Source organism: Astatotilapia calliptera, chromosome 6 (genome assembly GCF_964374335.1).
Source record: "Astatotilapia calliptera chromosome 6, fAstCal68.1, whole genome shotgun sequence".
NCBI classification, from domain to species: domain Eukaryota; kingdom Metazoa; phylum Chordata; class Actinopteri; order Cichliformes; family Cichlidae; genus Astatotilapia; species Astatotilapia calliptera.
This window is the reverse complement of record NC_137427.1, coordinates 18433592-18503617: the sequence shown is the minus strand read 5'-3', so window position 1 is coordinate 18503617 and position 70026 is coordinate 18433592. Positions and strand designations below refer to the sequence as shown.

General features: G+C 39.2%; 7 protein-coding genes across 9 annotated transcripts; 3 read left to right on the top strand and 4 right to left on the bottom strand.

The window, feature by feature from the left end:
* The first annotated feature begins 3890 nt into the window (after window positions 1-3890).
* LOC113024093 (uncharacterized) lies at window positions 3891-8752 on the top strand. The gene is made up of 6 exons (XM_026170746.2): window positions 3891-4545; window positions 6868-7013; window positions 7102-7157; window positions 7334-7444; window positions 8226-8324; window positions 8497-8752. Exons 1-6 carry the CDS (start codon window positions 4429-4431, stop codon window positions 8664-8666), a joined length of 699 nt encoding a protein of 232 aa, XP_026026531.2. The 5' UTR covers window positions 3891-4428; the 3' UTR covers window positions 8667-8752.
* A 2591-nt stretch (window positions 8753-11343) lies between these two features.
* Window positions 11344-16946, bottom strand: chic2 (cysteine-rich hydrophobic domain 2). The gene is made up of 6 exons (XM_026170747.2): window positions 16597-16946; window positions 15374-15428; window positions 14999-15154; window positions 14797-14853; window positions 14658-14717; window positions 11344-12273 (listed from the first exon to the last, which is right to left on the bottom strand). Exons 1-6 carry the CDS (start codon window positions 16728-16730, stop codon window positions 12223-12225), a joined length of 513 nt encoding a protein of 170 aa, XP_026026532.1. The 5' UTR covers window positions 16731-16946; the 3' UTR covers window positions 11344-12222.
* A 1652-nt stretch (window positions 16947-18598) lies between these two features.
* On the top strand, window positions 18599-22994 carry rhbdd2 (rhomboid domain containing 2). Its single transcript, XM_080302877.1, has one exon. It carries the CDS (start codon window positions 18897-18899, stop codon window positions 19911-19913), a length of 1017 nt encoding a protein of 338 aa, XP_080159003.1. The 5' UTR covers window positions 18599-18896; the 3' UTR covers window positions 19914-22994.
* On the bottom strand, window positions 21148-25772 carry LOC113024092 (OCIA domain-containing protein 1). The gene is made up of 8 exons (XM_026170745.2): window positions 25377-25772; window positions 25067-25151; window positions 24911-24964; window positions 23884-23931; window positions 23604-23733; window positions 23347-23513; window positions 21937-22098; window positions 21148-21331 (listed from the first exon to the last, which is right to left on the bottom strand). The coding sequence occupies exons 1-8, from the start codon at window positions 25428-25430 to the stop codon at window positions 21294-21296; spliced, it is 738 nt and encodes a 245-aa protein (XP_026026530.1). The 5' UTR covers window positions 25431-25772; the 3' UTR covers window positions 21148-21293.
* A 2562-nt stretch (window positions 25773-28334) lies between these two features.
* On the top strand, window positions 28335-43117 carry slc34a2a (solute carrier family 34 member 2a). 2 transcript variants are annotated; one of them, XM_026170743.2, is made up of 14 exons: window positions 28335-28665; window positions 28770-28839; window positions 29726-29789; window positions 29880-29990; window positions 31115-31243; window positions 31504-31647; window positions 31756-31867; window positions 36049-36241; window positions 36616-36711; window positions 36800-36920; window positions 37708-37875; window positions 37964-38080; window positions 38416-38540; window positions 40061-43117. In XM_026170743.2, exons 2-14 carry the CDS (start codon window positions 28816-28818, stop codon window positions 40622-40624), a joined length of 1968 nt encoding a protein of 655 aa, XP_026026528.2. In that variant the 5' UTR covers window positions 28335-28665; window positions 28770-28815; the 3' UTR covers window positions 40625-43117. The 2 variants fall into 2 exon arrangements, with proteins under 2 accessions (XP_026026528.2, XP_080159002.1); XM_080302876.1 differs by having other exon boundaries at window positions 28335-28839.
* Window positions 43118-47605: 4488 nt separating this feature from the next.
* Window positions 47606-49552, bottom strand: bglapl (bone gamma-carboxyglutamate (gla) protein, like). The gene is made up of 4 exons (XM_026169298.2): window positions 49031-49552; window positions 48588-48917; window positions 48395-48491; window positions 47606-48281 (listed from the first exon to the last, which is right to left on the bottom strand). The coding sequence occupies exons 1-4, from the start codon at window positions 49089-49091 to the stop codon at window positions 48179-48181; spliced, it is 591 nt and encodes a 196-aa protein (XP_026025083.2). The 5' UTR covers window positions 49092-49552; the 3' UTR covers window positions 47606-48178.
* An 8793-nt stretch (window positions 49553-58345) lies between these two features.
* Window positions 58346-65542, bottom strand: erp27 (endoplasmic reticulum protein 27). Of its 2 annotated transcripts, none has more exons than XM_026169297.2 (7): window positions 65323-65542; window positions 62442-62527; window positions 61418-61555; window positions 61217-61333; window positions 60861-60986; window positions 59472-59669; window positions 58346-58455 (listed from the first exon to the last, which is right to left on the bottom strand). In XM_026169297.2, the coding sequence occupies exons 1-7, from the start codon at window positions 65378-65380 to the stop codon at window positions 58414-58416; spliced, it is 765 nt and encodes a 254-aa protein (XP_026025082.2). In that variant the 5' UTR covers window positions 65381-65542; the 3' UTR covers window positions 58346-58413. The 2 variants fall into 2 exon arrangements, with proteins under 2 accessions (XP_026025082.2, XP_080159001.1); XM_080302875.1 differs by lacking the exon at window positions 65323-65542 and adding an exon at window positions 62648-62666.
* Between the last annotated feature and the right edge of the window lie 4484 nt (window positions 65543-70026).

Genomic DNA, 70026 nt, shown 5'->3' with positions numbered 1-70026 from the left:
CGCAGGCATCTGTTCAAAGCAAATGGATTTAATTTTAACAAGTCAGGGGTGAAACTGTTCACCTCCAACTTGTTTTATTCCATACGTCATCCATCCGTGCTTGGTGCCAAGGCTGAGATAAATGAGGAGTTATCTCATAAAGAGGAACAAACAGTACTCCAAGAACAGACAAAGCCCAGCAGAAACCTTGAGGAGGAGCTCCATTTGCCCCCACCCGGGAAGAGCCTCAGAAAGGAGAGACATCCATGGCATCTGAGGAAGAGCCTCAGAAAGGAGAGACATCTAAGGCAAGAAGAGGGGTCCCAACTCTCTCAACAACACCAACGACCAGGACAAGGGACCACGACCTTCCCCAGTCCCCCAAACCCCTGACAGGCCATCACCCTCCTCCCCCTCCCTTTCTCCCTCCTCCCCACACCTGAAATTCACTGAGGAGATGATGGAGCGGGTCAATGCTGGGCTCAGATCTACCCCCCGTCCCAATCCCTTTTTGTCCCCCATAAACCCCCCACCAGAGCGGCCAAAGGTTCGCCATCGAGCCCCACCCTCAACAGAGCAATCGAAGTCACATTGCCCAGCCTCGCCCCCCTTAGTTCCTCTTCATGCCCTGTCTCCGCAGTCTGATGCGTGATGTGTGAAGGCTGTGAGGATTATGGCAGTGATGACTTTTCCCAGGAGAAGCTGGGACCCTGTTTACTAGAAGGTTTTAAAATTTCTGTACTTTTAGGTGACAGGAGACATGTGGCCTGGTCAAAACACAGAGAGCTGCACTCTAAAAGATCTTTAAACATAGTAAACATACCTTGTGTGCCACAGACTGCTCCCAAACACGAGGGGACAAGTAATACCTCTAAAACACTTAAGTTGGCTTTATTAAACATTAGATCTCTAGCTGGGAAAACATTTTTAATTAATGATTTAATCACTGAGCACAGCCTTGATTTTATGTTTTTAACTGAAACTTGGTTGGACCAAAGTAACAGTGGAGCTGTTCTCATCGAGACAACCCCTCCTAACTACAGTTTTATCAGTGAGGTCAGGGCGAGCAGGAGAGGAGGAGGGGTTGCTGTCTTATTTAATGAATCATTTCAATGTAAGCAGCTATCTCCTGGAAGTTTTCAGTCTTTTGAATATGTGGCTTTACAGCTGAAGGCCCCATCCAAAGTTGTGTTTCTTAATGTTTACAGGCCTCCCAAATACTGCACAGACTTTTTTAATGACCTCAGTGAACTGCTGTCTGTGATCTGTGTTGATTTTGACTGTGTAATTATTGCTGGGGATTTTAACATTCATGTGGACGACCCTCAGGACAAAGGGACTAAAGACCTGAGTAACACTCTGGGCAACTTTGGGCTGACTCAGCATATAACAGAGGCCACACATAATAGAGGACACACTCTTGACCTACTGATCTCCAAAGGCCTGAGCATTTCAAAGGTTACTGTGTCTGATGTGGGCCTGTCTGATCATTACTGTGTTTTCTTTGAAAGTAAAATCTCAGCCCACACAAATATATCAACAACAGTGATCACAAAACGGTGTATAACTGAACACAGTAGTGCAATTTTTAACCAGGTCTTCCCATTAACACCTGACCTGCCCAGAGGGTCAGTCAATGAGCTCGTCAATAGCTTCAATGCTAACATGTTAAATGTAATGGACACTATTGCTCCCATTAAGGTGAAGGTTATCTCTGGAAGGAAAAAGTCTCCATGGAGAAACTCCACACTGGTGAAAAATGAAAAAAGAGAGTGTAGGAAAGCTGAGCGCAGATGGAGAAAAACAAACCTCCAGGTTCATTATGACATTTATAAAGAGAAACTTCATAATTATAATTTACAACTGAGGAATGCAAGGAGGTCCTACTTCTCTGACATCATCACTAAAAACAGCCATAATGCTCGGGTCTTATTTTCTACAGTTGACAGGCTAACAAACCCTCCTGTGTCAGTGGCAGCTGAACTTCATTCGACCATGGCCTGCAATGACTTTGCCAAATTCTTCACTGAAAAAATCCAAAAAATTAGACAAGCAATTGGTACATCAACAGCAGATCCAGGATATGTACTGTGTCCACCAAAAAACTGTTTAAACACCATGAAACAGTTTCAACCTATTAACAGCAAAGACCTGGAGGACATCTTAGGTCAACTGAACTCCTCCTCCTGCTGTTTAGATGTCCTGCCAACAAGTTTTTTCAAAAAGGTCTCAAAGACTTTAGAGTCAGACCTGTTACAGATCGTCAACTTTTCTTTATTATCAGGTGTGTTTCCAGAATCACTAAAAACTGCTGTAATCAAACCTATACTGAAAAAGGACAATCTTGACAAGACACAAATGAACAACTACAGGCCGATCTCAAATCTCCCGTTTTTAAGTAAGATCATTGAAAAAGCAGTTTCTCAACAGCTCAGTTACTTCTTAAAACAGAATAATTGCTACGATGCCTTCCAGTCAGGTTTTAGACAGAACCACAGCACTGAAACCGCTCTGACCAAAGTGTTTAATGACATATGTCTGAATACAGACAGTGGAAAAATGTCAGTCCTAGTTTTACTGGAGTGCAGCATTTGATACAGTTGACCACAACATATTACTCAAACGACTGGAGAACTGGACAGGTCTTTCAGGAACTGTACTAAACTGGTTCAAAACATACGTAGAAAACAGGAAATACTTTGTATCAATAGGTAACTTCACATCTGAGCAGACAAGTATCACATGTGGAGTTCCCCAAGGTTCCATCTTGGGACCCCTTCTGTTTAACATCTACATGCTCCCACTGGCACAGATTATAAACAACAACAAAATAAACTATCACAGCTATGCAGATGACACACAAATATATATCACAATGTCACCAGGAGACCGAGGCCCTGTACAGGCTCTTGGTAAATGCATTGAGGAAATCAATGACTGGTTGTGCCACAATTTTCTCCAGCTAAACAAAAACAAAACTGAGGTAATAGTCTTTGGCGCCAAAGAAAAACGATTACAGGTCACCAGAGAACTTCAATCTATACATCTAAAAACCACAAACCAGGCGAGAAATTTGGGTGTAGTGATGGATGCAGACCTAAACTTAGAAAAACACATTAAGACAATAACAAAGTCAGCTTACTATCACCTCAAGAATATATCAAGGATAAAAGATCTGATGTCTCAACAGGACCTGGAAAAACTAGTCCATGCATTCATCTTTAGTAGGCTTGATTACTGTAACAGCATCTTTACAGGTCTACCTAAAAAATCAGTCAGACAACTACAGCTCATTCAGAACTCTGCTGCTCGAGTCCTCACTAAGACCAAAAAAGTGGACCACATCAGTCCAGCTCTGAGGTCCTTACACTGGCTGCCTGTCCGTCAGAGGATAGACTTTAAAGTTCTGATGCTGGCCTATAAAGCTCTGAATGGTTTAGGACCAAAATACATCAATGACCTCCTGACCCAGTATGAACCATCCAGATCCCTCAGGTCATCTGGATCCGGTCTTTTATCAGTTCCCAGAGTCAGAACCAGACACGGAGAAGCTGCATTCAGCTTTTATGCTCCTTATATCTGGAACAAACTCCCAGAAAGCCTCAGATCAGCTGAAACACTCAGTTTATTTAAATCCAGGTTGAAGACTCACCTGTTCTCAGCTGCATTTGAATAAAGCACCAAATCCACACTTTAAGCTTAAATTTCAAAACTTACATTTAACTACTGATTTTATCTACTGTTCTGATTTTAGTTAGTTAGTTAGTTTATTTGCTTGTTTTATTCAATTTTAAATCATGCTTTTTATTTGTTCTTGTTTCTAATGTCTCTGTAAAGCACTTTGAATCACCTTGTTGTTGAATTGTGCTATACAAATAAACTTGCCTTGCCTTGCCTCTCTTGCTGGGATGTGTTTTCAAACCCAGGTAGCTTTTAATTTAATTTGTTACATTTACATGTCAATCTTTTTATTTCCCAGAGGGTGAAATTCCCTTAGGTGGGATTGGTAAATGGACTGGTTCTTATATAGCGCTTTTCTAATCTTCTGAGCACTCAAAGCGCTTTACACAACTTGTGCATTCATACCCATTCGCACAAGCACATTTTCTTGGTGCTTTCTAACTAACATTCACACACCCGTTCATTCTCCGATGGATGCATCGGAGAGTAATTTGGGGTTAGTATCTTGCCCAAGGATATTTGGCATGCAGACTGGGGGAAGCCAGGAATCGAACCTCCAACCTTCCGATCAGTAGATGACCTGCTCTACCATTGTCGCAACACATTTAAATAACCCCCTGACTGTACTGCCACAGAGTCAATATTTCTGTTAAGTACAATTACAACACATAAGTAAACAATTGAGCAATACTTCACCTAAACTGGGCTGAGTCTCGAATGTCCAGAACACACTTCAGAGTCTGAAGCCACACTATCAGCAGATGAGCCATGATGGAGTTTGTTCACGTTGCTGTAGTTGTGCTCGGTCTTCTGTCTCTTGGACACTCAGCTCCTGTGACAAGCTGTGAGAATCTAATCCAGCCTCTTGAAATCCACGGCAATCAGGTCAGACTCTCTCTTATCTCACCTTTCACTTATGACTTTCTGCACATATACGCTGAGTAAAATAAGTTTTGAACATGCCACCAAATTTACATGAAATTCACACCCGATGTGGATAACCACCCATCCAGTCCACACATACAAAGAAATCAAACCATTGATATCCATAAATTAAGCTGTGTTATAATAAGAGGAAAAGTATTGAATATATAGAAAGGAAGGTGCAAAAAGGCATGGAAAGTCATGACACCAGCTGAAATCTATCAGCAATTACAAAGCAACCCTGCCCCCTAGTGCAAATTAATGTTAGCTGGTTCTGTTCTAACTGATGGCCTATAAAAAGTTGTCTCATTACCAATGTGTCACACAAGAATCATCTCATGATGGATAAAACCAATCCATCAGAATTACTAAACTAGTAAGTAGCAAGTAAATAAATTTTAATTTATATAGTGAAACAGTGAAAAATTTAATTAAGAGCTCGTTTGTATAAAAATGTCTTCAGCTGCTTTTTAAAGGAGTCAGTGGAGTCTAGAGAGCGTAAAGACAACAGCAGGGACTTCCACAGCCTCTGTGCCAGTGCCTGAAAAGCCCGATCCCCATGTGTTTTAAACCTAGTACTTTTCAGATCCAACATAACCAGAACGGTTGTGTTGGATCTGAAGGTTCCAGTGAGCACTGTTGGGGCAGGAGAGAACATCATTTCACCATAAACTGGCCAGGACCAGCTGCTCCCCACCAGTTTTCAGACAGGGGAGTGAAAAGAATTATCAGAAGAGTTGTCAAAAGCAAAGGAGCACTTGCGAAGAGCTACAAAAAGACTTGGAATCAGCTCAACTGCTGTGGCCTGTATGCACGCTCACCATACAAGACTCCATTGCTGAAGAAAAAGCATGCTAAAGCACGTTTAAAGTTTGCTGAACAAAATTTAGACAAGAGATACTAGCAGAATATACTCTGGTCAGTAGAGATGTGATGGCTGCACTTACAGCCACACAGTGGTAATACCCACCATGTTAGTGTAGAGGCTTATAAGTAATATTGCAGTCACATTTCTTTCTTTAAATATAGGAATTTGTTTACAGGACAATAAATAACTGGTTTTGGTTCAGAGTTAATTTACATATCCACATAACACTGCATTCTAAAATAAGTGCACACATTTTAGTTTACACTGTTATGTATGATTAATTTTTTGTTTTCTGAGTTACCTTAGTTGCAGCTGTTCCAGTCCCTTGATTAAGGAGCCAAGAGGTGGAAAAGGGGCAGAGCGAGCTTTAAAGGAAGACTACAAATTGGTTCATGCCATAACTCAGGACCATGGGGGGGAATTGAAGTTCATTATGTTTGGTTTAGTTAGGTTTTGTGTGTTTTACCCCTTCTCCTGTTTTTGTGGGCTGATCAGCCACTATTTAAGTTTCCCCTTTGTCTCATTAAGTTAGGTCAGTTTGTTTGAGTTATCGGTTGTGTTGTCGACTTTGAGTAGAGTTTTGTTATTTTGACCTCTTTTATGGGCCCAAGATTTTGATTCTTTTTGCATGAGTTAACCAAATATGTTTTTTGGGTTAAATAAAAAATCATTTTTTTGGACTTTAACCTGTGCCTAAGTTTCCTTCACTGCTCGGTCCGTCACAAGAGACCAAAACTGAACTGATGCTATAATACATGCCATGTCTGGAGGTCAAAAGGCACTGCATATCACCCCAAAAACACTATACCAGCAGTGAAGTTTGGAGTTGGGAACATCAAAGTATGGGGCTGTTTTTCGTCATGTGGCACTGGAATGTTTCATATAAATGGAGGAAGATGAATAGAAAAGTGTTCTGCTAGCATCTACCAGGATGTTGAAGATGAAATGAGGACGGACCTTTCAGCAAGACGATGATCCCAAACACAAAGCCAAAGAAGCTGCTAGAATGACCTGTCAATCTATAGATATAATAGAGTTTAGAGTTCATAGCAGGGCTCACAGAACGTTCAGAATCTGAAGACTGTTTGTGTAGAAGAATGAACCAAAATCACACCTGAGCGATGCCTGCGGCTAGGAGGCGTCTTGAAGTTGTCATTACCAACAAAAGCTTTTGCATGAAGTATTAAATACAATTTCAGTAAGCGTGTTCAATACTTTTTCCTTCTTTCATTTCTCATTCTTACACATAACATCTATGGTTTGATTTCTTTGCATGTGTGGACTGGCTGGATTGTTACTGACATTTGGTGAGAATTTTATGTCAATAGCACCTTTAGAAATGTATGTACTGAGAAATCTGGTGATGTTTTCAATATTTATTTTACCCCCTGTATATTATACACCATCTGTTTCAGCTGGTGGGAAAATGGACACAAATAGCAGAGAGCACAGGCATACCTGGATTCAAAATGCTGATGAAGATGCTTGTGGTGTCCGCCTGGATGAACACCACTGCTGCCACTGAGGCTAATACGTTCAATAATCTCTACATTAATAAAATGTAATAAAAATGATAAAGCCTTGCCTGAACTGATACTGTTTTCAAGTAATGTGAATTTAGAAATCTCTTTAATTTTATCTTCTAAAAGGATGGGCAAGTGTTTCACACTGAAAACCACCATGACTTTGGTTAACAACAGTTTGGGTGAGTATTAGTGAGGGAACAAACATTCGATGACCAGATTTAGACTTTGATTTAGACTTTGGACCTAGCATTGCCACAACACTTTCATTATATCGATTGGTGTGTATTTGCACACTGCACCCTTACCAATGCTAAAAGAATATGAAGCGTGGCCATCATCTGTCATCTGTCCACAGTGCACAATAACCAATCTTCTGCTGTCCTGCTGAATACTGGCTGCCCTGACTGCCTTGTTATCTTCGCAAATGACACCGTTGGAAGAACCACAAGCAAACTCAATCTCCTGAGTAAGAACAATGACACACTAAATAATGTAATGTCAAAGTACTTAAGTATTTTTTATGAGACGCCGGCCACTAATTTCCAAAATAAAACAATGACTAATAATTGAACAGTGGTTTCCACTGTTCTACGGCTTAATAAACTGGAACACTGCCTTTAGAAATACCAGTTACAAATAACACTTGCCAGTTAAAGGCATATTTAGAAATGTTTCTTCTTTTTTTAAAAAAGAAAAGAAAAGAATAAAACATCTAAAAACATGCAGTGCTGTGAGAATGTATTTGCACCCTTCCTGGTTTCTCTCTATTTTACATATTAGTCACACTTAGATATTTCAGATCATCAAATACAATTTTAGATTAGACAAAAATAACCCAAGCAAATAGAAAACACAGTTCTTAAAGGAATATTTCCTTTACATGGCACTGTGTGAAAAGGAAATTGTCCCTAAACCTAATAACTGGTTATCAAGAACTGAAATCAAGCATTTGCAATCATTAGCAATGAGTCTTTCACATCGCTGTGGAAGAATTTTTCAAAACTCTACTATGTAGAGTCCATTCAATACACCAGCACTGGATTGGATTTTCAAGCATGAACAGATTTTGAAAGCCATTCAGAGGTGGCCTTGCTCATGTGCTCATGGCCACAAATTCTCCTTCAATATCATGGTTCCTTCAATTGCAGCAAGTGGTCCAGGTCCTGAAATAGCAGCAGCAGTTGTTTCTTTGTGTTTTAATCTCTTTACTAACTTGGTGCCGTGCTAACACTTTTTCTGTCTCTCAGGTAGGAGAACTAAAGTGTCTGCTGCTGAGCTGGAAGAGTTTACAAAGCAGGCAGAGTGTCTGAACCTACAACCACCTGCTATCATGGATTCAGAAAAAGGTATAAACCTTTATATAATATGAAAACCTAGAAACTGCAGTTGAACTGAATGTTACTTCTTCAATCTAATATTATCTTTATACTCTTTATATTTTTGTAACCACCATGTTTGATAAGGTCATAGATTAATCAAATTTATGAATGAACTTTATTTACAAATGTCTTCTTGCAGGGTTTTGCCCAGATCCAGCGCTCAGCCCAGGAACAAAGACTATTGATCTGACCTTGAGCAGCACAACGCCCGATGATCTCAACCTATTTGAGAAGCTTTTCACTGAGAGTGGAATGAAGACCATTTTGGACATGGTCCAAACTAGTGTGGATCTATTCAAGGAAGACTGACATGGTCATAAATGTCACTAAGTGTTGATGAAGAAGCCATGTCTGTCAAGAGCATTACCACGAAAATTAAACATGCTAAAAACATATGAGTGGCTGTCATCTCTCTTCAAAGCAATTTAGATTTAGCTTCACTGAACTGACATAAAAATGAAAATATTGATTTGCTTTCTGAATAAATGGCACCAAGACCATTTTAGACATGGTCCAAAGTAGTCTGGATCTATTCAAGGAAGACTGAAGTAGTCATAAATGTCACTAAGCCATTCTTCTCTGACCTCTGGTGTTAACACATTTTCTAAATCTAAAGCCTACTTGATCTCTTTGTCCGACCACTCTCTGTAAACCCTAGATCCATGCTATGTTAAATGTTACTCAAATCAACTGTCTTACCCATTCTGATGTTCCGATTTGAGCTTCAGCAGGTTATCTTGCGTCTTCATGCTTAAATAAACGGAGTTGCTGTCATTTGATTGGCTGATTAGAATGAAAGAGCAGGTGGACAGGTGTACCTTACAAAGATGCCTGTCAGCGCTTATTATCTAGCAAATAATGCAGCCAAGGAAGCAGTTAATAAAAAAATGAGTTGAAGAGAAGAATGTCCATACCTTTGTTTAATTAAGTTTATTCCTTTACATACATCTGCTCATGAGTCATGTATATACATTTTCTGTCTCTCAGACACACACGCACACATACGACCACTCAAGATTATATAAAAAGGACTCATTTTTTGTGCAGGATTTCATCACAGTCAGATCTACATCGGAACATTTGCTTCTGCAAACATCATGCACACACACCACAAATATGCATACGGCCCTATGCCTCGCTTTACACAGAACAGTTCAAAGTATAGAAAAGTGACAGATGATCCGACAGGCAAACCAGCAGTAATCAAGTGAATTTGGGTCTTTTAACATAAAACGGCTAAATCTGTTTTTTGTTGGTGCATGTGCTTCCTTCACTTTCTAAATAGAAAGACCACAGAAATGTTATAAAGGTTATTCTTTTTTTTCTCAGGGATATTTCCAAATCTTCAACTGCATCGTTTAGCAATTACTCAAAGTAACGTGTGACGCGTGTACTATATGCGACACCCTGGTGTAACAGTGAGATTTTGCTACATTTTGGGGCTTTTCAAAATCTAGTGCAATCCCCTGAGTGTGATCCATGCAATCACCAGACCTCAGTGAACAAAAACTAAGTGGCTTAGCTCAAATTCTTGACATACATAACCACATAGTCTTCTTATGCTTTCACAAAGGTGTGTGGAGCAGGGAAAGACAATTATACAATCTACTCAAAAAGGCCTTCTTTCAGATTTCCATCTGTTCCTCTCTTTGTCAATGTCAAACATATGCAAGATATGTGATGTGCTTCACGTTGTGATCTGTGACATGGAAACATTTGTTGAAGTAACCATCATGAAGTAGGATTACAGGCTAAATAACTCACTCAGAAACAAGGCTTCATAATCAACATTTTATAACAAAGTGGACTTCTCTGGAGCTGAAAAATCCTGCTAACATCGAACTGCCACCGGCTGCAGCTCCTCATATGACCACCTGAGGCAGGCTCCTTTTAACCATGTTTGCGGCACTCAAACCTTTTTAGGTTGCTTTTAATGGATTTACGCGAAAAATAATAACTGCCTATTATTTAGCAGTTATTTCTGCTAAATATGGCCTATAAATGCCCCTTGCTTGTCAGGCTAGCTGATAACTATAGATGATATAAAAAATGGACATGGCTCCAAGACCTGAAAAAAAAAAAGAAGCCAATGTGGAAGAGCCAATACTTGCACTCAGTTGTGATTAAAAACAAAAACAAAAAAAAAAGAGTTCAGGTTCTATAGAAGTCTTTGGAAAAACTGCAATCAAATTAGACACACTTTACTACTGTACGGAGTGCATTTTGTTACTTCCCTTTGAGGTCTGTTACTGGTGTTCACTAACTTCTGCTGGAAAGAGCGGCATGTTTACATATTAGCAGACTGTGGAGAGTCTGAGCTTTTTTTCTGAAAACAACTGGTTCAAACTGGAAGACAAAAATGCCTCATAGAACAGAGTAGGGCTGAAAACTTCTTTACACATATTAGACCTGCTTCATTTCCTTGTTGATTGTTTGAGTTTCCCCATACTATATTGAACGCCCAAATCCTGCTTCATGACACAGATCACTTGTACCACATAACACCTCACAAGGTGGAACTCTTATTCTTTATGCTCATCTCGAGTAAGTTTACATCTAAAACAGAATATCTGCCTTGTACACATCCACATCCTTTAGACACGAGTAAGCCAAGGTCAGCAGATAATCAACACCTTTACTTGGCCTCTCTTATGTACAAAGCGATTGTGTGCTTTAGTCACGACACAAGACCCCAGAGAGAAATAAAACAACCAAGGCATTCCTTTGCAGTTACACAAAAGATGCTTATTTCATCAATGCACGCTCACATTTATAAATTACTTAAACTAAAAGATTGAAGTATTTTTTTTTCATTACCAAAGAAGAGTATCCTGTTTGATTTGTCCAATTTCGGTTATTTTTTTGCTTATGTTTGACACACATAAAAGTTTTGCAAGCATTGTCCGTCTTTTCTTTCAACAAAACAGAAAACAAACCTTCAAATAATAAAAACAAAGAAGAAGAAGAAAAAAAAAAAAAAAAAAGCTTTTCTTTAACACCGGTGGCCGTCTCTTCAAGAGTCAGCCCACCACCTGGACACATGTTTAAAACAAACTGATCCACGTAGCCTGTGTAGCATAAAGACCCATTCATACAGTACAGTCAAAGTGTGTGATTGTCACTGGGTTAGGTTGATGCACAGTGAAGTGACGTGAAAAGAGGCCAGAGGATGCCTGGTATTTGAATAGTGACATTGAGTTCAGCTGTTTTTGCCACTGGCCCAACATGTTCCCGCAGGACCCCCACGTTCCGCTACAGCGTCGATTTGGATGAAGGCTCTTTTGAAGTTCAGTGTTGCGTTGCTTCCTCTGCCTTTAACAAATCGAAAGCACCAAACCAACTATTACAAATGCACTGGCGTGTACTTTTTGCAGGTGAAGTTGGTGGTGTAACATATGAAAGTGTTTTATTGATTGATATATTTTTTAATCATGGTCTGTCTGTGCCATGTGCTTCGGTTAGGAAACATAAAAATGACAAATTTCCAGTCGTGGCTCCCAGAACTCAATTTGAGAGTCTAGTCTCCAGGTATAGTTCCAAAGATCAAGAAAATTGTCCACGGCTGGTTCTCCCCTCACATCCCATAGGCTGATATAGGTTTGCCCAGCTGGCCAAGGTTCAATGGTGATGTCACCACCCCCCCCCCCCCCCCAAAAAAAAAAAAAAAAAGTATGGGGCTGCTGGATTTGTAAACAAGGCTGTAGATATGTTATAGGGAATGGATCCAAGAGAAAACAGGGAGAATAAATGTCAACATAAATGCTGGAGTATTTAAGGAACTGTAATAATTTGGGAACTTTACAGCCATCATGATTCTGTGACAGCGGCAGGCAGCAGAAGAAGTTTCAGATCAGCTGTAGTCAGGCTAGTCCGGTCTGAAGATCGGGACCTTAGGTAGGAATTCTATTAGGATTACCTGCAGGGAATAGAACAAAAGGCTCTCAGTAGTGAGTCAGGGATGTTTCAACAAGATTTAAGTCTTAAGATTTAGGCTGTGCTGAGCCGACCCGAGTAGGTATTGATGGAAAAAAAACTCACTTCACTTGGAGAGGTTTGGCCACAGCGTTTATATCAAAACAGCCACCATCTCACATCTAACTGGGTCACAGATGCAAACCTGTGCAAGCCTATTTGTTTACTTCTGAGTGCCAACTTAACTAAGCAGATCGTGCTAAAGTTACTTTTTCTGAAATACAAAAAAACCCCCAAAAAACAAGCAGGCTGCCCGTGGCTATACGCAAAACTAGGGCTGCTCAATTAATCGAATTTTAATCACGATTACGATCTGGGCTTTCAACGATCATTAAAAATGACGGAGCCGATTATTAGCCCCTCCCTCATTTATCCGCGACACCTTAAAGGCCGGTCCGTGAAAATATTGTCGGGCATAAACCGGTCCGTGGCGCAAAAAAGGTTGGAGACCGCTGATTAAGAGGACCCGAGGGAAGCTCGGAAAGCTAAGCAGAAGTTATTTGGAGAGGAGAGTGACTGCCGTTGGTTGAAAAGAGAGGTTAAAAACAACTTCAGTGGTGTTGCACACTATTTTATATTATTTTTTAAAGTCATTGTTAACCCTTTAAAGCCGGTCAGAGCAGCACGCTCCGTTTTGTGTAACTATTTTTAAATCCCTGTAGAACCGGAACCGTGTAAGCTAGCGCAATAACCCGGAGGAGTTGTACTTACATCTGATGCCATCAGCTTGTCCTCGGTCACGGTTTCCTTCCACATAAAGCTTTGCAAAAACTGCATAAAAAGCGGTTGCAGGAACAAAAACATAATATTCCAGAAACAGCTTTGCCAATCCGATCAGCTGTTCGTAACACTTCCCACAGTGAAACAGACGTCAGCGCGAACTATCACATGTCCGCCATTTCCTGCCCGAAACCGGAAGTGATGTCATTTTCGCGGAAATTGTAGTTTTTTACTTGTAGGCCTTAAAAGCCTATACTGGTCATGTTTGACTTTTCTGAATAGTTTCTGAGATGCTTAGAACTCGAATTGCAGTGCTGGAAATAGTTTATTTTGATGCACCTGCTGTTTTCTTTGCAAATTTGCATCATAGGATTGTTTTTTCGTTTTTCCTGCAGTATATAAAAATTGGTGTATCTCCAAAATAAAACTATGAAGACACTCAAAATAAATTTCCTGTTGCTGTAAACTATTTTTTGCAACTTTTTTGTATTTAAAGTTTTGAGGGATAAACCTCTTAAATTTCTCCAAGTAGAAATATATGTAAAAAAAACAAAAACGATTTTCAATTTTTTTTGTAGTTTATTGCACTTTTTTGCAATTAATGTAGTTACTATGGACTTAATGCATACATATTATTAAAATATGGGCTATAATAGTTGTATAGCAACTTGAAATGCTCCCACAAATGGCACTACAACATGTAAAAAAATAATATAAGCTCTGGCGGACTTGGTTCTATAGTAGGTCTTAAAGGGTTAAATAAATATCGTCAAATAATCGAGATCTCAATTTCAGTGAAAATAATCGTGATTATCATTTTTGCCATAATCGAGCAGCCCTACGCAAAACTATGAAAAAGAGGAACTGGCTGATGGATAAATGGCTATTGTGTTACCATTATGAGGAAGCCAGATATATTAACAGATAACAACCACAGAATATTACATTTTGTGTATCTTTACAAGAATCAATATGCTGCGTTTATATTTAGAGGAGCATGTCAGCCTCTTCTAAACACAATTAAACTGGCACAGAATCAGGTGAAGTAGCTGAAAGCTGGCTGGATAAACAACATCTGTATATAAAAGCCCAGACACCATGACACAAAATTGCTAATGTTAGTAATAAGAAACGCTAATACTAGTAGGTTAAACTAATTTGTAATATTTTGTTAATGCACAACAAAAGACAAGGTGGTACACAACCACTAGCCAGGGCTGTGGATTGCAGGAGCCCCATTTACTCGACAACTAAATATACTCAATTAAAAAGTTGTTGTTTTTTTTCTACCCCTTTCTTTTGGACTGAGCAACAATGCGCTACACTAATCGATCAAAGACACGCAAGCATACACTGCAGATACAATAACTGCCTAACATCTGCGCTCAAAAAGGTTGGAGATATGATACTTTTCCATGGTGCAGCGATAAACCTGTAACTACATGAACAACCACAAACCAACCCTCGGCACAATTTATCATCTGAAATAGTACCTCTTGAGTTAAAATCAGCAGCTTTTTAACGCAATCTGGTAGTGGGTGTAACACCTAGTATACTTTCTTTAACTGTACTGGGATAATTGCACCACTGAAAAGAGCTAATACTTACATATTCCATCATGTTGTTGGTTTCACACTTCCTTTTGCTTAGTCTCCAATGCAAACACAACTACACAGAAACAGTGATTATAGAAGATTAGATAAGTTTCATCAACCCACACATTTCAAATGATGCCTTCATTGCTTACCTTGTGGTAAAGTCTGCTGTTTTCCCACTCCAAAAGTTTCTCTATAGATCTTCTTGTCTGGAAAAAGATATTAGATGATACTGTTGTGAAAAAACGGCCTCATATCAACTTAGGGCACAACATTTTTTGTTGTGTTCACTGTGATGCTGCAACAAATGCGTAACATTTTCAAACTGTGGGACGAAGTGAATGGGCATCTCACCCTTTTGCTGAGGCAGATGACGGGCCACAAACTGAAGCCCAGTGTGCAACAGCAGCAAAGACAACCACACAGAAGCCACCGCACATTCACCGGGAGCGTCTTTCTTAGGCAGCTGTTCACACGATTGATACTGGCTTTGAATTCCTCTGGTGCCACCTAAGGGAAGCACACAGTATTACTTTTATTATTAAAAGTATGTATATTCACACTTTTAGCACCATTAAATGTGGATCAAATATCTGTATTTCGTACAGAAAAAAAAAAAAAAAAAAAAAAAAAAAGAGGAAAGAAATTAATTTAAATGACGCACTACATGTTGATTCTGATCTAAATCCCACGGTCATGGTTTGCTTTCAATAAAAACAACACACTCACCTTTCCTGTAAGTGCTGAAGGAAATTCTGACTCGAATTTGTTACTGAGTCCAAACCTGAAAGTAGGTAAAAAATTACATTTTTACTTACAACATTAAAGATGAAACTGTATCAGACATGAACCACTATTAGAGATTTAATATACTTTTAGTGCAGAAATTAAAAATCACATCACAACATCTTTCTGAGACCCACAGCAAAGAGAAGCTATTTACTTTATCAGAACAAAAATAATTATTTTATAATTCATCTAAAACATTCAAAGATAATGTATAATACACAGTTCAAACATCCCATACATCTGTGTACTATCACACAGACCTGCTTATTTAGCTTCTGTCACTGTTAATTTTGAATTACACAAACAAATCTAATGTTCAACGCAAAGAGCAGCGTAGTGTAAAACACTGTGAGAATGAATGTGAGGCACTGTTAAATTAAAGAAACAGTACCAGTAGGTTAAACTCCCCAAAACATTAAGGACACAGATTTATGTTTGGAGGTAACTCAACTGTAAGCTCATTTCCACCCAACTAAACTGGACATTTAAAAAAAAAAACCCAACTTTTAAATCCACAAATGTAAATTGGCTGAAATACGGAGGTATATTTATCCATTCAAGGCACAAAACTTTAACAAACTGCAACCTTTATCCCTTTCCCGTCTTTATTCTTAGTATTTGTACGCTTGATACTCTTCCTTTTTTTTTTTTTTTTTGAAGAGACAAGGTAAGATAAGCGGAAAAAACAAGTTAAGCGTATACTTGTTTGGAAAAAAGCTCTACTCTCAGTACAGTCAACTACTTAAGAATACAATTTCTTTACTCAAGATATGGTAGGTTATTACTAGCTTTAATTGTGAGAATACCTATTTACGGACACAGTACTGTCTTGTGTTGTAATGATCGGTATAAACAGCTCTGAAAGTCTGTACTTAACTTCAGAAAAATGAAACCAGTGATGGGAACACGTTGTCACAACTTGACAATAGCTACAATAAAAAAATCTCAAGAAAGGTCAAATTTATCTGAAGCTAGACCCGATCATTCACTTCTCGGTTAGTTAGCTTGATGCTAAGTTAGAAGCTAACTAGCTAGGCTAAGCCAGACAGCGGCAGCTAACGCAGCTAGCCACCGGTTACCCACGGAAAGCTGTGTTAGCCGCCGCATTTTACAGTAACGTTAAACTGTTTTGTAGACCCCCGTGAGCTCTGTCAGTTCCTTACACAGTTACGTGACCGGACCCTCGCACCACTACCGGGTCCGGAGCGTACTTAAGGAGCTGTTCTTCCGCGGCCCTGTCCTCGTCCTCCTCTTCCTCCTCCTCCTCTTCGTAGATCTCATCAAAGTCCTCCATCATCGCACGACTCGGCCTCGCGCTTCCCGGGACAGACACCGGGAGAGACACGATGCCGACAAACAGCGAAACCTTAAAGAGAAATAGGACAAAAAGTATCGGGGAAGACGGCCACAAAAATATCGAGCAGTCCCGGAGACGATACAGTTTCACATCGTTCTGAGATCTCTGAAACAAAACATCAACATCCGCCGCAGTAACCGTACGACACCGGAAGAGGGACAGACTTCTTTTCAGACTTTTTTTTAACAAGCCGATTCACAAAACAAGGCTTTGGTGTCGCGTGTAATTCTTATATGTACTGTTTGTTAAATAAAATAAAATAAAATATGATAGCAATCCATTTTGTTTGGATGCACTTTTCATAGAGGTGTAATTGAGGAATGGACAGATGTACAGAAAAACACCAAGAACAGCACAATTCACAGTTAAACAACGAAGGCCACTATATGAAATAACAATATATAAAATATGTAAAACTAATTCGAGAAATATTTGTAAACAAGTATTCAATTACAGCTCTCTGCAATGTACTAACCCAGGAAGATGGATATCTGTAAAAATCCCAGGTCATTCCACAGATAGATGTTTTTGAAGGCATCTATCTGTGGAATGACATTTACTGCTGTCTAGTGATACTGATATTCCACAGCACATTTTATTTAAAAAATCAGAGTTATCACAATTTGACGCACTGATGCGTGTGAGAGGTTCAAATGGCAAAAAATATTTGTCTCATTTGCTCAGTAAAACAAAGGGAGAACTGAACGTACATGTTTTTAAGAACAGGCTCAAGACCCACCTTTTTAATTTAGCTTTTACTTAGCGTTTATTTATTTTATGCTTATTTATTCTATCCTGTTATTCTATTATTAATTTAGGATTTACCTAATATTTGTTTGATTTTATTCTTATTCATTTTTTAATCTTCTTATTCTATTTATATTTATATTGTATCCTGTTCTTATTTATTTTATCATTTTACCCTATATATATTGTATTGCGTCATATCTCCAGTGTTTCCTCGGAGGGCGCTCTCTGCACCGGGGCTGTTATTGACCGTGGCTGCTGGGTCTCTGGGGTCCTCTCAGCCTGGCTGGGGGGCTCCTTTGCCTCCCTCCTGCTGTGTGCCCAGCCTGGAGGCTGCGGTCTGTGACCGGCTCCCGGTGCAGACGGCTCCCTGTTATAGTGTTTCCTCACTTGGCTCATGCGAGCCCAGCCCAATTTTTACTCTTTAAGTGTGCGCGTGTGTGTATGTGTGTGTGTGGGTGGGGGGATATATGTGTATTGAGAGTGTGGGGAGTGAGTTGGAGGGTGGGGTGGGCTGCTTTTAACTATGTAAAGCACTTTGTGCTACATTTTCTCTGTATGAAAAGTGCTTTATAAATAAAGATTGATTGATTGATTGATTGATTGATTGATTGATTACGTTTCCTTCATGCTCTTTGAGCTGAGTTATTATTATTTATAGTTTTCATAATTATTGACTGTAGCATTTAATCACTGGCAGTTTTATGTCATTTTAAAAACCTTTATAAACTATTGAGCTTTTCAGTCGGTGTTTCACAGTCTAATATGGTGTCTTGATGCATACTCAATCTCCCAACTATTTAGGAGTCTTGCATGTTGTTATATGAAGATTATTCAAGTATCTTAAACTTGTACAAATACTTGTGGTAAAGAAAAAAGTGCATCTCTTCACTTTGAGCAGAAGGCGCAGAGGTGTGAATGATAGCTAGAGGATGGGCAGTTAAAACCGGAAGCTGAGCAAAGTCTTTTTCAAAATATGACTTGAATGTCGTTGGTTAAATCTTAGAACATACATGTTTTTACTAAAATAAATTAGAGGGAAACTTATTTTGAAAGTTTTACCGAGAAGTTTTCTTATTACCCATGCTAGCCGCCCTGATTCATACCTAGCTAGATGTTTGTACAGTAAGTTAATTTGGTGCGCTTTTTATCGATATATTGCATCACAGACTGCACGCCATTTCTATCCATCAAAAAGGAAACATCCTGAGAAAGTCACCGAAGCCTTCGGCTCGAAACATCCCGGAAATGGCACTTCTTCCTCTTTAGGAAGTGAAGACATCGATGAAGCAGTTCGGCAAGTCTTGCTCAACTTCTATTTAGCTCATTAATCGTGGATATCCTGAGTTGGATGATAAAATGGCTCTCACTGAGCATATTAAGATGATCTGCAAAATTATCAAAGATATTGTTCCAGCTTTCACCAGCGGGATTGTCACAGTGAGCATCATATCGTGTGTTTTATTTGCAATCCAAACATGTTTGAGCTTAAAACAAGGCATCTTCAGCATCGGCGCAAGTGTTTTTCAAAACGGACACCTATACTGCATCCTGATGTTTCCCTTTTACCACCGAACCTTTGCTCAGCTTCTTCTGAACATCACAACTTTGGTGTTTCTCAGCGGGAGCTTGGAGAAAGGTGTGGGGACGGTCCGTTTCCTCTTTCTGTTCCTCCTGCTGTCCTCGATCATAGGCTTGTTTTACAGCTTCATGGATCTCCTGCAGGAGGACGGCTTCCAGGGTCACACTGAGGGGTTGGTTCCCGTCACTCTTGCCTCTGTGGCTATAACTACCATGCACACAAAGATGACTAAAGCCTTTCTATGTGGAGTGAGTTTTCCCACTATGGCCCTTCCTTGGGTGTTCCTTGTCATCACCACTGCTCTGGTCCCTCACTGTGTGCTGCCCTGTAATGTGATTGCCATCCTGGTTGGGGTGATGTACGGTAAAGGATGGGTCTCTTTTCTGGACATGTCTGAGGCAAAGGCTGGAGTTCTGGAGAAGTTGTTGCCTTTCAGGCTGTTCAGGACCGTCAGCGGTGATATGTTCATCCCAGCTTCCTCCGAGGACAGGAAGAAGACCTTGCTTCCACAGATCAATCCCACACCTGGGTCTTACCCAGTGCAAGCTTATGCTCCATTACCCACTGCCAACACTGCTGCCATGACTTATGAAGGCTGGCCACACCAGGCGAGTCCCACACCACCTCTTAGTCTTCATGGACATGTTGCAGGACACAGCTCTGGACACTTTTCACCACAGAGTTTCGACCACAGCTGCAACCACAGTCACAGCCATGGCCACGGTCACAGTCATGGTCATAGCCATGGTCATAGCCATGGCCATAAGAGCGGAGGATCACTGTTACAAGAGTAGATATTTTCAGATGAGTTTGCCTTGGCAAGGATCCACTTATGAAGGCTTATCCTATATAAAAGCTACTCAGTTTTTATCATCTATAAGATCCTGCAGCATCTCAGCACTGATTGTTTCTGCCTGCTTGTATAATTGTAGTTTTTTTTTTTTTTTTTGAAAGTTCAAATATTTCTGGTGACTTGTCATTTTTAAAAATTCCAATTTTCTATATTTTTATTCCTACTAATTAAAAATTAAATAAAAACCTTCTAATCTCTTTCTTACAAATTGGAAACCAGAATTGATGCACAGAAGTAACAATACAGACCATGCAGTTAATACAGACCCTAATAGGGCTGTATTAACTGCATGGTCAACCCATAAGAAAAATGACAATCAAGTATAACTAATAACCAGTGTGCAGTGTTGTTGGAGCAGTCATGTTTTCCCAGTATTTCTTAAAATATTCCAATCTTTTTATGGTAGTATTAAAAAACTTATTTTATTAGACCACCAAATTCAACTATTTATGTTCCTGGTAAGAAATGCATGTAAATAATTGCAACTTGGCATCAAGAAAGCAATAATGTGCTTTACCAGTTTTTGTAAAAGTACATCTGAAAATTCATGGATAACTATATTTTAGCATTAAATATATTTTGATTAAAAGTGTTTGCACATACTGGTGGAATAACCAAATAACACCAAATATGATTTTTATGCCAGTGCTATTAATTTATGGGAGCTGCTGCGTAATCCTTACGCTAGTTGGTGATCTAGTAAAATTGCTAAGCACTGTATCTTTCTATTTTTCTTTTTTTGTCTGATTATCTGAATTTGGTGTCAGCAGGATGTACTCCACTTTCTGTGTTGCATCTAGACAAACAGTCCAAACAAATTTCACTGATTAGGTTTAGAGAGTGGTTTCCTTGGTGGTTTTGGTCCATTTCTCTGCAAGTTAAATTGTCATATTTACGCCTAAATTAAAGGCCTCTGTGATGAGTAAAACAGAAGTTTCTCTTTCACTATTAAACTCCCTGTTGTACTTGCACCATGGTATTAAACATGATGCAATTACAACAGTGCTTAAATCATTGTAACAACTGCAGGTTAGGAAAGAGTCTTAAACTCTGGATGCAAGTTCAAACAAGTCAAATGCACCTCCAGGGTTTTTTGTTTTGAACCTTTGCCTTTATCCTAGTTAATAGAAAATTTTTTGATAAAGTCACATTAGTGTGAAAACACAGAGCACCAAGACCTGAAACTGTTTGGTTTTATTAATACTTAAAAGACAAAATTATCATAATCTTGTACATCATGAAAAGTGACCACTGAAAAGCCCGTGTCCTGTACAATAAGTGACACTCGAATACTGATCACATCTTATTTTCACCAAAGGACTCATTCCTCCCAAGCGTCTCCATAGATGTTCTTCTTCACTGTACAGAGACAGAAGGAGAAATGCAAATTATTTTACAAATTACTTAAAAGACAGGCTGTACTTGCAAATCGACCTCTATCTATCCACCACCATTTTTTAAGGAAATTATCCTAGTCCTCCTGTAAGGTGCAATCCACACTGCATCTTGAATTATAATAAAAGGCAGTAATGAGGTCAAATTTCTCCCTCCCTACTATTTGTTTCCATGCCAGTTGCTCCTCTGCTTGTTCACGATATAGATGCAGGCGCATCACAAGAATAGGATTCTGCTGCCACGACTAAATAAGGTTTTCTTCTTTGATGGACTTCCAGACATTTGGTTTTGTACATTTTACTTCCTTGAATTCTATAAGATTTTTTTTTCTCTCAGCTGTTGCTATAATTTAATTATTGTGTCATTTAATGCTAACTTACAGACATTGTCAGAATTATAGACTATGAAGCAACTCCTTTAACAGCTAACTTTGAACCTCTGTAAGACACCACTTTAGAGACACAAATATACAGTTCTATAATGTTGGTTATCTTCCATCTAGTTTGGCCAAGGAAGGGAAAAAAAAGTATATATCAAGTTCTATATATGCCTTAGCAGTAACCACCTACCATCTTTCTTGGGTCTTTCTGGCTCTTTTGCAGGTGGTGTTTTGAGCAATGCGTCAGCTTTCTGAGTGAGTGTGACCTCATAGTTCTCTCTGTTTTTGAGCCTCAGGTCCTCATAGAGGATAGACTTCCTCTTGGGCTCCTCCTCTTCCACATATGACTGGACTGAAATTTACAGGGCAAAAGATGGGATTTAAAAAAAAAAAAGTTCATTTCTACTGGAAAGTTTTGTTGAAATGTTTGGATGATTAAATTAACTCAGTCTGTGAATTCAGTGGACACCTTTTGCAACTTACATGTTTAATCTCAGTAAGAATACAAGTTACAATATAACATTTGCAAAAAAGTAGTTTGATGCTTTATACACTGATTACTTTTTAGAATGAGAGGATTAAAAATTAAAAATAGTATTTTGCAAAGAGGTATGTTTGGAGGTGTGAAGGGGAGACTTTTAAACCCAAGAACACTGTATCATCAAGCATGGGGGTGGTAGTTTATGATCTGCAGCTGTTTTGGTGCCAGTGGTACATTATACAAAGTGGAAAGAATAATGAAGAAGGGCCACGTCTTAATGCATGCTCAATAATCCACGTAAGGAAATCTGAAATCTCAAAAAAGTTGATTTTGTTCATCTGGACGTAGCTACTTCCTAATTCTTCAAATTCACCTAAAATCAGCAGACGAACGATTGAAACTTGGACACAACTGAGTGTTCCAACAGGACAATGATCTCAGTACTTTAAAACTGACTTTGCAATAGATAAAGCAGGTTGCCATTAAGCTGGAGTTGCCTTCAGAAAGCTTAGACCTTAAAGTCTATTAAAAAATTTTGGAGTATGCTCAAAAAGTCAGACCTGTACCACAAAATCAACAGATTTAAATTAACCAAGAAATCCAGCCAGCACTATGCCAGAAGCTTGTTGATGACTACCAGAAGCATATGGCTAAGGTGCAACTTGCTAAGGGACATATAACAAAATATCAAGGGAGATATGTGTATCTATTTTTGAGCCTGTGTGGATTAGAGAACATCCAAAGTAAATTCAAATTTGTGCAACCAACTCTTGTTTTGTTTTGTTTTTAAAAAAAAGTAATTTCAGATGTATGCCGAACAAGAAAAACTAGTAAATGCTGGACTTTGATGACCACCTAACTGTAACAAGTGAAAAGGATAGAAAAGGTCTTTCCTTTTCACTAGTAGCACTTTTCTATTCTTGCTGCAAGCAAAATTCAGAGAGCACTTTATCAATACAATATTAACACTCGTGGAAAATTAACTGAAGACGGCTAGTGGGAGCCGCAAACTCCTTGCAAAAAAAGAGAACAGGAAGCTTTGGCCCCAGGACTTTCTTTTGGTGAGCTACTGTGGAGAACTCAATTGTGAATAACCCACATATTGCCCGTTTGGAATACCTGGAGCAGTAAAGTCATCTCCTCTGTCCATCTGTGCTGGTGGGTCTGGACTGTAGCCATATCCATAATCTTTGCTGTAGGTGTGGCTCGAGGCTTCTGCAGGCTGGAATATGGGTTCAAAAGACTGAGAGTCTGGGTCACCCAACTCTGACTGAGGACCCTGGGATCTGTAAAGAAGGGGACAAAATGCTAAAGGCAATGCTGCTGACAGTTAATCTCAACAGGCCAGCATTTAATTAAGTGTATGTGATACTCACTTCAGTGGAGGCAGGCCTGACTTCTGTCTGATAATCTCGCCAAGAGGAGAGTTCTCCAGCCTCTTGAATTTTTCCTGACATGTTTTCATATATGACAGTTTTCCAGCCAGGTAGCCACAGAAACCAGCAACTGTAGGGTCAAACACAGTAAAAAAAAAAAAAGAAACGAGAAAACAACACAAACTGAGTTTAACAGAGAGGTTTTTCTTATTCTACTCAGTAAATACAGGGCAAGTGTGTGTATGTGTGTATCCCACATATTTAACACTTATAAACTTACAGGCAACTTTGGGTAAAGATCCAAATCTTGGAGATGCAGACAGAGCCCCTGCAAATTTAACACATTCATGTCAACTTGAGTATCAACATGTGACAATGTTCATTTAACTGATATTGTGCTGATTCCAGTACAGCAGGGATGTTAAACACATGGCCCTGGGGCCAGAATGATCTCGTCCCTCTGGATGCTTTAGAAAATGTGAAAATTACAAAGGAGAGCATAAATTTCAACATTTCACTGTGCTTTCTGTCAGTTTTAGAGCCATCTTACAAACAGAAATATCAGCAACCCATCAACAGCTCTGTCCTTGCCAGTCCCCAAGACTCCATAGAGGAAGTGGGTGAGAGCAGGATGTTAACCATGCTAATGTTCATTATGGACATTAGCATGGTCCACATCCACAGTCTCTTACCCCCTGCATGAGACTGTGGATGCCCTGAGCAGGTCCTTCAGCAGTAGACTGTTACAGACACTGTGTAGGAACGAGCACTATCGCAAGTCCTTCATCCCAACAGCAGTCAGAGTGTACAATGTAGACACAGAAAAAACACCATCTAAAAATACTTGTGTATAAATATAATGTCTAATTTACTTTTTCTTTCTGACCCTTGTAACAAGGGAATTTCCACAGTGTGGAATTAGTAAAGTATCTATAATTATAGATTTTTTTTTAAAATTATTGTTAATACTCCATTAATTAGCAGAAGTTCAAGTTTTTCACTATGTTCTTTAGAAATCAATGTTTTGTGGTAAAATTCGATCAAATTTATCTGTAAAATAAAAAACAAAGCTACATTTCTTTCTAAACATTTAAGACCAAAGTGACACGCCAATTCACTCCCACATATTTTCTTTATAAATTGTTTTCATAAGACTTCTCTTACGTCTTCAGAGTGAAAGAAAGAGGAACACTTTATAATACGTATGACTGATCTGTCCTATTGAAAACCAGATTGGACTGCTCTGAATGTGGCCCACTGTGTAAAATGAGTTTGACACCCCTGCTCCACAGTATGAACAACATTACCTCTGGCCACTAGGGCTTGGGTAATAGCCATGCTGATCACAGAGAAGGGCACCGCTGTGGAGAAATCATAATGATGTCAGTGTAAACACGACGGAGTCACAACAAACAACATTTTCACATCCTAAACCATCAAGCTGGCGTGCACGGGAAACTTACACCTGTAAAAAAAGCTCTCCTGGTTGCACTCTCTCAACACTCTCCTCTCTTCTTCTGTGGGGATGTAGTCAATGTTCAGCGGCGTCTGCAGGTTAACGCAAACACCTTACTGTTAGTTAACAGCCGCTAGAAGTCATAGAAATCCATGCAAACGTATCCATCTTCAAATTACTGAAATTAAAACGGAGGGCAACAAAGCACACACCCCTCTCCATAAAACTGCGCGTGCAGTTCATCCAAAGTCACTGCCAGCTACCGTAAGCTAACGTGTTAGCATCTAAATTAGTGCGTGTTTATCTCCATGTTTTACCTGCGCCGGTTGGTGCTGCCGCTCGCCCGGGAAACCTGTAGTGGAGGACGACATACTGACGATAATGTCCAAGCTTCCTGACACCTCAAAGCATGTGAACTAACATAGTATAAGCCACTCGGCGTACTGACTTGTCTAGAGTTTGGTACAATGTCATTGCTACAGATTGGTTGACATTAACCCGGAAGTTAAAGGAAAGTTGCATTTGTTTAGCTAACAAAAAAGGAGAAAAGAAAGCCTGTTAATCTCAGTTTTACTGCTGGAATGTAATCTCCCATGAACATGATTCCAAATAATAAAAAATAAACATCGTTGCAATTGTATTACTTTAAAACATCAGAAAGCGCTCTCAACTGGGTCTTTTATTTTGGAAAAAAAAAGGCTGTTAGAGCGGTACTAATGTTGTCAACCCGCTCCCTCTAGTGGAGGTGAACTATTTTCTGTCACTTTCCGGTTCACATCTTCATATTATGCAAACTATTTAATTGTTTTCATAATCATAACTGCCTTATTGTGTGGCTATTGGTTTGCTGGTAAGAAGAATACATTTTTTTAGAGCCACACGCCCAAAGAGATCCGATACTAATGAGAATTATTAGAACAATAGTTTCTTGCCTGTCAAATAGTGTAATCTTGGACATTTGTCATAGAGTCGGTTAAAGACGGCTAAAGACTCTATGACTCTACTTTATTACTAGTAGTCTGATTACTAGTAATAAAGTAGTAATCAGACTACTAGTAATAAAGTAGCTGAAGATACAATTTAAAAAGGGTTCTTTGCTAAGTTGTCTGTTATGTGTAGACACAACACTGTTCCATCTCTTAAATTGCACAGCCTTTTCATGAACAAATCATTCATAGGTCAGTATTAAGTGACTTAAGAAACAAAAAGCATTCCTGTGAAAATAGCCAGGTGCAAGTACTTTGATTTAATATAAACAAAAAAACAGCCATTGTCTTTTAAAAGACCTTGATAAAACTGAAGAAGCATTTCTCAAGAACATTTTAAAAACATGACAGGAAAGTCTGGCTGCTAGAAAGCAAAATGAGGGGTGACTCAAGATGTTTGCACAGTTTGTCACATAATCATATATGTCTCATCATATTACATTTTACAATACTGCAACTTTTATAATATACATTATGCATGCTACGTAATATTTCAATTGAATAACACATTACATTTTACTATAATTTTGTCCATGTTGTGCTGATTATTTAGACTTTACAGACAGCAAAATACTTTCCAGAGTTGCACAACTAATTTTTCTGTACTTCGTTAGTGATGTATCAGTTTAGGAACCATTAATGGCAACTTGATTTTCATTAAAAATAATATACAGGGCCACAAATGGGTGATAAGAGCCAAATTGTGCAGTGCTGTAATATCATGGTATAGTGCCTAGATGATGCTGTTGCACTTGTAAACTGAAAAAGACTTTGCCTCACATCCTCCTGAGAACCAGCCTATTAATTTATGTCCTCTTTAATGGACAATTGTTTTTGTTCTATGTCTTTGGACATATTTGAGCTACCATAATAAGCCCCGTTGTGTTCAAAAGAGAACATCCTGGCTTTTCCAATGATATCTCATGTGTTTGGGTGGCCTCTTTCATCTCCAAATAGGCGGGACATCACAAAAGAAGTTCAACTAAAACATAATTGTTTACTTGGTTTTCAGAAGGACATGCCATGTAGAGGCACATATATGCATCAAAGGTCTTTTAATGCTTCTATTAAGGAGAAGATCAAGCCTGTGAATCTTTTTATCCTAAGCATGTTCAAAATAAGTACAGCAGAAGAGAGACCACAATCAATAAAAGTAAAAGAAAACTAAAAGACAATGTCAGTTGTATCCTTTGTCACCTTAGTTATCTTCCATTTGGTTTTACTGCATGGCAGGAGATGCAAGGCTAAAGGGTATATGTGCCTTAACTGTGTTGGTGTGCGATGGCGGTGCTCCTGTTTAGGGGTAAGGCCAAACTGGAATGCTAAGGCATAATCAGCCAATTAGAACTGTAGCTGGGGAGTTGTAATTTGTGGGCTTTTGGGACAACCAGACGGGCACCTCAGTGCACTGGGTTGCAGAGGGGCACAGCGTGGCTTCTGGGACAATCAATACTGGCAACGGTTTCATTAGGTCACTGCAGAGTTACTTGAGCTAACCACACTGTTACATAACTGGGCCACCCAAGTAGCTCTAAGCTGTGGTATAGGTACAAATTACTTGCTGAGTTAACTGTGGCACTTTGGTTTGTTTTTTGGATTCATATTAACTACCCCCATTTCACCCCCCCCCCCCCCCAAAAAAAAAGCAAAAAAACAAAACAAAAAAAAAACAGTTACACATTTGCTTGGTTAATCTATCTAAAATCAATTATGTCTACTAAAGCAGTCCTCTTACACAGAATTCCTTTATGAAAGTTAAGGTGTTCAGTATTTGTTGAAAGTGCTTCAAAAAAATCAAATTAGCACTTCTTTAAAATGGAAAATTATGAGTTCATATTTATTTCATGTACATCCACATTGACAAGCTGAACCTAATAAATTAGCAACAGAGCATTTGGTCAGATGGGAAGGATACATGGAAATGTCCCACAGGGGCTTGTTGTGCACTAGAGCAGTGGATTCTGGGTTCCCATGCTGGCGCAGCTACCATGGAGATTCAGTGCATCACTCTGGCGCAGATTGACTTTTTTTGTTTGTTATGAAGAGTTTTATGGAGCTAAACTTAATTCACTGGCAGTTTGAAATATTGACCAATGGGTAGCTGGATTAGGAAAATCAATAATTTCTATTCAAAAAATGCTCCAAAAATACACTCAAGTTGGACTTGTATGACATTATAGACCCACCCCATCCCCAATACAGTCAATGATCACACCCCACTGCCCTGTGTGGTATAAATAAATCTTTGTCAGGGCATCCATTGTGTCTGTCACCTCTTTCCCATGTTAATCTCAGGGTCCACCAGCTGGAGATATCCTCACTCTGAGAGCTGTGCATGAGACATGCAACGAAGAATTATTTTTTTTAACAGCTAAATTAAGCACAGAGTTTTTGCTTTAAGAGTTCATGTTTTAAATGGATGATCATATTTCCAAACGGGACACGCAAACAGAACTGATTATGAGTTTTGCGTGCAAAATGTACAAAGTACATCGGTAGGGTAAGTTTAGCAGCAGGTGTGGAGGTGCAGTTGAAAGCTGACGCCACCAGCCTGAGACTTATCAGGTACAATGTGAGTTGGATTGCAACACCACTGACAAAAAGATTAAAGCCGAGTCAGGTAAGAATAATCAAAGTTTGGAAGGTGTGTTTATCTTATCATCGTGACGGAAGTGTTCCCAGTGATGTGAACACTGCACATCACATTTTTTTATCTGCACAAAGGCAGCATTTTTAAACCGGAGGCTGAAGTAAAAAGTGCACGGGAAGGATGGACACACTACACCCGCCACAGGTGAGGACAGACATGTCTCAGTCAATCTTCTAATTATTTTTGCTGCTGTTAACTGAAAACTGAATGCAAAACTGGAGTATTTAAGTTAATAAAATTATATGATGGATTGGGAGAATCAGTATGGGTCAAGAGTTCATGAACTGCAACATTTGTATGGTAACACGAGGATGTGTGGAGATTTTTAAATTATATTTATTTATAAATTCTTAAAATATGTTTTAACATACATACTGCTGTGTATGCATGTGGCTCTTAATTCATGTGGAAAAAAAACACGTTTATTGTTACTGAGCTGGAATTCAGAACAGAAAACACTGAAATTAAGTCTGAAAATGATTGGATGTGGTCCACTGAAGCTCAGCATGTGAAAACTAAAACTGACGTTCAATATTAGCTGTGCAGTAATCCTCTTATGAACAAGTAATGATAGAAAACAGGGCACAGCTTAGACAAATGTGACACAAAGATCAATATATGTATCAATACATGGCATGAGACAAGATGTGTGTGTGTGTGTGTGTTATTCCTGAAGCCAATACCTGCTAGAGAAAATTAGTTTAAAAGCGAGGAGCCGATACAGCTGAATGATGTTTTCTGTATCTATGCTTAGTTTGCTGCATTGTTAGTTAATGGCAATCATCACTCTAACAAATTGCAGCAAAAATAGAGGAAATTTTACATAGCAATGCATCATTCTGTGTAAAAGCTTGCTGCATTTAGGGATAACAGCAAGCTACTTTACAGTTTATGTATGATATGGAGTTTTTTCTTTGTGTTATCTAAATATTACAATAGCGTTGATATAATTTAAGTATTATTTATGCTAAAGAATAGTTTGAGAATGACTAAAGCTAAAAGAGTGAAAATGAATCTGATTTTTTTTCAGCAAATGGCTACAAAAAACAAATGTAAGGAAGACAACGATGAGAAAAATGGATATAAAAGTAAAGGTGTGTAAGGAAAAGCTACTGATTGATTTAATCAGAATTACATGTGTGTGTGCAGCAGGACAAAAATGGTATTTTTTCTCATGTTTATAGAAATCAAAGCGAGCCCTGCACATTCCACTGCGGCTCTGATCGTGGATGAGCCGGAGGAGACAGATCCATGGGACCTGCCAGAACTGAAGGACGCGGGTGTCCCGTGGTCAGGTGTAGACTCGTTGTTTCTAATAGTACAAGCAATGTCTCATCAAGGACTGTGATAAGACAGTCCTGATAAGATGAGCACATTGTTAATAACTATTGCATTTACAAATCAGGCCTAGTGATTAAGAACATTACCTGTACATCACACCATAAAGAGCTGCAGTAAAACACAAAGTCCTGCAGCTAAAGAGTTACTGTTTGTTACAGTGATAATTAAAATAGTCACTGAGAAGCTTTTATATTTGATTTTTAAACAAAGTGAACCCCCCCCCCCCCCAATAAGTTTATGTGTTTAGGAGCTTTTCCTCATGTACACCATATTAATTTTCAGTGTGTTAATATTCAGTGTGTCCTATTAAAGGTGTAAATGCTTTTGCAAACACTTGTTTCATATTTCGAGTTTGTCTGTAAGTTTGATGATTTTGTAAATATTTATTTAAAAACAGCTTTAAGTGTTGATCTGTATAAAACTAAAAGAATAAGACATAAAAGGTTTTCATGTTTTAAAACATTAATACAAACTCTAGTTTGCTTCTGGATCATCATTACCTCATTTTAAGAAGTTCAAACATTGATCTGATTACTTGAACAGTGTACCAGTAATAAATGGTAGTGTTAGTGATAGCAGTGAACAAACGTCCTGTTCAGATAAGATAAATTAGGTAAATTTGCTTTGACTGCAATAGAGGTTAAGATGAACTCTAAAATTATAGAACATAATACTACTAGTATATAAAATTATTAGTGCTGTCAGCGCTAGTCTTGTTAAAATGATGTTAACGCCATAACCGCATTAACGTGGCAAATCTCCGTTAGCGAGTTACTGCGTGGGGCTGCACGGCGTCAATGTGTTAGCGTGGTTAGGTCGTTAACGCATTAACGCCGTGCAGCCCCACGAGATTAACGCTGACAGCACTAAAAAATATACATGAATTACTATATTCACTTAGTTGTTACCCTCCTCTTTGAATCCAGCGCCACTGGACTATAGAGTTTACAATAAAGAAGGGGGGGGGGGGGGGGGGGGGAGTAAGGTGTATTTTTGTGTAATAGAGCTTTTTTTCAGTCAGTTATTTCAGACATGTTGATCTTGTATATTTTGCTTTGTCTCTTTCTCTTTGTTTCAGCTCTGGATACCAAAGGGAAGGTCCTCAGAGTGCTGATATCAGTGGGAAAGCTGATTCTGCTTTTAGGTTTCCTCTATATGTTCGTCTGTTCTCTTGACATCCTGAGCTCAGCTTTCCAGCTTGTGGGAGGTACTCACTCTTAAACTTATCAGAAGCTGTGAGTTAATGTAATATTGAGCAATAAACTTGCAAGCTATAGTCCTTTTACCACAGCAGACATCTTGTTTTTAAGACACTGTGCAAGTCACCTTTAGCAGTACTCAGTTCTACTACTGTTTAAAATGTACCCGATCACCAATCCCAAGCATAATATATAATATTTTTATATTCAAAAATAAAATATGGTATGAATGTGAAAATGTTCACTCTCTACTTTTCACCTGGTCCAGGTAAAACGGCAGGTGACATCTTTCAGGACAACGAAATTTTGTCCAACCCTCTGGCTGGTTTAGTCATTGGTGTTCTGGTCACCCTGCTGGTCCAGAGCTCATCCACTTCCTCCTCCATAGTTGTCAGCATGGTCTCGTCTGGTTGTGAGTATGAACTTCTCCCCTCTACCAGCACATACAGAGACACATCCATGCATAGAAAACTCATCATGAGTGAGGATGATATTGAAGGAGGTCTTTGTGTCTCCACAGTGTTAACAGTTCAGGTAGCCGTTCCTATCATCATGGGCACCAACATCGGCACCTCGGTCACAAACACTCTAGTCGCCATGACGCAGGCTGGTGAACGCAACACTTTTCGGAGGTAATGAATTTGTGCATCATGGAAGCTTCCTTTCCTTCTGCTAAACAGAAAAAAGTAACCCAGGAGAAAATATGTGTGTGTTCTTCATTATATTGTAGTAATATACAGAAATATATACCTTGCGAATCTTGTGGGCATTCTCCCACGGTATCTAGAGGAACACCCTGATGAATTATAGCTCTGTTCAGACGTTTACATGCACTCATCATGGGCATCGATGTATGGTTATTCGGGGATTTCCATGTTTTCTTTTAACTGCTCTTTTTCCAGAGTGAACTTATTGTACAGAATACATCTTTACTGACTTAAAAAAAGGATTGAGTGCATAAATTTGAATTTTCTGTAATCTACACATGGTCAAAACTATATACGCAGGATCAAATATATACTTTATCCACTCCAAAACTAGTTTTGATGTGTGAACGTCCAAACTGTTTCCAAGTTTCAACCATCTAGCTGTTGCTTTGAGATGAAGTTAGAGAATGTGTAGGACCTTTAGCTTCTCCTTTGCTTCACCATATGGGGGTGGTGTTGAAGGTCTCAGTCCATGGCGACATAATACTCACTTCACTGATCGTTATGTGGTATTTCAGAAGTTTCTAGTTCATGGCAGGCTTTTTCCAGAATATCTTAAGCAATGTCTTCTCATCCCGGGTAACAGTTTGGGACTTCCTCCAGAACTCTACAGTTCTTCTTCTTTGCTGGCAAAGAGAAATTATCAGCCGTAGTCTCTCATGATCAAAAAATTCTTGCTTTTATTTTTTTTTTAACATTTAAAGTCAGTAAAATGTATTCTGTACAATCATTCCACCCTGAAAGAAGAACAGTTCAATGAAGTCATTAAAGCCAAAAATTACCATGGCATTCATGCCAATGATAAAGACATGTAATAATAATAATAATAATAATAATAATAATAATAAATTTTATATATAGGCACCTTTCAGACCCTCAAGGTCACCTTACAGTAACACGTAAACAATACCATAAAAAAAGATAAGAAAAATGTATATATAGCAAACATGGTAGATAAAATTTAGACATAAACAGTCATAAAAGTATAAAGGCAAATATAAAAACTGGGCAAGGTAAAAATGGACTCAGACAGATCAGGTGTATGCAATTCTAAATAGATGAGTCTTGAGACGTGATTGAAAAGTGGTGAGACAGTGTGTGGTCTGGAGAGCAAGTGGAAGTGCATTCCAAAGTCTCGGGGCAGAACAACTAAAGGCTCTGAGTCTAATGGTAGTCAGGCGAGCAGGTGGAACTGACAGAAGGGAAGCTGAAGAAGAGCGGAGTGTACGGAGGGGTGAGTATGTATGGAGAAGATCGGATAGATATGGAGGAGCAAAGTTATGAAGCGCTTTGAAAGTGAGAAGCAGGATCTTGAAATTGACACGGAGGTGAATTGGAAGCCAATAGAGCTGTTTAAGAACAGGTGTTATATGTTCAGTGGATCTAGTTCTGGAAATAATACGAGCAGCTGTATTTTGAACCAACTGCAGTTTATGGAGGGATTTATGAGGTAAACCATAGAGAAGAGAATTACAGTAATCCAGACGAGATGTGACAAGAGCATTGACAAGTATGGCGGTACTGATATTATTTATATGTGCTGTGAAGGACAGAGTGCTATCGAGGATGACACCAAGACTCTTAACCCGAGGGGAGGGTGTGACAACAGAGTTATCAATGGATAACGAAAGACTGGTTGGAACTGTTTTGATCTGGTGCCTATTAAAATTAATTCTGTTTTATTGCCATTAAGTTTAAGAAAGTTGTGAGTAAACCAGACCTTGATTTCACTTAAACCGTCAGAAATGGATGTGGGTGGGAGAGTAGCTGAGGGTTTGGAGGATAGGTAGAGCTGGGTGTCATCTGCGTAGCAGTGAAACTGGATGTTATGCTTCCTAAAAATATTACCTAGGGGTAGGAGATAGATGATAAAAAAGTAAAGGACCCAGGACAGAGCCTTGGGGTACACCGGAATTAACTGGAGTAGATACTGAACTGTAATTGAACAAACTGTGAGCGGCCAGAGAGATAAGAAGTAAACCAGGTGAGTACTGTACCATTGATGCCAATAGATGCTAATCTGTGAAGGAGGATGCGGTGGGACAAAAGCTGCTGTAAGGTCAAGGAGAATGAGAATGGATATAAGTCCAGAATCAGCTACAAGCAAAAGATCATTGGTGATTTTTACTAGGGCTGTTTCTGTACTGTGACATGAACGGAAGCCGGACTGAAACTGTTCATACAAGTTATTTCCAATGAGATGATGATGAACCTGTGCAGCCACTATCTTTTCAAGAATTTTTGCTAGGAAAGGGAGATTTGAACTTGGCCTGAAATTTTTTAGATTGGAGAGATCTGAACCATTCTTTTTCAGTATTGGAGTTATTATTGCAGTTTTAAGAGAAGAAGGAACAGAACCAGATATAAGAGAGGAGTGTGCGATATTAGCAATCAGTGGGGCAAGAAACGGGAATGAGAGTTTAACAAGATTTGTTGGCAGTGGATCAAGTTTACATGATGATGACTTTAAGTTAGTAATTATGGAAGATAGCTGAGTTATTGTGGGAAGTTCAAAATTGGATAGAGAGGATGACAGCTGAGAAGGACAAAAAATGCAGATAGAACAATTGACCATTTCACAGGACGAGGGCAATTGCTGATGAATAGTCTCAATCTTGGTGTAAAAAAAGTCCATAAATTTGTTGCAAACTGTGGCAGAGTGTGTATGTATGGCAAAGGTATCTGGGGTTTAACAATATTATGCAATGTAGAAAACAAAGTGCGAGTGTTTCCTTCAGCGGATTCAATAACAGAGGTGTAGTAAGCAGATTTAGCATGATGAATAGCTTCTTTATAGTGTTGTATATGACTGAGATACATGTCTTTGTGAATAGTAAGTCCTGTTTTCCTGGATAGACGTTCCAGGCAGCGTCCAGTAGCTTTAAGTTGGCGAAGTTCAGATGAGTATCAGAAAGAAACAGTCCGAGTTTTTTGGGGAGCCAAGGTATCTAAGAGGTTGATAAGTTCATTGTTATAGTGTTATAGTCTATGGAAGCTGAGGCATCAATGGTAGGTAAGCTGTTAATGCCATGGGAAAGAGCTGATAGATCAATGCTCCTAATATTTCTAAAAGTAATTGAGCGGTTTTGTTTATTTTTTACGGAGCCCCGCAGGGGACATGGGAGAAAAAAAAATTAAGACAGACTTTTGCAAGATCTCGCAAAACTATCTCGGGATCTCGCAAAAGTTTTGCGAGATCTCGCAAAACAAACTCGGGATCTCGCAAAACAAACTCGGGATCTCGCAAAACAAACTCGGGATCTCGCAAAACAAACTCGGGATCTCGCAAAACTTTTGCGAGATCTCGCAAAAGTTTTAGCCGCATTCTTCCCGTTAGCTCGAAGCTAACGGGAAGAATGCGGCTGTAGTCGAGACCCACTACAGCCGGGAGGAACACCGCTTTCCCGGCACATCGTGCCTCGACCTCCCCGTCGGCGTCCGAAGAATGCGGCTAAAAGTTTTGCGAGATCTCGCAAAACTTTTGCGAGATCCCGAGTTTGTTTTGCGAGATCTCGCAAAACTTTTGCAAGATGTGATGATCTGTCCTAAAAAGATGAACATAGATAAATTAAAAGTGTGATGAACTTACTGTGAAGTTATACATATTTCCGCCAGAATTACTTTATTGTATTTTTATGGATACTGTTATCTGCATTCAATTTTAGATAACTAATCCTGTGAATTTTATTTCATTTTATGATGTTTTGTTCTTTTCTTGACTTGTTTACTTAGCTGTAAATGAATATTAATCGGTCTGTTTTATTACTCTCTTATTATCTGTATTATTATCTTACCTCTGAAGCTCTTTGAACTCCAATAACCTGCTACTATGTAACTGACAAACAGCCTTCTTTTCAACCTGAGATTCTTAGGCCTCCGGGAAATAAAATAAATACAAAATTAACCATGTAATATTTAATAAAAAATAAATAAATCAACAAACAAAATAGTTAATTAATTTTTATTTTATGACTCTCAGGTTCAGAGAAAAGATAAATGGTACACATTTCCTAGAATTCTTTACCTGGAAAGCAGTGATATCACGCTTTCATCAAAAAGATCAAAGGTCATTGTTGTCTTGCTTTTGTGTTTCATTATACACTTAGAGCTTTCGCAGGGGCCACAGTGCACGACTTCTTTAACTGGCTCTCAGTGTTGGTGCTGCTGCCTCTGGAGGTAGCCAGTGGTTACTTGTTTGTGGTCACCAAGCTCATCACTGATTCATTCGAAATCCAGAGTGGAGAGGCCCCAGATCTGTTAAATGTGATCACTGACCCCCTCACTGAATCAATCATAGAGGTAAGATGTCATTATTATCTTAATTTTCCAAATAACAAACAAACATGCAGCTGCCTTATTCAGTTTTTGGTCATCAATAAGGTGAAAAAACATGCTTGACAGGCCTGGATGATACAGTAAGAGTGGCCATGCATAACATCTATATATAACAGCAGAATTTCACCTCTATCTAAAATGACATTGAGAACACAAAGTATTAAGTAGCACGATTCATTTCCTGAAAGATGAATGCTGACATGAATGTCTGTAGTCTATTGCTTTTTTTCACACTCTTAACATTATCAGACAGATAAGATGCTCATATATAAGACTGTTATCTCTCATGGTTTATAGTTCACAGTTTATTTCCTCCTCCCTTTTTCCTTCTGACTCAGCTGGATGCATCTGTGATTAGTGGGATTGCCACCGACGATCCAGAAGCTAAAAACAAGAGCCTCATAAAGAGATGGTGCCAAACCTTCACCAACACAGTAAGACCAAAGCATGTCAAATATATCCAAATATACTCCAAAGAACTAAGAATTAAATGCTGAATATATGTTTTCCACCCTGTTTCAGACCTTAATGAATGTCACAGTTCCTGGTCCAGAGAACTGTACCTCTCCTTCTCTGTGCTGGGTTGATGGCAATTATACCTTCACGCTAAAGAACATTTCTCAGACATACAATATAAAGAAATGTAAGACCACTATTTACTTTAATTTAATTATGTAAATAAAGGAATAATGTTTCCATCACAATATGATAGACAGTCTCCTTGTAGAGACATTTGGATTGAACTGTGTACTTTTCATTGTCCTTGTGGGACAGTAGTCTGCCCAGATTAAGCATCTCATATACATATATATACATTAGATATACATCAGATGTCATCATAATAATAGTGCAATTTACTAATAGCACTGTGAGTCTATCAGTAAATTGCATACAAAAGTTACTACAACATTATATGAACAAAAGTAGTGGGACACCTACACATTATACCTACAGGAGCTGCTTCATCTTGGAGACTCATGCCATGAAGCTTCCAGCACACAGTTTTTGTGCTGATGTTAATGCCAGAGGTAATGAGCTGTTCAGTTATTGCATCAGTAGAGCACCGGTGACTTTTATGCACCACGCTCCTCAGCACTCAGTTTATCAGGTCTACCTCTTTAAGGCTGAGTTGCTGTGTTTCCCGAATGCTTCCACTTTGCAACAAAACTACTTTGACTTGATCGTGGGAAAGAAAAATGTTACAAACTGACTTGTTGCATTGCATTGCAGTACCTTACTCAAATTCAGTGGGCCCATTCTTTTACAAATGTTTATAATGGTAGACCTATAAACATTTTTACACTCCTGTGGCAATGAGGCTGAATGAAACACTTGAATTCAAAGACATGTTAAGACATGTAGGCCAGTAGTTTTGTCCACATTGTGTATTTCTTTCTTGTAATTATGTGCGTGTTTCTGTGTGTTGCCAGGTACACACCTCTTTGTGGATGTGAATCTGTCTGATATGGCGGTGGGTCTGATTCTGCTGGCTCTCTCTCTGCTCGTGCTCTGCTCCTGCCTGATCCTCATAGTCAAGCTGCTCAACTCTATGCTGAAGGGACAGGTGGCTGTTGTCATCAAGAAAGTCCTCAACACCAGTGAGCATCACTGCACTCTATAAATTCTGTAAAAAAAAACTGGATGTGATGTGTAGAATAATACATGAATGTTCTTGTATCTGCACAGATTTCCCATTTCCCTTCGGTTGGGTCACGGGCTACATCGCCATTTTAGTCGGTGCTGGAATGACCTTCATCGTGCAGAGCAGCTCAGTGTTCACTTCTGCCATTACGCCACTAGTTGGTGAGGTTAATTATGCATTCATCCATTACTTCTATCACCTCCATGTATTTATTATTAAAAACAGCATTGATGCACGATTGAAAATATTTGTTTCCTTCTGAATATTTTTTTCTAAAGATTTCTATATCTTGTTTGTCTTCTTTATGTGACTTTTTAGGCAGTAAAGGACAGAATCTGTCTGAAAGGAGTATTGTTCTTTTCTTGATATTTTTGTTTATCCATAATGACCAGGACCTAAATCTAATGACTGTAATATCATGGTGAAGCAGATAGTGATGGTTGTCAGACACATGGTGAAAATATGTATTCCAACCATGTCGTTTTTAATTCAATAGGCATTGGTGTCATCAGTATAGAGAGAGCGTACCCACTGTGTCTTGGTTCAAATATCGGCACAACCACCACAGCCATTCTGGCAGCCATGGCTAGTCCCGGAGAAACTCTGGCTGACGCTCTACAGGTCAGTCATTCCCACAAAAACACTCTCCTGTCCTGGTTAACATTAAATGTGTCAGTAATTGTATTTAGAACCACTACAAGCCTTTCTAAGGTTTTATACTGTACTAAAAAATCATTTTCTTAATTTATAATAATTTAAATATCATTGCAGGTACATCTTCTCATGAGAAATTATGTCATATTTGCTATTTAACATATTTCCTATGGTTACCTACATATTAAGGTCTGCAAAAATCCAAATGACTAATTTTACCCTAATAATAATAATATTTTATCCAACTAATTTAATTTTTATTCAACTGTGACATTTAGCTGAACTTTAAATTTGTGGTTTGAGGGAGAAATTGGGTGCCTCCATGAAAATTTGGGACAAATCGTTGTGGAAACAGCTGTTGGAAATATAAACTTACTGGACACTTCATTAGGTACACCTTATCAACTACTTGTTAATACTATCCAGAAAAGGCCGTTCTTTAAATTTGAACAAAATGAAAACTAAAAGACTTTCAAATCACATGAGCCAGTATTTTATTCACAACTCCAAGCATAGATAAGATAACAAATGTTAAAACTGAGAAATCTTATAATTGATTAACAAAATGAGCTCATTTCAATTATGGGTGATTTCAGTAATCTCGACTTGTTGGTGCCAGATGAGCTGGTCTGCATATTTGAGAAACTACTGGGATTTTCCCAACAACTACATAAAAAATAGGTCAGAGGAGAATAGCCATACTGCTTCAAGCTGATAGGTACAATTTAAATAACCACCAATTAACGACTCTCAATGCACACCACATCGAACCTTGAAGCAGATTGGCTACAGCAGCAGAGGACCACACCAGATGCCCCTCCTGTCCGCTAAGAACAGGAAACTGAGATTACAGTTCACACAGGTTCTGCGACATTCAGATGGTTGGGACAGAATTAGCTGTAAACAACATACATGGCTCCATTGTGCTTTACATCAAAGAGTAAGGCTGGTCGTAGTGTTGAAATGGGGTGGGAGATATTTGGCACATTTTGACCCCCTAGTACCAACTGAGCATCTTCTGCTGGCTGCATCCAGCAGGATAACACACCATGTCATAAAGCTCAAACTATGTCAAACTGGTTTCTTGAACGTGACAATGAGTTCACTGTACTCATCCCAGCCTCCTCAGTTACCTGATATCAATCAAATAGAGCACCTTTAGGATGTGGCAGAATGAGAAATTCATATCATGGATGTGGAGCTGACCTATCTGCAGAGGTTGTACGATGCTTTCGTCAATATAGACCAAAATCTCTGAATCTTGTTGAATCCATGTCAGGAAGAATTGAAGTCCAAGCAAGGTGTACCTAATAAAGTGACCAGTATCTTTGTGGCTCTGACATCTCGTGCCAAATCATTTATTTTCAATAAAAAAGAAACTTATCAGGAAATTATCAACCTGTAAAAGATTACATTTTTTACTCTGAATTTGTAGCAAGCTACCTCTTTGCACTTACACTGATGCTTGTTGTTTGTTAACAATTCAGATTGCCCTCGTGCACTTCCTGTTCAACATCTCTGGCATCATTCTGTGGTATCCCATTCCATTTACCCGCGTCCCTATCCGGTTGGCTAAAGGTCTGGGCAACATCACGGGCAAGTACCGCTGGTTTGCTGTAGTCTACATCATCTGCTGCTTCTTCGTTTTACCGCTTCTCATTTTCGCCCTGTCGCTGGCTGGCTGGAAGGTACTGGTGGGCGTGGGTGTTCCTCTACTCATCATGTTGATCATAATCATTGTGATCAACATACTACAAAAGCGGAAACCTGGGTGGCTGCCTGCAGTCCTGCGATCCTGGGACTTCCTCCCACTATGGGCACACTCCCTGGCTCCCTGCGACAAAGCAGTTGGGGTTTTAATCGCAAAATGCTGTTGCTGCTGCAAATGCTGCCAAGCTGCATCCGACGACCAAGAAGACAGAGCAGAACAATTGGAAAATAACAAGACAACACACACAGCAGTATATGACAATCATGCAATGAGTGTAGAGAATGAAGCGGAAGATGGGATGAAAATAGAGTTAAATATCCTGAAAATGACCACGCTTTGAGATTTGATATTTTAAGTGCAGTTGTGGTCAGAAGTTTACATGCACTCGTCATGGCCATGAACGTAACTGTGATGTTGGAGTTCTAATGATTTCTTTAACTGTTGTTTTTCCAGGGGGGAATTAAGCCAACTTACAGGACTTTAAAAAGCAAGAACTGGGTGCAAGTTTGAATGTATTTTGAATTTTCTCTAATCCACACATGATCGAAATTATACATAAACTCATTTAGGTTGTGCTGATAGTTGTACAATGTTATTAAAATGCCTTTTTTCAGTTCTTCAATTCAAACAATTCTCTGTAAGTACAAGTTATTTGTCACCACTTTGCCAACTTCTCGAAGAAGACCCCAACTCTCACCCCTTAGATGACAGGGAATTGTTCAGGAACATGTTGAGAAACCACAAAGGCTCAAGCCTGCCATGAACTGGAAACTGCTGGAAAACCAGCAGTAGGAACTGAACAATTGAAGCATGTTTTACATTGCCATGGACTGAGACGGCGCTGACCAAGACAGAAGTCCTTGCTCCAAAATCGACACCTTAAACAACTGATCTACAATTTTCAGCTGCCCACGTGGACAAGCCAAATGCCAAATTTTATGGTCAGGTGACACAAAGATTGAGCTGTTTGATCACAATGACAAGAGGTATGTTTGGATGGTTAAAGGTGAGGCTTTCAAACCTAAGAACACAAATTTATGGATTATGCTTAAAAGCCAGGTTTTTGCCAGGAGACCAGCCAATTTAAACCAAACTCTGCCAAGACTGATGGATGCCAAAAGTATCTGGTCGGACTGCAACTTGATAAGGGACATTTAATCAAATATGTCATTTTGACGCTTTGTGGATGAAGAAATTCCAAAATAAATTCAAACATGTGCACCCTATTGATATTTTTTACTGTCATTAAAGATGTATGCTGTCATTCCACCATGGAAAAAGCAGTTCCAAGAAATCATTAAAAATCCAAAAATCTCCACGATGTATTTAAAGTTCCTACCACAACTGTATGTGTGTGACTGTGTGTGATGCAAAGAAACATACTAATGGACATATTGTAGTGTAACATAGGAAATGACTGCGTAGACGAATGCACTAAAACGTTACATCGTTAACTGAAGTGACCTTGAAATACTAGTGGAAATCTATAATTATATTAATGTCAGCAAATCCTATGAAAGGATGAAAACCAACCACTTTAGTTTCTCAGAGTCATCATATCGCGGCCCCAAACCTAACCCTAACACTAAGGCTAGCCAATCAGAATGTGTGTATGTGTGTTTTTTTCACAGAATATGTAATATTTGTTTTGGGTCTTTTTTAAATTTTTTTCTCCTGAAAGATCCTCCTTTACTTTTTCCACAGCATACTATTAGAGTGGGGTTAGGGTTATTAACTATGATGACTTAGATCTCGGAGTACTAATACTTCATAATTTAGCAAGTTTATGATTTTAACATCAAATCCGTTTGGCCTTGCTGAAGACATAAATGCAGCAAACATCAGTGCAATTCTATTAACCTTATAAAGGACATCATCATTTCTTAAAGCAGCTTGCTACTTTAATTGTTTTTACCTTCATTATTTAAATGAAGGGAAATTTTTATTTGACTATTTTTCTGCTGTAAATCAGGGCACAAGACAGGGAACTGTGACAGTGCCAGTCAAATACTTTCACCCAGACATGTTGATTTTCGCTGTTTGAAATTTTGCTATAAAAATGCTTATTTTATTTATGAGTCCTGCTGAGTTGGTGAATTTAAATTTTAATAGTTCCCTGGTTCATGATTAAACACTTGAAAAACCCAAAGGCTTCAACTAAACTTTGTGTTGTGTCATTGTGTCAGTATGCCATCATGATTTTCTGCCTGCTCATTGTTTGCTGATGAACATTTAGCTCATGTGTATAGCCTCAGAACTGGTAGCATCGCTATAAAGTGGTGCATGATGTGACAATTTTTAGCTACACAGACAAAGCTAGACTCAATCATGTTGACTTTGGTCTTTTAAATCAATTTGTGTGTGGATATAAAAATGCAGAATATCACCAGTCTTATCCTTTTGACATTTGAGTAACTGTATTGTCATGAACTAACATAACATAACATTTAACGTGCTAACTGTGGAGTCTGAGATGTAGTGCTTGTTTTTTTGTTTTTTGTTGTTGTTGTTGTTTGTTTGTTTTTTTGCAGTTTCATTGACACACCAACCTGTCATGTTTACCTAGTTTCATCATTTTCCCATTTTTGTATTTTTATACAGAGACAAAAAAAATCACTGTGTATAAAAGACACATTCAGATCTTTAAAACATCGTTTTAAGGTGTAGTATAACTTTGTAATTGAAGAGGTAATTGTATTCAAGGAATATATAGTCCGGAATTAGATGAATGCACATCTAACAATTTGTTTTTGTTTGTTTAATTGTGAGTTGTCCCTCCCAAAAAAAACTGTGTTAAAAAGGAAAAAGAATAAAATAATGCTAGATTCATCAATTGGTATGGTTTCCTGACCCGTTTATATGCTGATCATTTCTATATAGCCCTGTTATCTGTGTTATTTGTTTCTGAGCTAACCAAAGTATAAGGAGGGTGTTCAAAGTGTTAAGAGAGATAAAGACAGAGCCCTGCAGTGGTAAGAGTCACATCAGCAGGGGTCCAGAATACAAGGTCATCACGTGGTTCATGTAGGCTTTAGCTAGTTCCAGGAAGTGCATAATAAGTGAATACAGAGAGACAGAGCACTGTTTCTCCAGAACTAGCAGTCAATAAATGCATCTATCCACACACACACACACACACACACACACACACACACACACACACACACACACACACACACACACACACACACATACATATGTATAGAGTCTAAAAATATCATAAACTTTGTTAGTATTATTGAATTATTCTTTCATACTTTTTAAAATGACTGTCCAACGGTCCTCTCATTGTACGTTCACTGTATTGTTAGATCTGTGAAGTTTTAATTATTGATGTTTTGTTATTTATTTTTTTTCTAGACATCATCTACATCTACAAGATTGTATGTGTTTAGTTATTTCTTACCTATTTCCTTGATTATTTTCTTTACATTCTACGTTTTGCACAGAATTTAGGTCAACAGTAATTTTTCTCCTAAATGTGCTTTTTAAAAAAATTAGAGTAGAGTTGTACCATCACACCCGGTATCTGGGAAACCTTCACTGTCACGTGTCAGTGAGCCATGTGCAGGGAACATGAGATGCACCATCAATATATCAATAAAGAGGGTGTGCAACTGTGTCAAAGCACAACACGGGAATCACGACAGTTTCCACATGGTCAACTGACATTACAGTTTTTTACAGCTGCTAGGACACATTTCACAATACTTAGGTCACTTTTGCAAAACTCTTCACACAATCCTCCTAACTGACCGTCAGCTTGGCAAAGCAGTTCATTTCACATTCAAAATGCACTACAACTACCAAAACACTTTATCCAGGTCTCAAATAAACTCATTCTTCCAGAACACTAGCAAAGGTTGACAGCCGACAAACACACTTTGTCACCCACAAAACAATGACCTAAAAAACACTAACAACATGTAGCATTACAGTGTTTTCTTGTGTAAAACAAGGACACATCTGTTTATAATTTCAATGTATGTCACTGGAATGAATCAGACATCATGCAGAATTCGTTAATATTTGTTTATGTATTATTTTTTTGCACCAAGTAATCCCAAAATACAAGAATTTGTATACACACCATCCACTGATGCACATACAATAGTAATGCTAATCTACTCTGTCTTCTCCATTTGGCCACAGGTTCTCATCCACATCACATCTTGTGTCATCTAGAGCAATACACCTAGGCATCCCTGGCAATCTTCTGCTGATATGTCCAGGCATCCAGCATTCATTGCATCCAGGAGGGACATTTGATCATGTGGATGATGGTCGTAAACCTTCCACCGCCATGAGGAAAAGAATTCCTCTATGGGGTTGAGGAATGAGAGTAAGGTGGAAGGAAAAGAGACTCCATTCTGGGATGGGCTGCAAACCACTCTGACTGCACGGGAGTGATGAAATGCCACATTGTCCCATACAATCATAAATGTTGGCTGATTCCTTCTCTCCGCATCCCTTTCCTCACCTAGCACAACCCTTCCATAGAGATCATGCAGGAACGCAAGGAGCCGTTCAGTGTTGTATGGCCCAATCAGTGGTCTGTGTAGCAGCAGTCCATCAGTGGATATTGCTCCGCACATTGTGATGTTGGCACCCCTCTGGCCCGGGACATTCACTGTGGCTCTCTTCCCAATCACATTCCTCCCTCGTCGCCGTGCTTTGGCCAAGTTGAAACCTGCCTCATCCACAAAGATGAAAATGTGGTGTGTTTGCCTGCCTTCAATCTCCATGACTCTCTAACATAAATCCACATGGCAACATAAGCTGTTACAGTAGTAAATTTGTATAATTGTCTTTGTGTGTTTGGTTTTGTTCAAAAACAGATCTGTATTTTATTCTGATCTTACTTGGACATACTGGTTCCTGAGTTGCTTGACATGTTCAGAGTTCCTCTCAAAAGGCACAGTGTACAACTGTTTCATCCTGACCTGATGTTTTTTCAGGACTCTAGAAATTGTTGTTACGCTTACACTGTGAATATTTGCAAAAGTAACGTTGTCTGCCAAGACTCTGTCTAATTTCAGTGAGTTTTATCCCATTGTTTCTGATGACCATATCAACAATGGCAGTTTCCTGCACATCAGTGAACATCCGTCCTCTCCCTCCTGTGTGAGGTGACTGTTGAGTCCTAAGCAGAAATGCAACAACAATTACACAAAAGCTTATTTACTTCTGAAATGTGCAAATGCCCCTGCAGAATACAAGTTACCTGTTGGTTTGCTCTAGCAATAGATGCCACTGTAGAGCATTGCAGATTTGGCTGCACTCTCTGACCAGCCTCTCTCATTGAGTGACCATGATTTACTACATGATCAATTACAGTAGCTCTGATCTCATCTGAGACTACAGCTCTTGATCTTCCTCTTATTCTTCTTCCACCACGCATACGTATTCCTCGCCCCCTCCCAGCCACTCTTCTTCCTCTTTCAGCCACTTCTCCATTTCTGGCTGGGTCCATGTTTACGTCACAAAACAAACCTATTCAGCAGTTGTCTCCTTTTGTAATGAAATTGAAGGAGTAACACCTGTGTAGAGGTTCATCTACAATGGGAATCAGCTGTGGCTGGTTAAACTGCATTTTTAGATTTAAAATATGTTTCAATAAAATATTGCTGTTGAATTTTGCTGTCTTTTCAAGTTTTGCATTGTGTTATTGTTTTGGCCATAAGTTTAACAGTTTTGAAAACAGTATGTAAGCACATGCAAAATGTCCTGTACAAAGATTTTTGGCAGTTGTTGTATCTGAGTGAGAAAATAATTCATGAAATTTGAGAGATGTAGTCATTGAATGCATTTTGTGCCAAAACAATGATAACTGATCCTCAGTTTAGCCCACATAGACTTCTGTTGTGCTCACTGTGTGAGGAGTTTTGCAAAAGTGACCTAAGTATTGAGAAATGTGTCCTAGCGTCTGTAAAAAACTGTAATGCCATGGAAATGTCTCTCTCTCTCTCTCTCTCTCTCTCTCTCTCTCTCTCTCACACACACACACACACACACACACACACTGCTGGCACCCATTTCATTGGGTGACAGCAGATCAGATTAATTTTGATAGACATACTAATATTATGACATCTGTGTGACGGCGTGTGTTTGTTGTATTTTTAGTCCATCAGAAGAAAAATAGTTTAGATGTCTTGAACATAATTAATCCCAAATTCAGAATAACATATCTTGTATCTTTGGAAACTCTTAAATCACCTATAAAACTAGTACAGAATTACACTCAGCAGCCACTTTATTAGGTACACTGTGCTAGTACTGTTTTGACCCCCATTTTGCCTTCATACCTGCCTTTATTCTTTGTTGTACATATTGAACACGCTATTATAGAAAATCCACATTGACATGATAGTATCACACAGTCGCTGCAGATGTGTCAGCTGCACATCTATGATGTGAGCCTTTACAATAAATCCCAGAGGTGTTCCACTGTTATCTGGTGACTCTGTGCAGTGAACTCACTGTCATGTTGAAGAAACAAGTTTGAGATGATTTGAGCTTTGTGACATGATGCACTATCCTTTCCAAAAACCATCTCAACATCAAAGGAAGGACATAATCAGCAGCCGTATTCAGATAGACTACCCTGCACACCTTGGTTGTAGCAAGCCTTTACAGGTGTTACTGTCAAGTCTTGACCAACTCTACCTGCTTAAATGCCCTGGCTGGTTAAATATTTGCACTAATGAGGTTTTGAACAGGTCGACCTAAACAAGTGGCCGGTGAGTATAAAAGTCCTGACTTCTACAGGCTAAGGTGACTGATTGACCAACACTGCCATCTAATGGTAATCAGAGGAAGCACAAGGCATTTGAGGAAAAGCAGAAGAGGAAGAGGATACTGAAGACACAACGCATGTCTATGTGTAATAGTTCAGCGCAAATCCATCTGAATCACCTCAATTGTTCAGTTCCAATTATTTGTCTACTGTATGTACTATTTGTGTATTTGTATGTATGTTGTAATGCGGTCTGTTTTAAGGTGAGAACTAGCATACAGAATTACATTATGTGACTGCATAATGACAATAGAGAATCTGTCTCATAAGGTTTCCTAACTACCTCTGACAACTGACGGCTCTGGCTGCTCATCTTCAAGCTGCAGCTGGGATCTCACAGTGCTTTATCTGACTAGAACCACTGCTGTTAGCTCACAAGTTAGCATATTAAACAATCTGACATATATCAGTGTGGAGCATGTGTTCAGTGCCCTTTAGTGCCAAACCTTGAGTATCCCCCCAAACATTCTGTTTTCTTAGATCAGGAACTAAAATTAAAAATTCATGAGGACAATGCAACAATTTGACAAAAACCAAAATAATTTATTATTTTCAAACCCAGAGGCAATTTGTGGTTACAGTCATAACAGATAACTGATGTGCATTTTACACATAGTGTACACTACCACTATCAACACAATGCTAACACTACACTACCTCTACGACTACATCCATTACTCACTTGAACTACCACTTAAAGTAAGACTATCCATAATATCAAAACATCAGTACATCAAAAGAAAAAAAAAGAAAAACGAAACAATACATTTGCACTTGTAGCACCATTCACTGCATTACACTACAGATGAAAAGAATAATTTAAAACTTGTGTGGGCTACTATAACATACTTCACAGGCTTGTGTTTCCATGTGCCTCTCTCTGAAAGCCTGGAAGAGGCAGTTTCTTTCAGGACCACTATAGCTGGCCACTTGTGCAATAATTTGTGCCTAAAGAAATTCTCTGTGTAGCATCATAGCATGGTTCTGAACCATGGTTTTTGTGTTCTGCTTCTGATTTAGGGGAGTTGTTGCACTGTTGCATAAGAAAATGACAGAAAAACAGTACACATATGAATGACAGAGATCTTTTTTAACTTAGAAAGGGACGGGACCATAGTGGGCGGTGTACGCGGCCACAATGCCGGAAGTGTCGGCCATCTCGTCGCAGGCAACGTTCAGCTCACACACCTCTCTGAGGCTGAAGGGTGGTGGAGAGAAATGGTTTTAGATGGTGCATGTATGTACCGCATTTTACTTATGAATATTGACTTTTGTAGCAAGAAACTGCAAAGTGAAAGAAAACGGCTGTACCTTTCCAGCTGCAGAGGGGAGAGGTTACCAGCTGGAGCGGCTCTTCGGCTTCTCAGAAGAACAGCGGCCAGATCTCTCTTCATCACCACTGGATTGGCTGAAGAGTCAAACATTGCAACTTTAGACTTTTACTTTTTTCACGTTTAAATTCTAAAACTATGCAAAGCTTCTATCAAACAAATCTGCTACCCACCCTCAGAACTGGCTGACTCTGAGGAAGATGAGGATGACGATGATGATGAAGAAGAGTCAGAGCCAGAGTCTGATGCAGAGGAGTCGGACTCAGATGACTCGGAAGATTCAGAGGACTCTGAAGACTGTGAGGACTCAGAGGATTCAGAGGACTCTGAGGATGATGAATCGGATGCTGAAGAGTCTGAGGAAGAGTCAGATGAGGCGGAATCGGACTCAGAGGAGGAAGAGGAGTCGGAAGCGGAGGAGGAATCAGAAGCGGCAGGGTCAGCAGGTGCAACATCAGCAGCTGTGTCGGCATCGGGGTCCACGACAACCTCGGGTTCCACCGCTGATGAAAACAAACAATGGCATACGTTAATCGTACTGTAGGTGCTCACATCGCCCCTAAAAAGGTCGAGAACGATTCTCAGCTTCACAGCATTAACAAGAGTTTGTCCTTACCTCCCATGGACCAGCACACTGAGAGAAGAGCGCAGATGGAGAGGAGAGTTAGAGCCTTCATGATGTCTTGTAGTTAGTGTCTCCTTGTAGACAACTCGATTCTTTTACAGCTTCTTCTCCTTCTTCTTTGCTTTCCTCTGACGGCTTGTTCTGTTTCTTTCTCCCAAGTCGAGGTCAATATATACTGTAGTCCACCTCTCTTGTCAGACCAGACCCACACAATGAGATAATCCTCTGATTGGCTGGGGAATCAAATGTCACCGTTTCCGCTTCCATTTATCATGAAAACTCACATAAACATCCAAACAGCTCCTGGCACAGAGTCCAAAAACTCATCCAACAGCCACAGCCACAAACATTTCTGGCATTTGACATTACGTACAGTACATGGCAACACATGTAAACCTGTGAGTACGAGCATATGTTGACAGAATGATGGATGAATTATTCCCTACACTCTTTGTGGAAGTGCTGTTTTCTCCACAACGTGCGCGTGTGCAAATATGCATTTTTCACATACAAAGAAAAAACTCATCAGAAATAGTTAAAGATAACTTTTGAAGAACTTGAACGACCTGTAGATCAATTTTGAGTTAAATGTCTGAATAGAGATCTCAAAATACTTCCTTTCTCTTGCTTTTGGATAAACTCCACAATATATATATATATATATATATATATATATATATTTAGTAATATTTTCTCCAACAAAAAATGCAATTTTTTTTTAAGGCAAAACTAATCATTTTTTATATACTTGTCTTGTTTACCAGTCTTATACATCCCCTTCAAATTCCTTTAAGTCCTGATCCGTCATCGCTGAAGTATAAATAATACAACAAACCCTGAAAGTCCAAACTGGTGCTATTACAAGATTTCTATAAAATATCCTTAACATTTAATTGGATTTTAATCCAGACGACCCACTGCAGGGCTGCCTCTTTAACATCAAGGTTGCCAGGTCTGCCATTGCTGTTATGTTTCTATATTCCTTGCCCCAGATGTGATCTCCCACCCACACAAACCCCAAACTATAGTCTGAGCCTACCACAACCTACTAATCGAGTGACACGGAACAGCAGTGAGCCTCATTATGCGACAGAGCTTAATTAGAGTGTTGCAGAGTCCCACTCGAAACCGCAGTCAAACGCTATTTACAGATCCATCTCGGCCCAGGTCCTGGAGAGATCCAGTGCACGGCTATGGCTTACCAACACCAACCAGCGGCCCAATGCACAGTGTCAGTCAGCGTATTTCAGCATATAGAGAGATAAATTTAGACAACCCCCATGTGTTGGACGCACAGCGTTATGCACGCGGGTTTGGATGCAGTTTTCTGTTTGTGCGATATATTCGAGTGCGGCTTTGGTGGCTTGTATATTTTTAAAAAAGGTATTGGAGTTTGCAGCTTTGACCTAAACCATATTGCATCTTAAATACTGTGTAGATAACCAAACTTTCACACACACATATCACTTGACTCGTGTATATACATATTTATCTCAAAGAGCCCCGAATGGCTTCATTTGTCATGTAGTGAGCCAGATCCAGTGGTGCAGAGTGACCTTGTTGTCCTTTGTGCTTCGTAGTCTAGCGTTATTCCTGGTGTCTAGGATTTGTTTTGGACTTCATGCCATGTAATTTCAGTGTCTCGTCCAGTGTCCATTTTTGTGGATTTTTGTGGATTTAGTACTCGGGGGACACAGTTGGAGAAAACAATTGTGATAACATCCCCGAGGAGGCAGGAAATGCAGCAGACACAGTTCCTCGTTGCTGCCGCATCCTGGCTTTTAATTAATATCATGTAGACATCAGGTAACGCTCTCAGTTTTTCACAGTTGTCCCAGCTCTTGTGCATCTAGCAGATTTAAATACAACTAAAACATGTGATAGCGACTGTACTGTGTATGATCACAGCAGTCAAGTCATATCAGTGATGAGCATCTTTTTCTAAAGCAGATGATGTAATATCCTCACAAGTCAAATGTCATCATTTTTCCCTTTTTTCATATTTTTCTTTAATTTAAGAACTTCCTACAAATGTATTTTTAAATCACATCCCCTGAGATACATAATGTTTCAGGGAATGATTTCGGCATTCCAAAGATTTTTTCATTCAGTTTTCATGCTCCGAGCTACTGGAACAATCTATCAAATGATCTGAGGCCGAACTATGAAGCACTTCCTCACCCTGGCTTTTGATTACATCGTCTTATCACTAAAATTTTATTTAGTAAATGATCCGTTACGTTGTTGTTATTGGAACTTTTTTGATAAATCCAATGATTTTTCTCTGTTTCATTGTACTTTTCCATTGTCTATTTGCACATGTATGATTATCAGTATATTTAGTCATATCATAACCAGTAAAAATACAAAAAAAAAAACTTACAAAGAAACTCTTTTGAGAAAACGACATAGAGCATATGCTGTTGCATATTGACTTTATCGCAAACACATTTTACTGCTAATAGTTAGCAGTGAATTACAATATCAACAAACAACTAAAAGAAAAGTCAAAGAAACAATAGTTGAATTACAAAGTGATTCATTAAGTATGTAAATAGTAATAAGCAATAAGTATTAAGTAAAAAAAAAAGGTAAATTAATTTTCAGCCTGTGGGGCTAAATTTAAAAACAAAACAAATTTAAAAAAGCACAAAGATCTCAATCAGAAAATGACCTCTTCACATTTGGTCTGAAGATATGCTCTCACGTAGAGAAATAAATTCCTGAGAAGTTATCATTTCCCTTTTTTAAGCAGGGACAATTTCTCGTTATTGTCAGTTTGCTGAAATTTTGTTTCACCTTTCAAAGGAAAATATCTCTAACTACAAGACGGTCAGTTTTTGTTCTTGTAAATACTTCCACGACACTTCAGTGGGGTTGAAATCTGGAATTTCTTTTCTTGGCTAACCATCATTTGCTTCTCTTTGAGCTTTGTGTAGTTTACACAGAATCAGTATCTAGTAAAGACGTCTATATCCATCAGACAGATGGCCTCATGGGTGATGGGTAAGCAGAGCCATTCTTACTGGAACTCTTATCCATACCAGCTTTATTCCTGTTGCATGATGCACATGCCTCATATCTTTGCAACAAACAACTTTCAAATGACCAGTTAGAGGACTGTATTCAGCATTTTTTAAAACCATTACCTCAGGCTGCGTGTGGAAGCTCGGAGAAAAGCATGACATTTCCTTTTGTTCGTGTTGTGTCTGCAGTAAGGTACCTAAAATACCCATAATATATTTCAGCAACATTTAAATATTACAGTGTAACATCTGAAAAGAGTAAGGAACTGTCGGACACGGTGCTGTTATACAACAGTGTTACCGCAAGAGCCAGTTCTAGCTGTTCCTTTAGTATATTAAACAAACAAAAAACAACAAACAATTAGCAGTAAAAATTATCCAGCTTAAATAAAAGCAAAACAAGTTTTTTGATTTTTAGCAGTTAAATTTTAGTTGTGCTTAGACACAAAATTTAAAATTACATTATAATACTGGACATGGATTTATAATGAAGCAGCTATGTTATTACATCCATCCATCCATCCATCATTTTCTGCCACTTATGGGAGTTTGGCTTGGGGGGGTTGGGGGGGGGGGGGGGGCAGCAGTCTAAACAGAGGCCTTCTTTCTCCCCTGTCACCTCCTCAAACTGTCATGGGAGAACAGTGAAGCATTCCCAAGCTAGCTGTAAAGATATAGAGATATATCTCGCCTGCATTTATTGGGTTTCTCTTCCTATTTGGACATGGCTGAAAAACCTTAAGAGCAATGCTGCGAGAAGTACAGTACAGTAACCCCTGCAAATGCAAAAAAACAGATAAATGTATTTTAAATTTCAAAAATGATTCATGTCATTATTTAGGGTTAGGTTTAGGTTTTGGTTAGCTGCACACACATAGGTTATTGTGTGTGTATGCACATCTTGACTGCTGTGTCTAAAGAAAACTCGTAGTTGAAAGACTGGTATACTTTTTAAGTGTTTCATAATCAATTTGCTCACCTGTGTTTCTGCCTCACATGTGTTGCACTAAGCGTGCGCGCACAAACACTCATATATTCAGCACCCCCAGTTTCAAGCCCCTTCAAACAGTTCTGCCCAGGAGATAATCCTGCAGGCATCTTAGATGCTAAAATGCCTCAGCTTCCTTCGTTTGATGTGGAGAAGAAGTGTCTCTATTCTGAGGCGCTACTGACTGAGCACCTCACCCTATGTCTAACAGATGGCCTGAAACCTTTTGAGGGAAGCTTGTTTCTGCTACCTGTATCTGTGATCTCATTCTTTCTGGCATACAGTGCTTGTTTCCATAACTAAGGGTACAAACATAGATCAACTGCTAAGTCATCAGCTTTCCTTTCATGCTCAGCTCGCTTTCACCATAACAGATGGCAGTACTTGCATCACTGCTGACGCTGCAACTATCTGAATGTCAATCTCCAGATCCCTTGTTTCCTCCCTCATGAACAACCACCTGAGACACTTGCACTCTTTCACTTTAGGCAGCAATTTATTCCCCACCCAAAGTGGATTCTTCACCGTGTTTGGGGGAGAACTATGGCCTTAGATTGCTTCACACTTGGCTGTAAAGTGCCCCAGTGCAAAATGAGATCCTGAGACCACATCCATCTCAGTTACACCTAGAAATTCTTTTCTAGGTAGTAGTCCAGCTGCCATCATGAATGAGTTTAATTTATTGTTAGCAATAAAAACTAAATTTACACCTCCTCTCTCATGTCTACAAGGGGAGGCTGAGGCTTCCAAGGGAGGGTGAGAAGTGTGATCTCCCTGAACTTTGTACACACCTTCTTAAAAATAGGGGCCACCACCAATCCAAGGGCAAAGGGACTCTAGGTCTTAGGGCCCCTGTCACCAGAGTTTATATAAAACTTAGTGACCCCAGCCACAGGCATACCCCTTGTCTCCATACCCTGCTTCCTCTATGGAAGGTGTGCCAGTGGGATTGAGGAGATCCTCAAAGTACTTTTTCCACCACCTGACTGTATCCTCAGTTAAGGTTGACAGCAGTCTGCCCCCTCTGCATACAGAGTGGGTGGGAAGATGCTTTCCCCTTCACTGACTAAAAATTTGTAAGAGTTGTGCAGAGGATGGAGCTTTTATTTCATGGCATCACGAAACTTCAGCAACTGCCAGAGTAGGGCTCTGTTTGATCTCAAGGTGCCTGTCAGCTAAATCAGCCTCACCCAACACAGCAGTGGTGTTGGACATCTCATGGACTTCTAGCACATCCTCACTGCACATTTTGGCACACGAGGTCTGTATGGTGCTGAAGCCGGTCCTCTTTCTCGTCACCTGATCCATCAAACCACCACAAGACACTTGTGTGACGTCATGTTTCGACAAACAGAAGGTTTTTTGTGGCATTCAGGAGGAAGAACAAAAAAAAATGTATTAGGTTGAGCACTCCTGCAGGAAGCTCTAATAATACATTATAGCTATCTACATTTTTTTCTGCATGTTTAGATGCCATCTGCATCTTTCAAAATAAAGGCTATTTTTGTAAATTGGATGGATGGGTCTTCACACTTACCACAAAACCTTTCATCAAGCCAGCAAAACACATTTCCTAAAAAAAACCCATCGATATTAAACTGCTGCCCCCCACCACCCCACTACACACACACACACACACACACTACTACTACTACACAACCTCACACACATACCATCTATTTAATAAGCATATGAAGCTACAACTTCATACTGATAATAAAAATGAAAAACACTTGTGCTTTTTTGCTTTTTGTGTGCCGCACAAAGTAAGGGAGTAATAAAAGTTTTGTTATACAAGCAGTAAACACACATACACACAGTAATCTAAATCTGTAAAGTACATCGATGTGGTTTCAGAGCATTGCACACTATAAATATATGGAGGGAAAGTCTTTTTCTTTCTGCCCTGTGTACAGGAGCTGCATGCAAAAAGATCTTTTGTTAAAAGGGTTGGCGTAATAAGCAAATGCTTCAGCCAGTACCTTTTGATTAGCCTTGTCTCATGCTTTCTTGCTTTGTGGTAGATCTTTGTTCTGTATTCATTGAGATATTTGAATCCTAATCAATAAAATCAAAATCAAATCAAAAAATGTGCAGTAAAGAATTTTTGTTTTCTGTTAAATACATTACCACTTCTTTTCAGAAGAATAAACAAACAGCATCATGTGACATTTTATGCCTTTTTTCTGAAAAACTGGGGAACACCAGTTACACACTTGGCTAAAGACGGTTACCTACAGTATACTTATTGCTTACTTATTAGAGACTTGTCTTACTGAGAGGCCAGTTTTAGATGCAGATTTATGAGGTTTACTTTGGGCTGTAAGAGCCAAGTTACTGCTTAGTTTAGCCCAACAGGACCGTGAGAGCCAGAGAACAGAGAGGATCATGTTTGGGTTCTGCAGCAGGAGGAAGAGATTGTTGCTTCACATGTCAGATGTCATGAAAGATGGCCCTGAGGCTTATACCATCAATCCCACAAGCTCATGAGCTCACTCATGAATCTAATACCTACAATAGTGGAAACTACAGAATCAAGCAGCTGAAGCTGTGGCCTTATCTTGTCCATGATCACCAGCTACAGTAATATAGGTGGTGTCATATTCTTTTTTTTTAAGAGTTTCTACATCCAGTGGATTCAACTCAGGTCAGTGATATTTATGAAGCACCAATTCAGTAATATTAGAGAGAAAACCACAATAATCATATAATCAGTTGTAAGAAAAATTTGCCAACAGTGGGAAGGAAAAACTTCCTTTGGGAATGGGAGGCAGAGCCTTCAGGCCCCTCTTCTGTGAAACCATCTCCCAGGTTGGATGTGGGAGACAGCCACCCTCTTTACTTTTAAAATTACGTTTAAAACTTTACTTTTTGATAAAGCTCATAGTTTGGGCTGGATCAGAGTATCCTGATCCTCCCTTAGTTATGCTGTAATAGGTTTAGGTTTCTGGGGTAATCCCATGACTATTTCTTTTTCAGTCAATTTATACACCACACTGTATTTAATCATTAGTAATTATTAATACCTGCCCCCCTCCCACAGTGTGTCCTTTGTCCTGTCTTCTTCCTGTCGGAGTTTGCTTCCAGCAAAAAGGGACATTTTCCTTCCCACAGTCACTTAGGCTACGTCCACACTAGCCCGGATAGATTTGAAAACGGTGTTTTCGTCTGAAAACGCTCCGCGTCCACACTAGCGTTTTCAGTCGTTTTTACAGAGCTGTGCGTCCACATTGAAAAGGCCCAAAACGCTTACGTTCCAGTACTGCGCATGCATGAAACGCAAGAAGATTCGGCCTGTCTCATTTCTGTCTGCCGTTTATTTACTTTCCGGTTCGTTGAAACGTTGCAGCAAAATGTTCAGGAAAAGCACAGAGATTTTTAAATGGACTAACAATGAGTGTGGACGTAGCCTTAGTGCTTGCTCATTGGGGGTTGAATAATTGTTGGGGTTCTCTCTGTATTATTGTAAGGCTGTTGTTATTATTTGGTGTTATTTAAATAAAATTGAATTGAACTGAATTTTCAGGAAGCTTTAAGAACATAAAAATGAATAACAATAGTCCATCCATAAAGTAATACATTAGACTGTTTCTAATTTTACAAATAAACACAGCACAAATGAAAGAAAACACTTCTACATGTTTAATGTGCACACTGAAGGACACATTCAATTAAAATTAATTCAGTTTTATCACAACAACAGTAGCCTCAACGTGCTTCATATTGTAAAGATGTTACAATAATTCGAGAAAAAAGAGCTCCTCGGAGCAAGCACTTTGGCAACATTGGAAAGGAAAAACTCCTTTTAACAGGAAGAAACCTAAAGCAGAACCAGGCTCATGGACAGGTGGCCATCTGCCACGACTGGTTGGGAGTGAGTTTTGTTGAGCAGAACATCTGCAGTTGGCATGGCTGCAGTCTGTCTGCTGCACTGAAGACATATAAGGTAAAGAGCAACAGAAACTACATGTACTTAAACTCTATGCTCTGAGGAAAACAAAGCAAATAACAGTTTTTGCTTGTTTTTAAGAGGAAATGATGGAATTATTTGTTTTTTTTCTTCCCATACCCATACTCTCCAAATGTTCGTCAGCTTGTCCCACCTGCATCCAGAACTAAATTACCAAATTATTAAAATTAACAGCCGCCAAAGTTTCAATTTAAAAACAGCCTTAGCAGAATTTCTAAGAAAATCATCTGTAAACCACAGGAGGCCATGCGATTCTGTATTAAATCATGTGTTCTTTGTATTTTGATGTGATGACAGAAGGAACCTTGATTAAAAATGACAGTAATATAAACACAATAAATGCAAATAAAATCATACTTTAATTTCTGGTGATACAACATCTTGTTTATTTAAGAAGAGCACGAGAGGGGCAGCAATATTTAATATCAGACGTAAGGAAACGTGAACCCTACAGAGGCTTTAACTTACAATTTGCCCTTTTGATGAAAACGCTGTCATGTCTGTCCGCCCCCAGCACTTTATGTAACACTGCCTCATCTGTCAGCCGTCTCACTTGTAGCCGTAAACAAACTCAGATGGCGGGGGACACATACTGTATATTCCATCTGGTCTTGGAGAAATGTTCACCTGCCAGGCTTTCCCGATTCCGCCGGATGTATCCGCTTGGCAGCGCAGCACCACTAATTATACTGATCCCAGTCTGGGCCTTGAAATTCCCTTCTTGCTTGAGAGAATATTTTTGGGAACAGCCCAAACCTTTTTCACTCTTGATGTCTACAGCCCATCTGTTGTTCTTTTATAGAACTTTTACAGCCTCTGTAGCTAAATATGCTCCGTTTTTTTAGATCCTGATATGTCTTGTAGTGAAACTTTACGTTAATCTTGAATTAGATGCCCCGCTTTAGGGCTGTGTGTGATTTTCATGTTAGTTTATATTGTACAGATGGTGTTTTTCACTTTATTTGAACACTGTTCCCCAGAATGAATCATTCGAGAAACTACCACTTACTACAGTGCTTCCATCCACATCTTCCCAGCATGCTTTCTGTCAGTCTCTCTGAGGTTGGTGTGTTGTGGCTCTGACAATAACATTAGTGGACAAGACTAACAAACTCCGCCAGATCACTGCGACTTGCGGCCAGTGACTTGTGGTCAACTAACCAGACTGCAGACGGACTCACACTCGTGTAAACAGGCAAAACATAACAAATACTGGAAAATAAACAAGGACACATAATATACTTATGGACACTCATAAATATAAACAATTCCCTGTCTGCTCAAAGGGTATAAGTCCTATGAGAAAAGAGACATCAATCTAGTTTTTTCATTCAAATTTACTCATTTTATTTTGTAAATAAGAAGCTCATTTTCATTTTCTTCTTGAGTCCTACAGCTCTGTTTTAGGCTTTTCTTCAGCCTCTTTCATCCCCTGAAAATAAATAAATAAATAAATAAATAAAGGTGCAATAAGTGAAATACAGAAGACAGCTTATCAATTCAGCATTATTCAGAGGAAAGTTCAAAGTCTTGCAATTCATGAATAAACTACAATCATGGCAGCTACACGGATGCATTATGAGCACTTTCATTTACGCTGGCCACATCTGTTTGTTTTTTTTAAGTAATTTAATCCTGAACATTATAAATGTATTCATCTTTTAGCATTTTAGAAGACAGCGTCTGGGGGAAGCAACATATTTATAAGCTAAATGGATTCCTTTATTCAAGTAAATATGTGATTGAACCATTTATAAAAGGAAGATGAGAGTCAAAGCTTTTCCTTTTAAAGTATATCTGCAGCTGAGAGCTTAAAAAAAGCCCACCAGAAACTGAACGCAAAATAAAAAGCAAGCAAATAGCAGTGGCAGGTTTTCTTTCTGTCTTAATACATCTTTTGATGACACATTTTGGATTAGACTATAACAACTATAATCTGAAGTAGAGAAAGAAGCATTAACTCATCGATAGGTTAATCAGCAATTGTGCTCTCTAAAAGATTATTATGATTAAACCTTTAAGCAGATTATGCTTTCTTGTGTTTTGCTGTTATTTTTGCTTCTCTCTCTTTTTTCTTTTTTTTTTTAGGGCTGATTCATTTAATGAATATGATGTCAGTTGAATTCAGATTTCTAATGCCACAGTTTAGTGATGTGGAAACTCACAGCCAGCTGGAGCTCTGTGGGGTGTAACAGAGCAAACTGGTATACACAGAGGGGGGGTTTCCTGTCTTTTGTGTGGCTCATATATGGAAGATGGCTCATGGTACATTACTAGTGTGGGCTAATGCAATTGCAATTTTTCCTGGAGGATACTGACCTCTGTTTGTTCAAGAGAATGATCATTTTGCCATAATAAATTAAAATCTTCAAACTGGATTTGTATACACCGCAACCATAGATGTGTTCGGTCAAGAGCAGTGACTAAGCTTTAGTAACAGCTGCTCACCTTCAGTTCTCCTCGTAAGAAAGACTCACAGAACTCCCGCACTCGCTCTGTAGAAATTTCTCCTTCCGGTAGAAGCCACTTCGTGTCAGAGTTACCATCGTAGATGCCAACTCGTGGGAGGTCCTTCGGCTTGAGGCCAAAGTACTCGAGTGGCTTTAAGTTGGACTTCAGCGCTCCATTAAGCAGCACGAACAAGAACTGGAACACAGGCGGTTCATTTTACATAATTAGATTAGATCAAGTTATTTGATTTTTGGCAGAATGTAATTAAAGAATTTTGTATCCCTGTCTATACTTTCGTTGGCCAGATTGAATAAGTTCTACTTGGTCCAAAGTCTTGCGTGTTAGCTTAATTGCTTATTCAAAAAGGGTCTGTAAGTGTAGATGTGAGATAGATAAAAGGATGTAGAATAAAGTGCTGTATGAAGGATGCACGTGGTTTGCAGTCTAATGATCAACTAGTATAGAAACAGGCCACACAGTTTTGTGTGTGTTCCACCACAGCGCATTTTAAATCAAACAATCAAGATGTGACTGAAGTGCAGACTCTGAGCTTTAGCTTAAGAGGTTTAACAAAAGTATTTCATTTACTGTTTAGGATTTAGTAATTGGACAAATTAACACGATTTTATATTAAAGCTGTTTGTTAGCACTGAGGCCTCACAACAAGCAGTTTCCAAGTTCCCACCTGTGTGGTGTTTGCATGTTCTCCTCCCTGTGTTTGGTTTCCTCTCACTGTATGGGATTAGGCTAATAGGGGATTCTGAATTGACCACATGTGTGAATGGTTGTCTGTCTATATGTTAGCCCTGCGATAGATTGGTGACCTGTCCAAGATGTAACCTGCCTCTCACCTAAAGGCAGGAAATTGATATTTAAACCTCATAAATTCATATTTATTCCTGCCATGAGCTGCAGACACCTCACTGTCTTCAGTAACTGAACAGGAATGCCTATTGGATTCAGATCAGGTGACTGACTTGGCATGAGCAATGCACACCTAAGCCGGTTCCATTAGTAGCCATAATGCCATAACATTGCCATGTTTGACTTGATAACGTGTTATGCTCTTATGCTTACCCAGTTACCTTGAAATTAAAGCGAGAATTAAAGACTGTCTAAAAATGAAAGTAATTCCTAAACAGTCAATACTTTTTTTTGTTAAACCTCTTTAATTAAAGCTGAAAGTCTGCACTTCAGTCACTTATGGATTGTTTGATTTTCAATCCACTATGATGATGTACTGAAGCAAAAAAGCCAAACCTTATTGTATTCTCATGAGCCCTTTCTATTTCCACACTCCAGAGTGAAGCTGATCGATGCATATAGCACTCAGATTTATTCAAAGCTGCTCTTTTACACCTGAATTACACTAAGGAATATTCTCACTTTGCCTGTGTACTCGGGTGCCAGGGCTCCCAGTCGCTCCTTGAGCTCAACAAAATCTTTGCTCCCCCTGTTGGCAAGGAGCAGGAGATGTGTCTTCACCTCTGAATTGAACAGACCCACTGCTGTCTGAGAGGAACAGAAGAGAAAAGAGAGTGATGAGGACATAGAAAAGAGTGGGGTTCAAAATGTGAGAAATAAAATTCTAACAATCCACCTTTTTCCGGGGATTTTGTGTGATGGATCTTTGCTTTTTATTCATTAATTTTTCAATTAATTAAAAGTATTTGAAATGTTAACTTAACAGATAATATTAGATAGAAGGAGAGGACCGTGAAGAAGACATGAGTGGGACCTACCACTTGGCTGTACTCTGTGATGTATCGGATCTCGTTCACAGAAATAAAGTTTACAAGACCGTCAGCTTTTAAGTCCTTGGCCTCAGAAAGATCAATGTTCTCCTGGTGGTTATCTGCCTGCAAGCATCACACACAGCATCACCATCGCATTCATGAAAACAGACATCGTACATCGTTTATTACTGAAAATATGTGCAGTACTTTTCTGAAGAGAGTGATGGCATCCGAGGAGAGGTTGTACTCAGCCCACACCTCCTTCACGGAGCAAATGGCTGCGGGGACAGAGCTGACTTGCTTCACAGCCTCCACCAGTTCTTTATAGCCATAACTCTCCTCTCCCTGGAACAAAGAGGGAGACCGTTTCAACCTCCTCTCATAACTTACCATGTAAATTCTTTTTTTTCCCTTCTTTTTCTCCCCCTCACTATTTGTTTGTTACTGTTTGTCCTATCTTATGTAAAATTTGAGCGAGAACACCAGTGTCTCCAGGGGGACACTAGAAACCCTCAACAATTTGGAAGGTGCAGCTGCCAGGGAGAAAAGACAGATGAGGCTGACTCAAAGGAAGGTGAATCATGTCTATTTCTGAGAGTCTGTTGCATGAGCTCTGGCAGTCCGTTTTCTCATTTCGCAGCCTGTAATATGTGTTCATTCTCAGTGAGTCACAGCACCAATATTTTTGTCTCTTATTGCCTTCAGCATCATGGTCCGGCTATGAACTATCCTTGTGTGCTCTCTGTCTTTCTCCTCCACTATCCTCTCTTGAACCTTCCCCTCGTCTCTGCACTTGTTTATGAGAGGAGCAATGGAGCCAATCCCACAGATCTTCAGATGCCTATGTATTTCCTGTCAAGTCTGCCATCTTCCCCCGCACACAAAGTCTGGCCAAAGAGCTCGCCACCGTGGGACAGCCAGCCACCCTGTGTCCTTACAGCACCAGCACTGCCAAAGGTGTGGCCACGGGAAGCAGATCCTTTTTCAAAACGTATTCGTGACAGCAGCATCACCGAGGCCGGGGTGCAAACAAAGGCTGTATTTCTGGAGACCTCACGGTCTCACTCTCAGCTAATTTGTCTCATCGTGTCTGGGTTTCCACATGCATGTTAACATAATAAACTAAGCCGCAAAACAGCTACTGTGGGCTTTGCTTTAAAAAAAATCCCCAAACTTATCTGAGCCTATGATTGAGACCTTTTTTTATTCACATGCAATTTTCTTGTCTGACCTCCAGGAATCCGATGACCACCACTTCAGCAGAGTCGATGAAGGCTTCAACATCTTTGGTGTTATTCAGTCCAGGAAGGGCGCGGTCTGAGGCAGGAAGACAGGAGACACACTAAACACTCAACTGTGCAGAGAGATTTTACTTCCTTTTTTCAGTGTCTCAATAAGACCAGGAAACAAAGTCTGCACTCGCTTAGTGACACACACACATATGCAGTATATAGGACAGGGGTCTCCAATTCCAGGCCTCAAGGGCCGGTGTCCTGCAGGTTGTAGATGTGTCCTTGGTCCAACACAGCTGATTCAAATAGCTAAATGACCTCCTCAACATGTCCTGAAGTTCTCCAGAGGCCTGGTAACGAACTAAAAATGTGACTCAGGTGTGTTGACCCACGGTTAGATCTAAAACCTGCAGGACACCGGCCCTCGAGGCCTGGAGTTGGAGACCCCCGATATAGGATGTCAGTGCTTATACTATAAAGAAAAATGTCCTTACAGGCTTGTGTCATCTCTAGTAGGACTGTCGAAGGCCATAGTGGTTGACCTTTAACCTGCTGACTGCACTACCACGACTGCTAGTCTTGAAGGCATGCTGCTAGCACTGCTAATACATAATAATATAAATGGCTGATATCAAAATGTATAGAATGAAAGTCCTGGACTTTCCTTCTTATTGGTAGTCCACCAATATTCCAAATTGGAAACAATAAATCTGCGTCTGCATGAGAATTATAAGAAAAAAACGAGGCACCAAAAAGGAGTCTTGTCGATGGAAACTGATTTTGCTTTGTGCTAGATTTTAGGAGGCATAAAGAATTTTAGTAATTGAGTCTCAGAGAAAAAAAACCAAAACATAATAAATTGAGTCTTCATCATAATGCTTTTACTTCTACTAAAGACTTTGTAAAGTATTTTTGTATTTGAAGTTTAACCTATTCAATAAATCTTTGTGGATTTATTAACTGCTATAGAATGTGACCTATTTGTTTACAATGAAATGCAATTTTATGTGTTACTAAAATGCAAAGAAACAACACTTTGTACAGTTTGATCTGATCTTTTCAGTGATGGGCTATTTTTAGGGTTTGTTTAACCCAGAAGATGGCATCTGACACAAAAGAATTAGAGAAGTGGCATAGCATATTTTTTAACCCTTTAAACCCCAAATCATCAAATAATTCAAGAAAAGTCAAGTTTTTTTTTTAAATGTAGAGGTTATTGAATCTTCTGATGAAATAAAATAAATGAAATAGTACTTTGTATATAAGAGTTTTACTTTTTCTCATATTTGCGACTAGGGATGGGTATCGTTTAGGTTTTATCCGATACCGGTGCCAAATCGGTACTTTTGAAACGGTGCCGGTGCTTAAACGGTGCTCAAACCGGTGCTTAAAGAATGGAGAACACAAACTTTGTCCAAAAACCTCTCATGTTCAGCTGTTTTTGGTTTTTTTTTGTAAAAAGATAACAATGTTAGCCTTTTCTGCAGCTATGTGGCATATATGGTATCACTCTTGGCTGGAAGCAGTGCTTAAACAATGGAAAAAACACAAACTTTGTCCAAAAACCTCTCATGTTTAACTGTTTCCCACTTTTTCTTTGGTCATTTTAGCCTTTTTGGCCAGGGTGAAGGGAGTATCTGCCATCAAACAAGAAGACAGCTGCATGTAGCTATGACGGTGTTTGCTAATTCACCTTACCTGCATTAATGTAATAACGTGTTTAGCCTACTCAACGTAAATTACACGAACAACATTAAGCTACTCATGCAGAGAAGAACGGCTGCTGCTGCATCATCATCCTCATCATTTCTGCTACACTGGCAGGGCTAGGGGCCAGGACTCTATTCTTCGGGTTTTTGGGGGATGTTGCTCCGGTCCGATAACTGGCACCACACCCGACGTGCACGGTGTGAGGTCTCGCAGCAAGCTATCAAATACTGCGCATTTCTCGGCTTTTAAAAAAAACGCTATGCGTCGCCAGCTGTTTAATCGGATTCTTGGTGTTACCTCCTTTGACAGTATCACAGTATCAGCTTAAAGCACTTGTTGCAGGCTGCTGAGTTTGCATATTTTGCTGTGAAGTACAGCCAGACTTTTGACCGCTTCGCCTTGGGCATTTTTAATCTGTAGCTCTGCTCTAAAAGAACGTACGTACCTGGGCCCGCCTACTATCCTCGGAAACGTAAAATGATTGGCTAGAAGTGTATCACAGCTCAGGAAAAAAAAGCACCGAAATAAAGCACCGAAATGTGCGCTGCTTTTCGGTCTGGTTACTACCGTTTATGTCAGAACCGGTGCCATCATGGCACCGGACACCGGTACCCATCCCTATTTGCGACATCTGAGTTTTTTTTCAATGTAATGCTTAAAAATGTATCGTGCCAGTTTTACTTTTTTTTCCAGGGGAAATCACAGTGATGATGCTAAAGTCTCAAAAAACTAACCCAAACTGTTAAAATATGATACACTTACAAGGATACAAGGATAAATACATGAGTATCTGTAATTGTTATGATTCTTTCTTAACATTTTGTGAAAAAGTGTCCCAGTTTTAACTACTTTCACCCTGTAGACGCCTTTCTTTCTCACAAGCGAGATCCCCATCACTGGGAAGTCAGGAAATCACCAAAATGAGCTGGAAAGTTTTTTAGGAAACGGGAATTTATTTATTTTTTTCTTTAAATGGGTAAACCATCCATAAAACATACAGGTCTTCTAGTCTGGAGCACAGTTGTGAAAGAGTAGCTCAAACGTGTACAGGACATCAGTAAATCTGCAACACTGTTATGAACTTAGAGGAAGACATTCCCATTGCAATATTTGACATTTAGAGCAGTGACGAGAACTAAAGAGAGTCAAGAGAATTCTTAAAGAGTTTACCTTTTTCTGCAGCGATTACAGAAGACACTAGGAGGCAGAGAAACAGGGCGCCCGGCATGTTTTTGGGTGATTCAACTCACACGGGTGAGGTGGGTGATCAAGGAGCGAACCAAGGAAAGTGTAGGAGAACCTACTGTCACCTCTGCTCTGTCTCTGATGGTCGCCACATGGCAGCCCAGTGTGGCCACTGTGACTTCTCTGGGTTGTGATTGGAAGCTTTATGGGAATCAGCCAGGTGCTCCTGATAAGTTTGGCGGGTGGCTTTTGAGTTACGTGTCATTCAGTGAAAGGTGTGTGTGTGTGTGTGTGTGTGTGTGTGTGTGTGTGTGTGTGTGTGTGTGTGTGTGTGTGTGTGTGTGTGAGAGAGAGAGAGAGAGAGAGACGTTTGTGCTACATCACCCACATCACCCTTTCTTGTGTCTTGACCTGTGTTTAGCAGCAGCCTTTAACCACTCCACCCTTCACATGTAAGTATCATCTACACCTGCTGTGTGTATGAAAATATAACAGTTTGGTTAGTGCTTATAATTTAACCAGGGAGGCTGCAAATAGTGTGTATGCAGGCCTGTGTGAGCAGGAGAGGTTCAGAGAACCGGCGGCAGTTTGGATGAATCGCCACAGGAGGGACACAACTCCTACTTGTTAATGGATCATGAAGACGGCAGTTTTGGCCTCATACTTTTGGGGGTATTTGAAAAACACTGAAATCAGGCATTTTGTTAACCAGTAATATAAAGAAGAACAAATTTTCTTTTCTAATTGTAACTCTTTTTTTTAAGTTACTTTAAAAACACACTTTAAAGACAGCAAGGATTTGTCATAATCTCTAAAACTCACAGAGCATTAGAAAGTTAAGGAAATCCTACAAGGGTACTTCTGCTGCATGAAGAAACCAGTCACCACTAATCCATGAGAAGCAAAGTAGGTGCACTAAATAAGGAAGTGCTTTGATGATTGTCATTAAAATTCAAAATTTGAAAACTCAAATTCAAATTCAAAATACATAAAAACACATGAAGCGTTTTGTCACCTTAAAAAAACAAAAAGGCCCACATTGCCAGAGCAGCTCAACCAACCTCAGAAATGCTGCTTCACATTTGATGTTAAACCAAAATCAAAATACTTCTGATGGACAGATTTATTCATAACAGCACCAAAGCTATTATCTAACAAAACAAAGAAAGCACGATTTATATGACGCTTGACATTTCAACAAGTGGCTTTGTTCCTCTAAAGAGAAATCTGCCAAAAATTGCATGAATGCTACAGTTTGGTTGACCGCGAGGGGGGAAAAAACTCAAAACCCCAAAATACAATGAACTCTTGAGGAACAGAGTTTGGCGGGTTTAGGCTGAACCCTATAAACTTCCTCTTTTTGCTTCAATATTACGTGAACACATTTAAGTCTAAAAATATTAAATCTAAAAGGTTTCTTCTAACTGGGAACCCAACACATTCCTGCTGAAACTTTGAGTTCTCCTAAAAGCGTTTTCTAAAAGTTCAAATTTAGTCAGACAGTTGCTGTTTAAGGCGCCAAAAATTAATCTTAAAAAAGCAACAAAGAATCAAACATGTAAGCTGAAAGCTAAATGCCCAAAAAGTCAGATCAGACAATCAGAAAATATTAACAAAGTAGCATAAAGCTTTGTTAGGCCCCATCCCCACAGGTCTAATGTAATTCTCTTTGGAGTATTTTAGTGAGATGTTTCACAAGACACATGACATTTTGATCTGCTGCTGCATCAGAGGTAAAGTTAGAGGCTCGCAGGTCCTGTAGGCATGAACTGTGTGACGTCTGTAAAATATTTAATCTGACAATGTTGAGATGTTTCAGTCTGAACCAGAGTGGTGGACAGGCTTCCACCAGTAATCGTAAAAAGTCTTGAATAATATGGAAACTTATTAGACTCAGATGTGGATAAATTTCTGAAATTGTCTGAAACTAAGGTGCGCTGTGGAAAGTCTCTGCTTGTTTTCGAGCTGGTGTATGTGATGTGTGTTTACACAGGAGCTCGAGATCAGCAGGGAAAGACTAATACTGCAAATCAGGGCAGCAGTTACCGGTAAAGACCGATGACTTCAGAGAATAGCGCGAATCCATACGTCACGAGCGACATGACACTCGCAGCATGAGCAGGCGACTGTAAGAAGAAGTAAGAATAAAGCCTCTTACAAATACTTATTCTGTCACTTCAGAGCTAAAGGCAACACCTCAGATTACAGCCCACAAATCACTGTGCGATTATTTAGTGTGCCAACAGTGTGACGAAAGGTGTCCTGACAGCACAAGGGGAAACTGTGGTTACCTCTTTAAATATAATGGGGTACAATGCTCATCTTTTGCACATCCTTATTTTCTGTTTATTTTTTACAGTTACATAAAGTTAGTTGCTTTGTATGACGTGCATGTGCAGATACCCTGTTTGTAACCTCAATTTTAACTTGCAGTAAGAATTGTGAGACTCAGAATTGAACCTCTTGTTTTTTGTACTTCCTCGCTTTCTGTTATTAGCAGGTTCTCTGTATCCTGCATGCAAAAAGACTAACGCTCCAACTTGTGTGCTATAGCCTAAAGTGTAAGAGTCATATTGTTGTGCAGCTCTGGGAGATTTAATGTAAGAACTGATATAAAAACCTTCTGAAATCAGTTCACTTGCCACGATCTATTGTGCTTTAATCACATCTTTATATCTGCATGAATTCAGAAACGTATTTCATCGTTATCCTCAAAGACTTCATGTTTCCAGCAGGATTTTCACGATGTTCTTTAAGTCATTGCGACAGAGACCCATATGCTTGTCAGTAAAGTCAGTGTTTACAGCATTCCTGACACAAAAGCATGCCAGAGAATATGAAAAGGAAAGAAGGATGGTAAAAAGAAAAAAAAAAAACAACTAAAGAAAGTCAGAAAAAGAACAGACCGGAATAAAGAGAACATTTTTTATTCCTTTTGGACTGGTGTAAAATGTTCAACAGACTCTAAGAGGATGCAGTTTAGGTTAAAATTACAGACCCCGGCGCTCATATAGCCGGTGCTGCAAATAAACAAAGCAGAAGTAATGATTACATTATAAACAGAGGCAGAAATTAAAACTTGAGACTTCCTTCACAGACACTGTGTGTTTTCCTATTTCGAGATGACTTTGTCAGTAAAACCATGATGAAAAATGCTCGGAGATCTGCAAATGCATGACTATAACTGCTACACCAGATAATTTTTGAATTTCCATCACTGAATATACGACAACCTCTCTTGTACAGTTATTAAATCAAAGAAGTTAATCGCATTTTAGACTATAAGGATCAGGATACTCCTGTAGCGATTAAAGGCTATCATGGCACTTGGCAAGAGCCCTGTGTCCTCAATCTGTCATCACTTCTTTATAGACGTGTAATGGAATAACAGGTCACATGATCACCAGAGGACAGAAGTAGACATACTGAATATTGTAGTTTTCACAGCATCATTTGTTACATGTGTGACTATCACACTGGCTTTTAGGGTTTGGATCAAATCTGATGCATAAAGTGAAGAAAACCAGAGTTCATAAAGATTTTACGTGATGTTCTCATGGTACAAAATGAATCTAAAGTACATTTAGCTCATAATTTACATGTATACACTCCATGAAGATTTTATAATAGTGTGATTTTGTTTCTTTGTACATATTCTTAATACAGAGCTGAAACGCTCAAGTTACTTTTATTTAAATAGCACGTTTAAAGGTTGACTCCAAGTAAACCTAAAAACTAAATTTAAAAAAAGCAAAAATAATCATGAAAATATGCAAAATACATGAAACACCATAAAAAGGCCCTTTTTTATGGTGTTTATAAACCTAGAATTTTAAAATGAGTCAAAATTAAATACACTTTATTTCTTTCACTCAGTAATTTGCTTTGTAAAGTTTCCTTGTATGAGTTTACTTGCAGACAGAGATGAAATTTTAGTGGCGTGGCGGTGATATAATGCACACACACCTGAGGCAGATGGCTTTCAGGTATTTAGACTGTGGTTAGATAAAAGCCGCCACTTTATCTCAATCATCAGTTACACAACTTGTAAACCTGTTAGGCTTTGTTATATCCTCGGTGTATGCGAACTGACTAATCCCCAGACCCTGCTGTTGAGCTTCTTCTTGCATCTGCTGGTGGCTCACTTATGCAATTTGCACATGTTTGTCATGAGGAAGAAGAAACATCAAGCGGAGAAAAGAAGAAGCACTTAAAATTATAAAAAAGAGGAGCTGAAATTATGACTTAAAAGCCCGGAGTCCCTTTTTGCATTTTTCTCCTACACATAATTATGAGAATAAAGAATGAATGAGGTTGCATGAAAAAGCTGTAAAAGGGGCAAATTTCATAAATAAATCACAATATGCAACATACAGTTCCCTGAAAATGTCTGCATGAAAAATAACCACTTATTATTGGAGGTCTTGAAAAATTCTTATAAGCTTTTTCCCCTTTTTTGATGTTGATGAAGGCCAGAAATTACCTGTAACAGCAAGATGAAGACAAAACCGACCTCGCAAACATCAAAAAGAATGTGATTAAAAAGAACTATATTAACTGTATGTATGAAACAGTAGTATACTGGCAACATTGTTATTATTTAAAATGATGCAGAGCTAAATTATTTGAATTATTATTCCAACTGCTGCTGATTTCTTTCTTAGTGTCATGTTTGGTCTGGTCATTGTT

Bases quoted from the DNA above. Each gene is read 5' to 3' on its own strand.
- LOC113024093 (XM_026170746.2), top strand. From the start codon at position 4,429: ATGATGGAGTTTGTTCACGTTGCTGTAGTTGTGCTCGGTCTTCTGTCT. The intron at 7,014-7,101 runs GTAATAAAAATG...ATCTTCTAAAAG, and splicing joins AATCTCTACATTAATAAAAT to GATGGGCAAGTGTTTCACAC. The intron at 8,325-8,496 runs GTATAAACCTTT...GTCTTCTTGCAG, and splicing joins TATCATGGATTCAGAAAAAG to GGTTTTGCCCAGATCCAGCG.
- chic2 (XM_026170747.2), bottom strand. From the start codon at position 16,730: ATGATGGAGGACTTTGATGAGATCTACGAAGAGGAGGAGGAGGAAGAG. The intron at 14,718-14,796 runs GTAAGCAATGAA...GTTTCTGTGTAG, and splicing joins ACAGCAGACTTTACCACAAG to TTGTGTTTGCATTGGAGACT. The intron at 12,274-14,657 runs GTAAGTATTAGC...TATTCCCTGCAG, and splicing joins CCAACAACATGATGGAATAT to GTAATCCTAATAGAATTCCT.
- rhbdd2 (XM_080302877.1), top strand. From the start codon at position 18,897: ATGGCTCTCACTGAGCATATTAAGATGATCTGCAAAATTATCAAAGAT.
- LOC113024092 (XM_026170745.2), bottom strand. From the start codon at position 25,430: ATGTCGTCCTCCACTACAGGTTTCCCGGGCGAGCGGCAGCACCAACCG. The intron at 24,965-25,066 runs GTAAGTTTCCCG...ATTTCTCCACAG, and splicing joins GGAGAGCTTTTTTTACAGGT to CGGTGCCCTTCTCTGTGATC. The intron at 22,099-23,346 runs GTATTCCAAACG...TGTAAATTTCAG, and splicing joins AGATGACTTTACTGCTCCAG to TCCAGTCATATGTGGAAGAG.
- slc34a2a (XM_026170743.2), top strand. From the start codon at position 28,816: ATGGACACACTACACCCGCCACAG. The intron at 28,840-29,725 runs GTGAGGACAGAC...ATTTTTTTTCAG, and splicing joins ACACACTACACCCGCCACAG to CAAATGGCTACAAAAAACAA. The intron at 31,868-36,048 runs GTAATGAATTTG...TTATACACTTAG, and splicing joins GAACGCAACACTTTTCGGAG to AGCTTTCGCAGGGGCCACAG.
- bglapl (XM_026169298.2), bottom strand. From the start codon at position 49,091: ATGAAGGCTCTAACTCTCCTCTCCATCTGCGCTCTTCTCTCAGTGTGC. The intron at 48,918-49,030 runs GTAAGGACAAAC...TGTTTTCATCAG, and splicing joins AGTGTGCTGGTCCATGGGAG to CGGTGGAACCCGAGGTTGTC. The intron at 48,492-48,587 runs GTGGGTAGCAGA...TTGACTCTTCAG, and splicing joins AGAGTCAGCCAGTTCTGAGG to CCAATCCAGTGGTGATGAAG.
- erp27 (XM_026169297.2), bottom strand. From the start codon at position 65,380: ATGCCGGGCGCCCTGTTTCTCTGCCTCCTAGTGTCTTCTGTAATCGCT. The intron at 62,528-65,322 runs GTAAACTCTTTA...TTCCTGCCTCAG, and splicing joins TGTAATCGCTGCAGAAAAAG to ACCGCGCCCTTCCTGGACTG. The intron at 61,556-62,441 runs GTCAGACAAGAA...TCTTTGTTCCAG, and splicing joins TGGTCATCGGATTCCTGGAG to GGAGAGGAGAGTTATGGCTA.